This window comes from Rosa chinensis, chromosome 1, assembly GCF_002994745.2.
Source record: "Rosa chinensis cultivar Old Blush chromosome 1, RchiOBHm-V2, whole genome shotgun sequence".
Taxonomy (NCBI): Eukaryota; Viridiplantae; Streptophyta; class Magnoliopsida; order Rosales; family Rosaceae; genus Rosa; species Rosa chinensis.
In genome coordinates this window covers 18,876,450-18,948,538 of record NC_037088.1, presented here as the reverse complement: position 1 = coordinate 18,948,538, position 72,089 = coordinate 18,876,450, and the positions used below count along the sequence as shown (strand labels likewise).

Below are 72,089 nucleotides of genomic sequence, written 5' to 3'. Positions count from 1 at the left end.
TCCTAGGTTGCTGATGCAACTAGCGGGCATGAAATTTTGAGGGAGTTTATAGGAGATGAAGTAACTCCGAATGCAAATCGTGACCAACCCTCATTGGAGCAGAATTCTCCAGTAATATCCCCTTCAAAAAATGGATCTAAAGGGTAATTCTCCTATAATTTTAGGCAGCAACAATCTTCTTATATTAATTGTTCATATTGCTCTTACATGTTGTATTTCTAGTTTATGCTTGACATTTTCATAACCATGGAGTTATAATTGGCTTGCTTGCAAATAGTTGTGTTGCTTAAGGCTAGTTATCGAGGTCTATACTTATGATTTTTTATGTTCTTCATACACTTTCATTTAAGATTCAGTGGTTAATTTCGAGGCTAAATGACAGAAGTCTGCATTTTGTAGTTTTTGACCTAGTTGCCTTCTTACTAAAAACTGTACATTTTGGCTGGGTATTTGAACTTGGTGTCTTCATGAAATTTTCAGTAGCCATCTACAAGATCATTTCAAAATTGAAATCTCATGAAAAGGAGTTTTCTAGAGTAAGTTATGATTTTTCGAAGTTGAGGGTCTGCATCAGGAAATTCTTCAGTTGATACTATGTTTCTGTTTGTTTCTATGTTTAAACTCGTTCTGGGTTGGAAATGAATGGTTACAATATGTTATCTGAAAGTCAGAAGATCCTAACTGTATATCATGAGCTCTAGCTCTTATTATTTTTGTTGCCAAAGCATGTTTTGGAATGATCTTATATGATTATAGGCCATGGCAGTTATCTTCTCTACCAATTTTGGGGAGCAGATGAGCTATATAGGCAAAATACCACCTGGGCGTACCACCAGTTTGGATGCATTTACATGATAGGTTTAATTGAGGTGAAAGTGAGTTTGTTATATTGAAATGATTAGTTATTCGGATTTGTACAACAGTGAATCCGAAAGCTGAAAAGCCGTCCCTAGATTGTATTTCTAGAAGTTTTGATGTTCATGGTTGTTGAAAGGAAGACTTGGGCGGAATGGTCCTATAGTTAGATATAGATAGATGATAACAATGCCACTGTTCTTAGAAGTGTGTCACTAGTATGTCTTATTGCTTTGTCTTGTTGAAATTGTGATTCACTACTGGCTTATCATATACATATTGGCATTGCATTGATAAAATAGTTTACCTCCCTTCTTAGCAAGTATTTCCAAGTCTATTTTTAAACTTCAACTCTGTAGTAGTCTTGTGTCTAGCTAGAGATTTGATGTGAAAAGAAAGTGAAGGCAAATGGGTCGAGTAGGTTAACCCTTGAAAGAGAGATTGCTATTGACTATTAGCTGATCATCTTAATTGAATGTTATGGAACTTTGAACCTATTTTCATTTATGACTGTATTTTGCTCGTTGCATCAAAGTAAATGAGGTAGTTTATGGCATCACATTAGCCGGCCATCATAGTATTCCTCATCAATGCCGAAGCTTAGCTCTCTGAATTTACAGTATGAATATTAGTTGCTTGTAAAGTATTAGCTACCCATTGCGAGAAGATGAATCTTGTGGACATGAATATGATAGACATGCACACACAACGACACCCTTGTGCATTACAATAACTGTTACTATTGATTGAGGTCCATCAATGCCTTAATGTTTTTTGTTTTGTTTGTATAGACATCATCACGAAAGAATATGTGCATTTTGTTGTCTATCTTGTTTACTGGACATTAAGGTAACATTGGTTTTTCTATGTTTATATTACAGGTTCTCATGGCAAAAAGAGCAAAGCAAATGAAAGCAAGTGCAAAGATCACAAAATGACAAAGTAAAATGGTGCAATTGTGAATTGTTGTTTTATTTCAAGTGTGGTTATAATTTTCAATACTTGAAAATGACAACACATTTATTTTCATTTCAGTGTTTGTATTTGAATATGATACGATGACTCAATAGATATGTTTAACTATATTTTTCATGAATTAATGTTAATTTCTGCAGATATTTAATTGCTTAACTATTATTATTATTATTTATTTGTTTAATTTTGTGAAAATAGGCAAAAAAAAATAATAATAATAATAATAATAATAATAATAAAATAAAATAAAATTAGCATTTGCAACGGCCATTTCAGCGTCGCAATAGGTATAAAATTATATAGTTTTATCTATTTATAAAAATATTTTAATAAAAATTTATAAATATATTTGCGACGGCAAACTAACCGTAGCATCAATTTTGGCGGCAAAATTTGGCGGTTATTTTGAAAATATACACATTGCGACGGCAACATAGCCGTAGCAAATACCTCCACCTGGGCTACCCTAATGGAAATTTTGCGACGGAAGTCTGCGTAGCAAATTGCCGTCGCAAACAATAACTGATGCGACGGCAAGAGAATACCGTCGCAATTATCTTTTGCGACGGAATTTTACCGTCGCAAATGGATCTTGTGACGCCACCTATTGCAACGCCAACATTTCCGTCGCAAAAGGCTCAAATTTCCGTCGCGAAAAGTTTTTTCCGTCGCAAAAGCCCAATTTGCCATCGCAAAAGCAATTGTTTTTAGTAGTGTACTGATGATATTCGACAACGTCGTGGTCACCATTTGTCATCAGTCTGCTCCCTTTGTCATTGTAGTGTTGAGACTGCAGAGCACCTCTTCTTGCATTGTTCTTTTGCAATTGCTATATTGGGGAGTCTTTTGGATCTGTTTCAGGTCCAGAATACTTTCAATGATGTTTTCTCTTTCTTTTCTTATCCGGTATGTCAAGGTTTTAGCTCTCAGTTAACTATGTTATGGTATGGAATGATTGGAGCTGGCTTTTATGCTATTTGGCATGCTAGGAATGCTATCCGTTTTCAGGATTCAATTCTCTTGCCGAGTTCGTTATTTCATTCCATTCGGATGCAACTCCATGAAATTAATTTTCTATGTACGGGTACTATGAAGAATACAGTTAGTGAGCTTTGTATTTTTCATCGAATTGGTATTAGTGGCAGACCTTCTAAAGCTCCAAGAATTGTTGAGGTTATGTGGCATGTTCCCTCTATTCATCAAATCAAGATCAACACAGATGGTGCGGCTCGTGGCTCTCCTGGTTTGGCAGGTTTTGGTGGCATTTTCCAAGATCATTTGGGTCTAGTTCTTGGTTGTTTTGCGGATAATCTTGGTGTCGCTACTGCTTTGGAAGCTAAGCTGCTTGCAGTCATTCATGCCATTCGTCTGGCCTCACAAATAGGTTGGCATTCGATTTGGATTGAAAGTGACTACTTTAGTTATTCATTTTCTTTCATCATTTAAAGTGGATGTGCCATGGCGTTTTACTACTGATTGGTCTAATTGTCGAGCTACTCTTGCTACTATGCATGTAAAAGTTTCACATATTTTTCGGGAAGGTAATAGTGTTGCTGATTGCTTAGCAAATTTTGGTGTGGATAATGTGGGAGTTCATTGGTAGGATTCATGTCCTCCTTGTGCAATTGCAGCCTATTCCCGTGATTTAACCGGTTTTCCCAACTATCGCTTCAGTTTTTGACTTAATTATCAGTGGGACATGGAGTTGACAAGTAGCTTGGCTTGCTATGCTTCTTAGTAATGGAAGTCTCCTTCGCAGATGCACGGGATCCAGTCAATTGTTGTTATTTGGCTTCCAAGGGTCTTTTGTCTGTTGGTTTTTATTTTTGGGTGACCTTAGCAATTCTCGTATTTTGTTTCGAGTTGTTCCTCTTTTTGTTTTTGGGAGGGGGTTACGGTTTATGTCCCCCTCTCCCCTATTGTACACTTTATTTTTTTTTATTATTCAATAAACTAAAATAGAGGGACGGGCAGTGGGTTTCCGGGTGTAGTGGTCCCTTCCCCTTTTTTGGGGAGGGTAGGCGCTCCGCGCAATGACCGCTAACGAGGTGCTAATATCGCCTAATCCTCTATTTTAAATTCAAAAAAAAAAAATATATATATATATTTATATAAACAATGATACCAAAAACAGTATCGATCCTGTGATTGTGTGTGTAGAATATCGTGTGCAAAAGTCAAAATTTTTTTTTTGGGCGTTTTTGAAGACAAAAGAAATAAACTACAAAGGAAAGCCTCTACAATCACCAAAACTAAATTGATCCAAGTTGAAAGAAGAAACAGCATAAAGGAAGCCTCAAGACGTATGGTTGTTCATTGCAATTCCCAGAATGTAGATATCCGATTCAAATGAGACTAGTTAGGTAGCTACTTTCTATTGTAGGAAGCACACTGATAGGAGCAAAAAAGTGTGACGATATTATTAATTATGTGCCTCATTTTAGCCTTATTTCTCCCTTAGTTTAGTGTTTTGAGTCATTAAGTCATTTTGAAAGTCTTGTTGAGTGTTTGGAGTGAAATAGGCGGAAAAAGTAAAATTCATGAAAAATCCTAGCTGGATCAGGATTCCTAACTGTCAACTATTTTTGCGGTCTTTACATTTTAATTTCCCTTTATTTTCTCTAGAAAATTCTGATATTCTCCTGCTTGTTGTAGGAAACGTTGCCTGGTTGAACTCTTGGAAACAGCAATGATGGAGTCATAAAATAAAGCATTAAGATATTTGACCAAGCAATGAAGAAGGGAAATAAAGGAGAAAAGATGTTTTCAGTTGAGGAATAAAAGAAAAAGATGTTTCAGCTGGAAAATAAATAAGAGAAAGACGTTTTCAGTTGGGGAATAAAGGAGAAAAGACGTTTTCAGTTGAGGAATAAAAGAAAAAGATGTTTCAGCTGGAAAAATAAATAAGAGAAAGATGTTTCAGCTTGGAAATTAAAGGAATTGCCCCATTATGAGAGGAGTTAAGGCCATAAAGAAGACGTTTCAGTTGGGAAAGCCAACCAATGCTCCCCTATAAATAGGCAACGTCCAGAACTGAATTTGCATCACTTCCCAGCCAAGATCATTCCAAGACTACCCAATTCACTCCTCAAACCTCCATATCTTACAAGACCGTGACCACCATCCATCCATCAATCTACAAAGCTCTAAGGCGCTGAGTCAAGGACGCTCCACCACCATCGCAGAGACAAGTTCATCATCTTGTTGCTAAGCCGCTGAGGAAAGCTTCAAAGTGTAACTATGACTCTACTTATAATTTTTGTTTCGGTTTTGTGTGTTTCAATTTGTGAGTTGTGTAATTGGAGACATGAAATTTTCAGAATATTTTTATTAATATTTTTGAGATTTTCAGTTTATTATTGAGTTAATTTCGAGAATTCTTTTATGATGCATGTTACAATCTTGTGCCCTTTTACGTGTTTAGGTAATTTTCATTGTTAGGTTAATAAGTTTGCATGCTAGAATAATGGTGAGAGTTCGTGTGTTTTCTTAATTTGCCAAGAGTAATTGTTATTTGTTAAGGCGCTGAGTTAAACAAGTAGCAATTAGTTCTAAAAAGTGGTAAAAACTATGTTCAATGGTTAAACGATTCTGGAAATTACGTGTTAAATTCTATGTCTAATGGTTAATTTGCACGTGTGAGTTGATTCGAGGGTTAGATAATACTACTAGTTAAGAGAATAACGCTGAGTGTTTTCGAAATTTAGTAGTATTAGGCTTGGTAAGGACTTTTCCGATCCAAACCTACATTAGAACGAATCAGATAAATGGATTGATCCGCTGAGGCTTTTCATTTTGGCTCTTATCTAGGCATTTAAGGTGGGCACATTTTTGTAGCATGTTGAAATGAATTTTCTGTTTTTACACTTAGTAATTTCCGAGTGGTATTGGTCTAGGTTAGGGAAGTCGATCATTGTATATAGTTTTATTTGTTTTGTTTTTATTTTAAGTAGATTAGGAACCAAAATTCAAAACCCCCCATTTTATTCTTTTATTTGTTAATTGACCTTTTTGTGTAGGTGTACCCTACAATCCCCGGACTGAACGATCCCTGCTTATCCTATACTGACAACTACATTTTGCAGGGTTAAATTGTGAGGCTATTTCAGCCGAATCAATTTTTGGCGCCGTTGCCGGGGATTGTTAAAATCCCTTGCACTTAAAGTGTCATCGATTTTGTTGTATATAGAATGAATGCTAATTTTTGTACTACACTTGTGGAATGGTGACAAATTGCGATTTCGGTTAGGCCAAGCTTTAATTGTGATTTAGTTTAAGTTTTATGAGTGTTACAAAATTAAGCATGTCTTTTATCATTGTTGTACAATTTGTAGAAGTTGTTTTTTTAAGCATATTGTAAATTGTATGTGTTTCATTTAGATTAATTTACTTAATTGTTGTAAAATTGTATGTGGATATGAATTCAGCTAAATACTTAATTGTTGTAAGTGTGTAAAATCGTATGAGTAGACAAGGGCCCTTTTGTTAATATTGGCCTAAACCCTTCATTAGTACCTTACTCAGGTCTCTTGAGGTTGAGGGCGGCCTTTATTAGCACTTGGAGAACGGTCTAACACATTAGTTAATTTCCCAGCTGAGTAAGGGGCGCATACGGATGGTGTCTTAGGTTGAGACCCTGGGTGATGGGTTCAATTGGATCTCAGAGATACTATAGAATGAGCGTAAACCACTATGTGGGAGTAGCCGATAGGGGCCTAAACCTCAATGAGGGAGTAGCCTCCGTAGTATCACTAAAATGAGTCCTCCCTCTCACTTACCTCTTAATCTGGCCATTCTGCCTTCTGAAACAAAGGAAAGAGACTTATGTCTGGGCGACTATCTCTATATCGTATCTCACCAATAGTAGTGGTTTCTATTGGGCTCGACTTACAACTTGGAATCAATTGAGATATTAACTATGTTTCTAATAAAAAAAAAAATTAAAAAAAAAATGATGTGTGACCTGCTTAAGGTATATTGGATTAAACATGACTTTGTCGAGGGTAGCTGTTCTATAGTCCCATTGCACAAACGAGGTCCTCTGTTCCAGTACCTAAGTATGTAAATGTAAAAGTAACTTAGAAAGTAGGAAAGACATAATGTTTGTATTTCGAACCTTGTATATGTTACTAACACTTGATTTGGTCTTAAAGGTCCATGAATGTCCACTGTCTCTGATAAGACTAAGGAGCTCTTTGAAAAATTGGAACGTGCTAGGCAAAGGGCAGAACTCACTTTTTCAGACCGCCCTCCTCTAGAAAGGAGGGATTCTCAAGACTCTAGCTATTCAGGTTATAACTCCTCAACTAGATCAACCGAGGAGATCAACAAACCTGACCATTCTGAAGAAGGAGAAGAACAAGTCTTTGAAGAGGAAGAAGAGGAGGTCACTGAAGAGGACGTTGCAGATACAGAAGAGCACACCCGTGTTGAGCAAGTACAGGCACCAATGGCTGAGACTATTAGGCAACTGTCTAATCCTACAGGTGGGGGTGCTGCGCCCTTATGCATTGCCTATCCAGAACCAGGAGAGGGGCTTAATGATGATTTTGAGTTAAAGAGTGGGTTTCTGCATCACCTACCCAAGTTTCATGGGATGAGTAGTGAAGACACCAACAAGCATCTCAAGGAGTTCGAGTTTGTCTGTGGGAGTATGTGCCCTAAAGGAGCTGATATCAATATCTTGAAGATGAAGGCATTCCCCTTTACTTTGGAGGACAAGGCCAAGACTTGGCTATTTGAGCTGCCTGCTGGGACTATCAACACTTGGGATAGGATGAAGGGCGAGTTCCTTACGAAGTACTTTCCTGCCTCAAAGGTCACTGTTTTGAGGAAGCAGATTAGTGGAATCACGCAAGGACATGAGGAGAATTTCTGCAATTATTGGGATAGATTTAAGAGCCTTGTAGCATCATGCCCTAACCATGGGATGAGTGAGGGGTCCCTCCTTACCTATTTTTATGAAGGACTCACCGCTAATGAGCGTGGTCTGTTAGATGCTGCTGCTGGAGGATCCTTTATGGATAAGACACCTGCTGATGCCAAGGTGCTACTTACTAATCGTGCGCTAAACTATCAACAATATGAGGGGGTACTTGCCTCTCAACGGAGGATACATGAGGTGTCCACTAACTCTGCTCTTGAAGACAAGGTCAACAAGATGTCTACTTTGCTGTCTCAAGTCTTAAACGTTAATGGAGGAGGAGCAATGGCTCAAGTGTGTGGGATGTGCTCGACTCAAGGGCACCCCACAGATAAATGTCCCCAACTTGCCTCTCCAGAAGAATGGGAATCTGTTAACGCCCTAGGGTATCAAGGAGGTCAAGGAGGCCCGAGGTACAACCCTTACTCAAATACTTACAATCCGGGGCTCAGAGACCACCCCAACTTTCGTTGGGCCAACAATGATAACACCTTGCGACCACCTCAAGGCCCAGGTCAGAATTCTCAGCGCCCACCAGGTTTGTTTTTGAGGCCTCAGGTACCTCAAGCTTTTGGTATTCCCAATTCTGTCCCTCCACCTCCTGTTTCTAATACTTTGAATGCCCCTAATTATGATGAACTGTTGAAGTCCCTTGCTACGGGGCAACAACAACTTAACACGGCTACTCAAGCTTTGGTTGTAGGACAGGCAACCCATTCAAAGGATATTGCAGAGCTCAAGAATCAAATGGGCCAAGTGGTGGATTTCATGGGCCGGATTGCTGAAACAGGGAAACTTCCAAGCAACACAGTGCCTAACCCAAGGAATGAGCACGCCCAAGCCATCATCACTAGGAGTGGGCGCGTACTAGTTGACCCTCCCAAAGCCCACAAGAAGGCACAAGCGGCCCATAATGAAGAAGAAGACGTTGTGGAGGTGTCTAAGAAGGATGTTGAGAAGGACCCAGCTACAACAAGGGTGGAAGTTGACTTGCCCCAAGCTGAGGCACCCAAAGGTACAATTCCTAACTCTAGTGGTTTAGTTAAGACTAACCCAGTTGTTTCTATACCTTTCCCAAGCAGGTTTGCCAAGACGAAGAAAGATAAATCTGATCAAGAGATCTTGGAAATCTTCAAGAAGGTTCAAGTGAACATGCCCTTGATTGAGTGCATCAAACAGGTGCCTAAATACGCCAAGTTCTTGAAGGAGCTATGCACCACAAGGAGGCAGACAAGAGAGAAGGAGGTGGTGAAAATGAGCGAAACAGTATCAGCCGTTATCCAGAGGAAGCTACCCCCAAAGTTGAAGGACCCAGGGAGTTTTTCTGTTCCCTGTATCATTGGTGACACCAGGTTTGAAAATGTGATGTTAGACTTAGGGGCATCCATAAATGTTATGCCTTATAATTTGTATGTGTCCTTAGGTCTAGGCCCTCTTAAGAGGGATAATGTTGTCATTCAACTTGCTGATAGGTCTAACAAATACCCTCAAGGGTATGTTGAGGATGTTCTTGTGCAGGTAAACCATCTGATATTCCCTGCGGATTTCTACGTATTGGACATGGAGGAATCGCCCCTAAATACCACTCCATTACTTTTAGGGCGTCCCTTTATGAGGACTGCAAGAACTAAAATCGATGTGTACAAAGGGACTCTCACCATGGAGTTTGATGGTGATGTTATACGCTTCAACATTCTTGAAGCCATGAGGTACCCTGTTTCTGATTTGAAACCTTGCTTTGCTATTGATGTAGTTGATTCACTCGCGCAGGTTTTCTCTGAAGCAATGGTTGAGGATGAATTGGCTCTGACCCTAGAGGAGGGGGTCGGATATGATGAAAATGGGGAACCTATCCCCAAGGTTGAGTGGGATGTTGAGGAGCCTAGAGTGATCAAGACTGTGGCCTCACTGGAGGCTCAACCTATAAAGAGGTCAATTTCCTATTTGTCAATTCCGGTTTCTACTAATAAAATGCTACCCTCTATTGTTCAGGCACCCAAGTTGGAATTGAAGGTACTCCCTGAGCATTTGAAATACGCGTACCTAGGAGAAAATGAGACCCTCCCAGTGATCATATCATCAACGCTGGAGGTAGAGCAAGAAAGAAAGTTGGTGGACGTGTTGAAGAAGCACAAGACTGCCATTGGGTGGACTCTGGCAGATATCAAGGGGATCAGCCCAACCACGTGTGTCCACCGGATCCTATTAGAAGATGGCGCCAAGCCCACAAGAGAAGCCCAAAGACGTCTACATCCGCCCATGATGAAGGTGGTTCAAGACGAGGTGATCAAGTTGCTAGATTGTGGGGTGATCTACCCCATTTCTGATAGTAAGTGGGTCTCTCCTGTGCAAGTGGTGCCCAAGAAGTCTGGGGTGACAGTGGTGAAGAACGAGGAGAATGAGCTAGTGCCCCAGAGATTAGTCACTGGTCACAGGGTATGTATCGACTACCGGAAGCTGAATGCCACAACAAGGAAGGATCATATGCCCTTGCCTTTTATTGACCAGATGTTGGAGCGCTTAGCGGGCCATTCCTACTATTGATTCTTGGACGGATATAGTGGGTACAACCAGATCTGCATAGCCCACGAGGATCAGGAGAAGACGACCTTCACATGCCCCTTTGGGACCTTTGCTTATAGGCGCATGCCCTTCGGCTTATGCAACGCACCAGGTACTTTCCAAAGATGTATGCTTTCCATTTTCTCAGAATACATTGAAAATATTATTGAAGTCTTTATGGACGACTTTAGTGTCTTTGGTAAAGATTTTGATACTTGTTTAGAGAATCTAGGATTGATACTTGAGAGGTGTGTAGAAACTAACCTTGTGCTGAATTGGGAGAAGTGTCACTTCATGGTGACACAAGGAATAGTGTTAGGACACATAATATCTAATAGGGGCATTGAGGTAGATAAGGCTAAGGTTGATCTTGTACGTCACTTACCCTCCCCCACAACTGTGAGGGAGGTACGCTCTTTTCTTGGCCATGCAGGATTTTATAGGCGGTTCATCAAAGACTTCTCCAAGGTGGCGAGACCTATGTGTGCCCTATTGCAAAAGGACGTGCCCTTTGTGTTCAATGAGGATTGCAAGAAGGCGTTTGAAAAGCTCAAGGAGTTGTTGACCACGGCCCCCATCATATGCCCTCCGGATTGGAGTCTACCCTTCGAGCTTATGTGTGATGCATCAGACTATGCTATTGGAGCTGTGTTGGGCCAGAGGAAGGATAAAAAGCCCTATGCTATTTACTATGCTTCTCGGACCCTCAACGACGCCCAGCTCAACTACTCCACCACTGAAAAAGAACTCTTGGCTGTAGTCTTTGCTTTAGATAAGTTTCGTTCTTATTTATTGCACTCTAAAGTAATTGTTTACTCTGACCATGCAGCCTTGAGATATCTGATGATCAAGAAGGAGGCCAAGCCCAGATTAATTCGATGGATCCTGTTGCTTCAGGAATTTGACTTAGAGATCAAGGACAAGAAGGGCAGCGAGAATGTGGTGGCGGACCATTTGAGCAGGATAGTACACGAGGAGGACGTCCAGCCCCTACAGGAAACTTTCCCAGATGAGCAGCTCTTTGGGATAGAGGTTAGTGTGCCCTGGTATGCGGATATAGTTAACTATTTAGTCACTAGGACATTTCCTGACACACTTTCCAAAGCTAGTAAGGATAAATTGAAGAAAATGGCTAGGCACTTTATTTGGGATGAGCCCTATTTATGGAAACATTGTAGTGACCAAGTCATTAGGAGATGTGTCCCAGAGTCTGAGCATAGGTCAATTCTATCATTTTGCCATAGTGAGGCTTGTGGAGGCCACTTTGGGCCTCGTAGAACAGCCTTGAAGGTCTTAGATTGTGGATATTTTATTGGCCCACTATCTTCAAGGATGCAAACTTGTTTTGTATTTCTTGTGATAGGTGCCAACGGACTGGTAATCTTGGCCCAAAAGATCAAATGCCCATGAGCCCAATAATAAATGTAGAAATTTTTGATGTTTGGGGCATTGACTTTATGGGCCCATTTCCCTCGTCTAATGGTTGTTTATATATACTATTGGCTGTGGACTATGTATCAAAGTGGGTGGAAGCAAAAGCCACCAGGACTAACGATTCAAAAGTGGTTGCAGGTTTCTTGAAAACTAACATATTTTCCAGGTTTGGAGTGCCACGTGTGCTAATCAGTGATGGAGGTTCTCACTTTTGCAACCGTACAATCGAGGCTTTGCTGAAGAAGTATGGGGTAACCCATAAGGTGTCCACGCCTTACCACCCTCAGACCAGTGGCCAAGCAGAGGTATCCAACAGGGAGATCAAGAGGATACTCGAGAAGACAGTGGGCCCGACAAGGAGGGATTGGAGCCAGAGATTGGATGATGCGTTGTGGGCCTACAGAACGGCCTACAAGACGCCTATTGGGATGTCTCCCTTTAGGTTGGCCTACGGAAAGGCATGCCACCTTCCAGTGGAGCTAGAGCACAAGGCTTGGTGGGCTGTCCAGAAGTTCAACATGGATTATGATGAAGCGGGCCTACATAGGAAGCTACAGCTAAATGAGCTTGAGGAGATAAGGAATGAGGCCTACGATGCTTCATGGATCTACAAGGAGAAGACAAAGGCCTACCATGACAAAATGATTCGCGGAAAAAGCTTTCAAGTGGGCCAGAAAGTTCTGTTATTCCATTCCAGACTTAAGCTATTCCAGGGTAAACTACGTTCTCGTTGGGTTGGCCCATTTATAGTTTCAAATGTGTTTGCTCATGGTGCTGTAGAGATCAAGAGTGAGAAGACGGGGAAGGAGTTCAAGGTAAATGGGCATCGTCTCAAGCCCTACTATGAGTCATTGGTGGGGCACACATTGGAAGAGATACCCCTCCAGGAGGCACCCCATGACGTGTGAACAAGGAGAAGAGTCCAGGCTGAAGGACTATAAATATTAAGCGCTACATGGGAGGCAACCCATTTCAATCGAAGCTGTGGAGGAGCCATCAACGAGAGTTTGAAATTTCTATCCCTTCACTTGCTTCGGTTGAATTGTACTTGTGTCTTTATTTGTTTGTTTATTTTACCCTTCTCTTATTTTCGTAGCCCCCCATATTTAGGGTCTATATACCATATTTTTTGCCTACATTGAGGACAATGTAGATTCTAAGTGTGGGGTGGGTTTATACCTTTATTTCAGAATTTTTTTCGGTTTAAAAAAAAAAAAAACAAAAAAGTTAGTTTTATAGTCTTTTTGAGTGTTTGAGTCTTAGGATGCCCCTAACGTCTAGGATGAACATGTCTCTGAATTCATGGCTGAAGGTTTTCACAATCGAAATATGACTTAATTGAATTCTGTGGTTAATCGACATTGTGATGCTTGTATGAAGATTTGAGATAGGATTGTAACTTGGTTCATTAAGCATGCTAGGATTAAGTCTGATTCATTTGACCCAAAGTGAGTTATTGAGCTAAAATACTTTCTTTTTGAGTGCTTAACTGATAATTCTAGAATTTCGTGGCTGTATTTGCAAAACCTCATCATTCTTTGAAAATCCAATGATCATGTGCCATAGATTTTAATGGACTACAGAGTACTAGAACTCGGCTGTTGTGACTGTCAAAACTTGTATGCCATAATATGCACTGATCCTGGATAGGATAGAAGGCATTAGGGTAACCACCATAGCCAAACAAGCATGTGTCCCCAACTGTGCCCGTCGTGGGACTCCTTAGAATGAACCCCTTTGAGCCTACGTTGAAAACCTTTGTTTCATCACCCTCACTACCCTACCATGAGCTTAGTACAGGATATCTCTACCCTTGTCTTAGGGACTTAGTAGAGCATGACATAGTATGTAGGGGTGACGATGAAAGACAAGTGTGGGGTGGGGAAAATCCAAGAAAAAAAGAAGAGAAAAAAAAAAATTTGCCGTAAAAAAAAAAATGAAAGAAAATGAAAATGAAAAAGAAAGAAAGAAAAGCGGCAAAATAGAAGAAAAATTGAAAAGAAAACTCTTGGGAAATTGTTGAAGTGTGGTTTTGGACCTTCAAATTTGTAGAAGGCTCAAAGTTGAAAATTATGCCTTTGTCCATTCCCATGTTGGTTAGAGTGAAGGTTGGGCCCAAAACAATGATAATTGGCCCACAAAAATGGTGATATAAGGTGGTCCTTATATGCTCTGCTAGGTCCTTAGGATTTTTGTATCCTTAATCTTCATGTCAAAAACCCTAGCTTAGCCCCATTACAACCTGTTTTAAGTGTTGACTTGATCCTTGAGATGGGCTGTCTTTGGTTAGTGGAGTCAGGTACGCAGTCGAGCTTATGGTTTAGGTCCATTTGTGCACTTAGTCATTTCATGAGGTCTTTAATAATTCTTCACCAAAATGCATTTATTGATGAAATATGCAAGCTGTTTGTTGCCTTACAATTTATTCTCTTGCATATACTTGAGAGTGAAGCTTTTAAGCATAGCCATTTCTGAGAGAAAAATCGAGAGTATGCCCTGTGAGTTTGGATTGGACTTGTTCGAAACATGCTATCATTCACTGTATAACTTAAGTTCTCCATATCTTGCTTAGTCATATGAATGTCACAGGTTTATTAACCATGGAATTATCTATGCAATTTTGATTAAGTGTTTAACGTGAAAGCCATGAGTTTGGAGTCTCTGAGACAACAGTTAGGGGAAGTAGAGTCATTTACTTGTTTTTTTTTGTTGAGTCATTGTTTTGTTTTGTATTTTTGTTTTGCTAAGGGACTAGCAAAAGCTAAGTGTGGGGTAGTTGATAGGAGCAAAAAAGTGTGACGATATTATTAATTATGTGCCTCATTTTAGCCTTATTTCTCCCTTAGTTTAGTGTTTTGAGTCATTAAGTCATTTTGAAAGTCTTGTTGAGTGTTTGGAGTGAAATAGGCGGAAAAAGTAAAATTCATGAAAAATCCTAGCTGGATCAGGATTCCTAACTGTCAACTATTTTTGCGGTCTTTACATTTTAATTTCCCTTTATTTTCTCTAGAAAATTCTGATATTCTCCTGCTTGTTGTAGGAAACGTTGCCTGGTTGAACTCTTGGAAACAGCAATGATGGAGTCATAAAATAAAGCATTAAGATATTTGACCAAGCAATGAAGAAGGGAAATAAAGGAGAAAAGATGTTTTCAGTTGAGGAATAAAAGAAAAAGATGTTTCAGCTGGAAAATAAATAAGAGAAAGACGTTTTCAGTTGGGGAATAAAGGAGAAAAGACGTTTTCAGTTGAGGAATAAAAGAAAAAGATGTTTCAGCTGGAAAAATAAATAAGAGAAAGATGTTTCAGCTTGGAAATTAAAGGAATTGCCCCATTATGAGAGGAGTTAAGGCCATAAAGAAGACGTTTCAGTTGGGAAAGCCAACCAATGCTCCCCTATAAATAGGCAACGTCCAGAACTGAATTTGCATCACTTCCCAGCCAAGATCATTCCAAGACTACCCAATTCACTCCTCAAACCTCCATATCTTACAAGACCGTGACCACCATCCATCCATCAATCTACAAAGCTCTAAGGCGCTGAGTCAAGGACGCTCCACCACCATCGCAGAGACGAGTTCATCATCTTGTTGCTAAGCCGCTGAGGAAAGCTTCAAAGTGTAACTATGACTCTACTTATAATTTTTGTTTCGGTTTTGTGTGTTTCAATTTGTGAGTTGTGTAATTGGAGACATGAAATTTTCAGAATATTTTTATTAATATTTTTGAGATTTTCAGTTTATTATTGAGTTAATTTCGAGAATTCTTTTATGATGCATGTTACAATCTTGTGCCCTTTTACGTGTTTAGGTAATTTTCATTGTTAGGTTAATAAGTTTGCATGCTATAATAATGGTGAGAGTTCTTGTGTGTTTTCTTAATTTGCCAAGAGTAATTGTTATTTGTTAAGGCGCTGAGTTAAACAAGTAGCAATTAGTTCTAAAAAGTGGTAAAAACTATGTTCAATGGTTAAACGATTCTGGAAATTACGTGTTAAATTCTATGTCTAATGGTTAATTTGCACGTGTGAGTTGATTCGAGGGTTAGATAATACTACTAGTTAAGAGAATAACGCTGAGTGTTTTCGAAATTTAGTAGTATTAGGCTTGGTAAGGACTTTTCCGATCCAAACTTACATTAGAACGAATCAGATAAATGGATTGATCCGCTGAGGCTTTTCATTTTGGCTCTTATCTAGGCATTTAAGGTGGGCACATTTTTGTAGCATGTTGAAATGAATTTTCTGTTTTTACACTTAGTAATTTCCGAGTGGTATTGGTCTAGGTTAGGGAAGTCGATCATTGTATATAGTTTTATTTGTTTTGTTTTTATTTTAAGTAGATTAGGAACCAAAATTCAAAACCCCCCATTTTATTCTTTTATTTGTTAATTGACCTTTTTGTGTAGGTGTACCCTACAATCCCCGGACTGAACGATCCCTGCTTATCCTATACTGACAACTACATTTTGCAGGGTTAAATTGTGAGGCTATTTCAGCCGAATCACACACTTGACTTGCTCAATCAGCTAGAAAAATACCTTTTATGGCCACAGCATAGGAAGTTGTCCTATAGAGGTCGCCCCGAATCCTTGCTGTCTGGAAAATGGTTCACCCCTTGTGAAACTAAAATGATCACATCCAAATGAATGAATGTGAAAATGGGTGATGATAACCTCTGTTTTATAACCCACTGGAATTTGGTACAAAATTTGATAATCATACTGTACTATTGTAGTGTGATCAAAGCACCAACCAGCTGAGAGCCTGAGAGTGCCTCTTTCACCCCGAAAAAGAAAAATAGAGAGCTCCATCAAATTTCCAATAGGTACAAACAAGCCTTAATTCAAGACCCCCATTGTGGAACCCAAATTAGGATATGGGGACATACAAAATCAAGAGGCCCAATTAAGGTCTGGCTTTAAAAACACATTTTTTCCTAACAAAAATTGACAAAGGTGGATATATTCAATAATAAAAAAAAGGAAAAAATACTGTTTACTCCCTATACTTATAGGCTCTCGACGTTTTAGTCCCTGACGTTTCAATTTCACCTAAAAAGTCCCTGAACTTTCCAATTTCACCAAAAAAGTCCTTGCCGTCAATTTTCCGTTAAAAAGTCTGTTATCTTGCTAACGTGGCACTATTTCAACAGTAAAATGACTATTTTACCCTTACTGACCCAAAAAAAAAAAACTCTCTTTTCTCTCCTTTTTTTTTTAAACTCTTTTTTCTATATTTTTTAATTTGTTCTCTGTTTTTTTTTCCTACTCTTTTTCTTTTTAATTTGTTCTCCTTTTTTTTTTACTCTTTTTCTCTCTTTTTTTAACTCTCTTTTCTCTTTTTCTTTTTATTTTTATTTTTATTTGTTCTCTCTTTTTTTTTAACCCTCTTTTCTTTTCTTTTTTTATTTGTTCTCTTTTTATATATATATATATATATATATATTTCTTTCTCTTTTCTATTTACCTCTTCTTCCTCTTCCTCCTCTCTACTCTTCGGCCTTCTTTTCCTCCTTCCTGATCGCAGCTCCAGTTTTCGGCCACGCCTGGAAACCGGAATGGTCGGGTTCTCTTCCCTTCAGATTCCGGCCCCTTCGTGGTGTCGGAGCTATATCAGAAGCTTTCTTTCGACGTCAATAACGTTTCTTTGTGTTGGTTGCTGAGATGATGAGCCAATAGAGATTCGAAGAGGATAAGATATTTGAGTTTTCCTTTAGAAAGAAATGTTTGAATAGTTTTGGCACCGAAGAAAGGGAGGTGGAAGGTGAATTGATTTGATTTGGGTGTGCTCCGATTTGGTTTGGAACCGCTGTATGGAGAGGGGTGATTAGGAGAGGTGGTGATGCTTGCTGGCATGACGGGGATGATGGATGGATGGTGGAATGGCCAGCATGGAGCGGCGGGCACGCCAACGGTGATTTGGAGAGGTGGTGATGCTCGCCGAAAACTGGAGCTGCGATCAGGGAGGAGGAAAAGAAGGCCGAAGAGCAGAGAGGAGGAAGAGGAAGAAAAGGTAAACAGAAAAGAGAAAGAAATAAAAATAAATAAAAAAACAAAAGAGAGAGAACAAATAAAAAAAAGAGGAAAAAAGTTTTTTTTTTTTAAAAGAGAAAAAAGAGTAGGAAAAAAAAGAGAACAAATTAAAAAAAAAGAGAAAAGAGGGTTAAAAAAAAGAGAGAACAAATAAAAAAAAGAGAAAAGAGAATTAAAAAAAAAAAAAAGAGAAAAGAGAGTTAAAAAAAGAGAGAAAAAAGAGTAAAAAAAAAAAGAGTAGGAAAAAAAAACAGAGAATAAATTAAAAAAAAATAGAGAAAAAAGAGTTAAAAAAAGTATGAATAAAAAGAACAAATTAAAAAAAAAGAGAAAAAAGAGATAAAAAAAGAAAAAAAAGAGAAAAGATAGTAATTTTTTTTTTCCAGTAAGGGTAAAATAGTCATTTTACTGTTGAAATAGTGCCACATCAGAAAGATAACAGACTTTTTAACGGAAAATTGACGGCAGAGACTTTTTTGGTGAAATTGGAAAGTTCAGGGACTTTTTAGGTGAAATTGAAACGTCAGGGACTGAAACGTCGAGACCCTATAAGTATAGGGAGTAAACAGTATTTTGTCCAAAAAGGACAACTACTGTTGCCATTTAAAAGAAAATAGAATAAGATGATCAATTATAATCGACTTTGGTTTAGAAAGTAAAGATTAGTTTTTTGAAGGAAATGACGACAAATTATATTAAGTGAAAACTGAAGAGTACATGGAGCGATGTAAAAACATCGAAAGAAAAACAATAAAACATGGCAAGATGCACAAACACATCTATAATATGGGAAGACAATAAAGGATAACAAGATGCACAGACGCATCTAAAAGGAAAAGTAACCAGGATGTGACTTGACGCAGAACGACATCGCTGCACTGCATATGTCACAAGAGCAGTGTAAATATGATAGTAACAGTAGCTGTGTCCATAACCGTAACCGGTGATATGAACACCTAGAAGAGGTGATTCGCTCACCAGGAGTTCGAAAGTAACCGAGGGTGTCAAAAAATCAAAAATTAGCAAACGAACTCCTAAGAACCAGAACCAATACCAGATCAAAATGAGCAGCTGTCTCGGATCCAAAATCCGAAAATTAATACAACCGGGGTCCCAAATACGAATCCAAATCCGGCCCGAATCCAAACTCAAATCTGCTAAGGCAAACTTGACAAAAGTCCAGGCCCAGCATAATCTCATTTGGGCACCCAACCACTTGGGCACCCTGGCTGCAGACCAAGCCTGGACACCCGGACGTCCGAGCATCCTTCCAGCATTAGTAAAGATTAGTTAAGTGATATTTGTACACTATAAGATTTCGGACCAAATCATTTGTATACCACACATTACAATGTAAATGAATAGCTGAACTCATTTTCCTATAAATAAGCAGGCAGAAATGGAAACCAGATCGCTCATTCAATTCACTCGCAAAAACAAACATCACAATGGAGAAGGGAAAGTTGATATGTCTTGATGATCGTTGGGGTCCATTGCAATAGACGATCCAGAGGATCTTGGGGATGCTAGATTCCTGTACTTCAAGTTTCTAGAGAAGGTCTTACGCCACTGCTCCAAAGATCAGTTGATTCACATCGAGAAGAGCACAAAAGGTAAAGATCTGAGTCCGATCACCAATAAGCTATGGAAGAGTTTCTTTGAGAGAGATTTTGTGTCAAAGCCACTAATGAGGCGGTCGAGAAGATGAAGATCAAGAAAGTGAGTTTCAGGCCAAGTCAAAGAGAGTGGAAGAGGTTGAGAAAGAAGCCGGTGAAAGATTGACGAGGTTGTATAAGAAAGAAGCTGCCCAGAAACAAAGTCGACAAATTAGGGTTTTAGACAAGGATCCATTTTCTTCGTCAAGCAACAAAAGAAGTGATTCATCAAAGAAAGAGAGCAAACTGATAAAGAAAGTGAGGAAAGAGTATATGAACTGTCTCAAGGTGAGAAATACTGAAGCTATGAAGATGAAGAGAACTGCCAAACAGTGTTCTAGTCTCATACAAAAGCCAAGAACTATTGCTATGAACGTCTTTTAAAGCTTCAATTAATATTGGACGTGGTAGCTTCAATCTTCCTATTTAGATAGTAGTTTAAGAATCTAAAGATCAATATTTGTTGTTGATTTCAAGAAATAAAGAAAGAAAGAAAATTATCAACATTTGTTGTTGTTTATCTCTTTCTTTATGTAAATGTAACTTATAATTGATGAAGTATATAGTTTGTCTTTGAAGATAATTTGATGCTTCATTGTTTTTGGTTTTATATATATGAATGTGTTGTATGTGTGGTCTGATCCTGGTAAACTGTGCTGTTGTCTACTTTCCAACTTGCTTTCATTACACATTGATCACATGGAGGAAACAACCCATTGCCATATCAAGTGTTGTCTTCTGTTGTTAATTATCCCTGTTCAGTAATGCAACCAAAAGGATGGAAAATCAAAGAATGAAGCTAGCTACTGTCAATCTTGTCCTTAATTTTTGGTAGTTGATAATTTGATATCCTTTTAATCATGTCTGTCATACGCAGATATTTCTGTTGCTACAGTGTTATATGTGTTGAAAGACCGAATAGTATTTTTATTTAATTTAGTTATTTGGGGTTAACAAAGTACATATATTTACTATTCTCCTCAAGGAGCAAATGTATGCAATTACACACAATTACACATCACAGGTGGTTCATAGAAGCCCTAATTTAATATCTGCCACCATAGAAGCCTTCTCGTATAACGAAAAGGATGAAGGATCCCATTCCTACAAGGAAAAGGATAGTTATTTGGTCACTACTCTTTAATTAACCCTAATCCTCAAGGAAAAGGAAATCAAGCCAATCTCATTTTCATATAAATAAGGCCGAAAGGGAAACCACAGAGCTCACTCACTTTAGTCTCCAAACAACCATCACAATGGAGAAGGGAAGGCTAACCCGTCTTAATGATCATTGGTCTCCATTGCTATAGACAATCTCGATTCTTTTTGGGATATTGGCTCTAAACTTCAAGTTTCTTGATCAGGTCTTTCCCCACTGCACCAAAGACCAGTTGATTCACATCGAAAATAGCACAAAAGGTACAGACCTGACTCCAATCACCAATAAGCTCTGGAATAAGTTCTTTGAGACAGAGTTCGATGGCAAAGCCACTGATGAGGTGATCGAGCAGATGAAGGTCAAGAAAGTGAACTTAAAGCGGGTCGAAGTTGTACCAGGCCAATTCCAAAAGTGGAAAAAGCTGAGAAAGAAGTTGGTGAAAGATTGAAGAAGCTGTATAAGAAAGAAGCCGCTCGGAAACAAAGCCGGCAAGTCAGGGTTATGAAGCTATGAAGATGAGAGAACTGCTGCTAACTGTTCTGGTCTCATAAAAAAGCCAAGAATGACTACGCAAGCTTTCAATCTTCCTACTTAATTAGCTAGTAAAGAATCTAAAGATAAACATGAATCTAAAGATGAACATATTTTGTTGATTTCAAGAAAAAGAAAGAAAGATCAACATTTGTTCTTGTTTATCACTTTCTGTGTGTAAATTAAATTGTGATTGATGAAATACAAAGTTAATTTTTGATGATAATATGGTCTTTAATTGATCTTGGTTATATATAATCTGTTGCTTCTGGTCTGTTGCCTTTTTCATTACACATTCACAATACCGAATCTCATGAAAAATTAAATTTAATAGAAGGTCTGTGATATCATGCCTTGGTTTGGTCGTCAGATGTTTTGAGGAAACAAACCATTGGGCTGTCTTCTGTTGATAATTGTCCAGTTCAGTTATTATGTAGATGATAAATAAAACGAACGAATGTATTCGATACCATGATGGGAGAAAATTATGACCCTTAATGGCTTTTATATCATGGATCCTCGTAAGATTAAAGCAATATGGCTTTTACTGAGCAGTTGTTTTTGCAACCTTAATATAAATGGAAATTTCTTTCCTTCTTTCGGCCAAGTAATACGCAATACGTATTACTTCTTATAAAGGAGAAATGGCATGGCATTGCATTTGTAGGTTATCACGGTCCTCTCAGGTTCTGAGTATGACAGTTCAGCATATATGCACTTATGCAGATACTCATAACTCGTTGCATGCAAGGCTGATATCTCAGGGTTCCTATTGTACATACCTCCACTAATATGCAGGATCTGTTACATCAACAAGCATAAGTAACACCCTCTTCGTGAGCCCACAAGCCATGGTGGGACCCAACCACGATAGACATCCTATACCTCGACACTCAAGCTATCTCGTAATAGTCGGAAGCCACCAAGAGATTACCGGGAAGCCACCTTCCCGGCCTTGCCAAGATGACTCCTTGATAAGCTTTCTACACTAGAATAGAGGTTTCTTGTTCCACATTGGAAAACATGTAAAGGAATGAGCCTCCCTCCCCTATAAAAGGAGACTCCGTCCCATTTACTCTACATCCCATTACATCTCTTGTAATCCCCTTGGGCAGCAAGGCCCAAACACAGTAGTTAAGCTTTCAAGTGAACGTAGTCTCTCACTAAAATGGGAGATGAATCACTATACTTCTTGTGTGTGTGTGTGTGTCTCTCTCTCTCTCTCTAAAGCTAACTAGAGTCATCGGTTCTAACGTTAACATTAGCGCTAGCGCCATCTGTGAGAAGCCAACACAAAGGCTTCGTCAGTTATCATGCAACGGAGCTCAAAGTTATCATGCTAACGGAGCTCAAAGAAACTTCTTCTTTGATCATCAATCTCTTTAGATCATCATCAGCCCAGTGTCCAGTGCATCAAGCCTTGTCTAACACAAGCATACAAAAAATAAATAAAAAATTAGCAACATGGGCGTTCGACCTTACGCCAAGCGGCACACTAGCCTCCAGCGGCAAAAGTCACCTTGCAGTCAAAAAAAAAAAACTTTAAGTTGCCAATATACTTTGGCCACCCAATCTTCTCATTAGCTCGTTACTCTTGGCTGACGAGGGTACAAAGTTATCACCATGATGCACTGCCAGCGTGAGTCTACTGCTACTCATCCCATCTCCGCCAAAAAGCGGGGGCTAGGAGCCTTCTCCTTGGCTCATTACTCCGCTAAGCTCTGGACACCTAGCCTTCGCTCAACCATGACGAGCCCCTACTAGTCACAGTCCCTTTAACGAACACTTAGCCTTACGCTTGCGGCAAGGCACCCAGCCTTCTTTGCCAACAGCGCCACCGCCAAGCACGAGCAAATTTTATCTGGTATCTCTCTTTTTCCTTACGTTCAGGACTCTTAGCGGTACATTCAAATTTATTTTGCGGCCATCTTGCGTCAAACAAGTCTCAGCCTTAGCCTCTGATCTGGGCACCCAAAATATTGTTTTGGACTCAAGTCTTCTTCTCCGCTAGTCATTGCCAACAAGCAGCAGGCCTTTGTCAAGTGTGATCCTCCAAGGATTCATCTGTCAAGCATGATCCGCTAGGGACTCGTTCCTTCAAGCTTAGCTCACCGAGCGTCAGTCCGTCATCTGTCATCAATCACAACACCGTCAAGCACAACACCGCCAAGAAGGTGCACAATCACAAAGCCAAGCGTAAATTACAGCAGCGCCTCCGCTGAGCAGCACCTCCACTGGCAAGGCTCAGCTGAGCGATGCCTTTACTGAGCAAAACCTCCGCTGAGCAACGCCTCCCCTGGAAAGGATCCAATGAGAAACTCCTCTGCTGAGCAGAAACTCCGCTAAGCAACAGATCCGCTGAACTGCTGGTCATAGCTCTGCCAACCCGCTAAACAGCGTCACTGCCAGGCAGCTGCAGAGCTCACTCGTCTTCCTTGCTTCTCTGCCCGAGATTCACTTGGGCTATTCTCATACTCTCCTCCAAATATACACGAGTTTCCAACTCTTCTAACACAGCTGCACGTCCAGGCTTTTGGCTAAAAACGAGATAACTTTTCAACTTTTGCTCGCTGCTACACAAAGTTAAGCATGTTTAATATACATATATCGATCTCTCAGAAGCACATTGGCAAGTAATATAGCTGCTGCAAACATGAAATACACTTGTCATGGGTTAAATCATACATGTCATTGGCAAGTAATATAGCTGCTGCAAACATGTAATATGCTCCAACTTAATGACACGAGACCGTATATTTGTTTGCTTCTGCACCAATGTTTTAAAAAGCGCGCGTCAGGCGCGCCTTGGAGCGTGAAAGGCGTGAGGCGTGAAGGAAATTGCCTCTGTTTTCCAGATGAGGCGCAGAGGCGGCAAAGGCGGAGATGGAGGCATTGAAGGCGGCAAAAGCACGCCTTAAGGCGTTCTGAGCGTACGCCTGGGATTTTTTCTTTTTTTTTTAACACCCCAAAACGACGTCGTTTTGGTGTTGAGTGAATCAAAACCTCGTGTATTACACCCGAGCCAATCCCCAAAACACCCAAACAACCTCCTCCCTGACTCTTCACTCTGCTCTTGAGCCAATCCCAATCCCTTATTCGAAAAGTTGATAAAATCATGAAGAGCCCATGAGTTTCTTCAAGAAATTGGTTCTAAAGGAGGCTATTTGCAGAATTGGAGCAAGAAATAAGTTAAATTTGAAGAGAGTTGGAGAGTTGTAGACTTGTAGTTCGATTTGAATTTTGAAGAAAAGGAGTTTAAGGTATGATCTTGCTTTTCTCTCAACTTTCCTTGCTTTCTTTGGATGGTTTTGTGTTTCTTTATTATGTGCAATTGGAATTGGAATTTGGATACCTTGTTTCTTTGCTTTTGTGCTTTAGGCAATCATCAAGCAAGTTTCTGTGGAATTGTGTTTATGGCAATCATCGAGGGATAGCAGAACGAAGGAATGGTGTTTCACCTATATGCATCTTCAAAAATTGATTGGTTATACTAAAAAGATAGACCGCAAATGTCACAGAACCAGAAATTAAGAAGACTCCGATAGGAAAAAGGCCTTGATTAAACAATTGTCAATTTACCAGGAATTGGGAAGCCATATAACACAGTTATGCAATACTATTAGGGAATTTTGGTTGCATGTTCGTGATCTTTTTGCAATGCATCATTAACTAAGTATTCCAGACTTGCTTAACTTGCTTGTTGATAAAACTGAAATTTAAGCTTGGAATGTCGAATCATTGACTTGGAAGTTACTTGTTGAGCTTGATTCTTTGTGATGATAGAGAGATAATAAGTGTCCATGTTGCTTTGGTGTTCTGTTGCTTTGGTTTTAGTCTTATCTAGTAGAGATAATAGAGAGAAATAAGTTAATTTATCAATCTCCAGCAAATTTATACGTAAGGCTTACGCCTTACGCCTCAAGGCGAGCGCCTTGCTGAAGCTCTCCCGGCTACGCCTCACCTTTTTAAAACATTGTTCTGCACACCTACAACAAACACGTAACTGATTTGAATGTGTTCTGCTACTAATTGCATGATCTTACTGCCATGTTAGTTAATTGAACATATTTATCAATCAACTCCCACACAAAAAGGTAGCTTTAAGCATCAATACAAAGCTCTACGCATTTTGAATTGGGGTTCCTACTAGTCGTTGATAACTGATTAAATGTCAACTCGTACATACTATTTCATGCTTTCTGATGTTTAGTAGCTTATGATCGATTTATGAGCATCATGTGCCTACATATACTTTCCTACCACAATGTTGACAGGCAAGCATGTTATTTTCATCACCATTGGCTGCATGATATGTTTGTTCATACAAAAGTATGTATCATGTAACCAGCTGTCAAAACTAGCCAAAATCCTATTTATGCCGCTGAAGGGCATACAATCCATATTGTTATGGCAGATTCATGTAATGCGACCATCCTTTATTAATGACTCTATCTCAAAAGCCTAAACTTTGCTTGCATTACATTGCCATATGTACAGCTCATAAGCACTCTATATACTATAATATACTGCACACTTGCAAAGGAGATAGCACTGAATCATTGTTTGTCATATTTCAAATATATGCATGGCCTGCTACAACCTAATTTAATGCCACATCAAACGCATGCTACACTTGTTCTTCTTACGCACACAACCATTCCATTGAGATGGTTTAATTACCATAAATATGAGTCATGGGCACACCCTTAATTGACCCACATGATTTTACACTCATTAAGTAGTTTGCTCCCCATGCAAATGTATTGCTGCAGCTTTCCCTGTCTATCCTACGAAAGACACATCACCTTGGGTTCAGACCTCTACTATATAACTTGTTATGTAAATGTACAATTACACTGCATCGTTTTTTTATATGTGATCTTTCACTCCCTATGATCAATTCAATCATAGTAGTACTAATCTAAATGAAATGTTCCTCATACTCTTCTTCATCTAGTATATAAAAACTATTGAGTCTAATGGCCAAGTTATATGGACAGATTGCTAATCAATTGGTTTGTTGTAAGGAGATTTAATTATCCAATTCGTGCATTCAATTGCTTGCAAAGACTACCTCGATGATGGACTCACACACTTGATTGGGCCACTTCATCTTCCGAAACAAGGAAGCGTCATGCTTGGACAACTCCAACATGATTTGGGTACTTATATTTGGTTCCAATTCCAATCTACCCCAAATCGGCATAAGATAAGTAACAATATCTCATTTTTTACTCTCTTGAAATTAAAGCGATTGCAATGCCTTAACATGCTTTTAATAACTTTTAAAGCATGCTTATAACATATGTTATATATTTTAGTAGCACACCTACTACGCCTACATACTATTTCCATGCCAATACCATGTTTTATATCTCAATGATCCTTGCGCATGTGTACAAAATACAAAATGTTATCAACAACTTCATTACAAGTACATGCTATACACATATGCCATGCTTTATACTATTCATCCAAGGTTCGAAAAATCGCTAGGCGCTAGTCAGGCGGTGGCCAGGGGACTAGTGCCCAGATGCCTAGGCGGTTTTAATTTTTTAATTTTTAATTTATTTTTATAGCATATAAAAATATAAAAAAGTGTATATAACTATATATAGACTTGAAGGATTTTTTTTAGGAAGATATATAAAGTCTTATTATAATTTATAGATAAGAATAATAAGAATTTTTATAAGAATATAATTTATTCCCGTTTCCAATGTCGGTCAACCACATGACAGGAAATATTCAAGTTGAACACAAACTCAAGTACTCAACAGACAACTTGGATACCCGGAAAAAAAAAAAAAAAACCTGGAGAACCCAACAAATTACACCGTCAAACTCGATAGATTAATCTTGTTCCCTAACCACTTCTCTCCTATTCTCGTCTGCTCGCTCCGATCGACCATCGTGCACAATAGTTTAACCAAGGTGAGCTCTAATCCTCTCTTTCTCTTCCCCTTTCACACTTTTTGTCAAGCAAGAAAAGCCATAGCTATCTCCACCGCTACCTCAGTTTCACGATCAGAATTGGTTTGATCGTTCAATTTGGATTTTGCGACGATGACTTCAGTTTACAGTGGGAATTTGGATCCGTGAGTGAATGGCAAGGATCTTGAAGTTCAGTTTCTGATGTTTGTCGTTCTTTGCAAACCGCCTAAACAGCCCGCCTAGCGTCTAACTACTCAGCCGCCTAGGTGCCTAGTCGCCCTCCTTGGCTGCCCAGGCGACCGCCCCACTCTGCCGACTTGGCATTCCTCGACTCGGAGAGCCATCGCCCAGCGCCTCGGCTCCGCCTAGTCAGCTTGGGCGGCCTAGTTTTAGAACATTGTATTCACCAGGAGCTACTCCCAAAATTTTATATATATGGACACCCATCACACTTATGCATGTTACATGGTCATAAAATCCACATAATATCACTTGCTATGCTTATTTGTCATTGTTCATACAATTAGAAAACTTTACATGTACTCTATATATAAACATACTTTATCAAACTCACTAGACTTTACTTCGTCAAACTTTCCCCATGGTAAAGAGACCTAAATGGTTCTAGACTCCACGAGTCTATGGTGTACGACCAACAGCCAAGCGATAAGGTAACACCTCATAATGACAGTGACCGATATGTGGCATTTCAGCCAAGTTTTTTTCCTCTGGGAAAAAGTAAAAGGACCGGTTAACGCAGCCCACGGCATCCATTGATCCAGCAGTTAACCCCCGACGCTTGGGTACCAAAGATTAGGTTTGCTACCAAACGCCCACTGCTTATACGCAGCTCCCCTCATCAAACAATTTTCCGACCATACAGAGGTCTATAGCCAGGAGTGGGGGACTCCTTGGAGGGTCTAGCAGGGGCCCACCCGAAAGGGCATAAGCGTTCGCTCCGACCAATTCTAAATGGACGACGCACTCGCACTAATTATGCTCACAATAAGGCACAAAGCCACGCTTTGGTATCAACCCCGCAAGAAAACCTCCTTGATTAGGAACTTCGGGGACTTGCACATACAGCCCAGCATAATTAGCAACAGTCACGTTCACACCTCCGCGGCACCCCTGAGCTTCCTGCTCATAAGTTCTAATGCTCATGCCTCTGTGGCACCCCCGAGCTTCCCGCTCACGAGCTCTAAACGCTCACGCCTCTGCGGAATCCCTGAGTTTCCCGGCACCCTCGATCTTCTTGCTCTTGCCTTCTGGCATTCTCGAGCTTTAAACTCACTTCTCCTCAATACAATACACATTAATGAAACATTGAATTCTTCTACCATTTGTCGTTTGCCACAAATCGAATTATTTTCACGTACCATTAATACGAGTGAAAACCAAACAAACACAAGCGTTCGCATAGCCATTGTTCATGAGTTACGAACTCTTGCCTTCATGGCACTCATGAAACTTACACCTCAAGAGCGTAACCCTGTCAACTCGACCTCTTTCGTTTTCTTGCGCACATCACGCATTCATCATATGCAATTCACATGCTCATTCTTAGTATGCTCACACAACCATATTCGTTCTCGAGTTTATTCGTCATAACTGATCGTACTCGGCGCCATTCACACATATACATCAACATGTATCATGCACCTTGTACATTCATATATGCCAATGCATATCAATGCAACTCACATACGTCGCCCAATACAATAGGCATTCTACGTGTGCATGTTCCTATATTTGTTTTACAGGTTGAAGAGTCCCTTCTTGCTTAAGGAGATCGGGGACTTGTAGGGGCTCGGCGCCGCCCAAACATTACTTATGCTTGATGACATCATATTTATAACTCCCCAACCAAGAAGCTCCTCTTACTTTGGGACTTCGGGGACTTGTACATACCTCCACTAATATGGAGGATTTGTTACATCAACAAGTATAAGTAATACCCTCTTAGTGGGCCCACGCGACCACGATATACATCTTGTACCTCAATACTCAAGCTATCTCATGATAGTCGGAAGCCACCAAGAGCTTACTAGGAAGCCACCTTCCCGGCCTTGCCAAGATGCCTCCATGATAAGCTTTCTACACTAGAATAGAGGTTTCTTGTCCAACATTGGAAAACATGTGGAGGAAGGAGACTCCCTCCCCTATAAAAGAAGACTCTTTCCCACTTACCCTACATCCCACTACATCTCTCTCTCTTTCTCTAACATTAATTAGAGCCTTCAGTTTCTAACATTAACACCTATAACTATGGTGCAAATGCATAAAAGTCATTTGGCTGTGGCATATCAGCTGTCTATATGCTTAAATGAATATCTGCAACACAAATCGTGAGGTTATTCTTATGAAGGTTTTCGTATTGCTCCACTCTATAATGTCTCTACTTGTGATTTCAGGTATATTACTTACCTTGCTTCAATCAGTTAGTAATAATTATCTGTGTTTTCAAATGGGGTTTGGGAATTGAAGCTCTTCTGGGGGTGGGGTTCATGCACAATTTTGCTACATAATTGTAGTTTGTATTTCATTATTTATGCATGTCAATCAAGATCCTTTGGTTACTTTATATGTATCTTAAGTATGTTCTGTCTTTCATTCCATGTCCTTAAGCACTTACTTTTCTTGAGTATGTGGGTGCCTAATTATTTTGAATTATATTCACTTCAATGTACATATCTTTGATCCAAAACATGGTGTATTGCTTAATTTGAAGATCAAGGCACCTGAAAATGCTTTATGGAGGTTCTTTATTGGTCGCGCCCTTAGCTTGTTGCTGGGGATTTTAATGAAATGTTATCTCTTGTTGAGAAGTTAGGAGGATTGATGAGGAATGCAACCCAAATGGGGGGCCTTTCGATAGGCCTTAACAGACTGTGAATTAGAGGATCTGGGGGATTCTAGAGGAAGTTTTACATGGGCATACTCACATACTAAAGAAAGGCTTGATAGAGGTATTTGTTCTGATGCTTGGAAAGAAGCCTTCCCATTTTCTTGGGTTCAGATTCTTCCTCTCAGCTGTTCCGATCACTGTTCCTTGCTGATAGTGGTCAGACAAGAAAGAGAATTACAGAAAACAGAGGCAGCATCGCTTTCGTTTTGAAGAGATTTGTGACACCCTCTCTCCTTCCCCGACGTGATGTCCGAGTTGTGGGCACAACCTCAACCTGGAGAACCAATATTACAGATCTACAGGAAGGTCAAGGAAACTAGGAAGCACTTATTGTAATGGGATAGACAAGTGTTTAGGGGAAGGAAATTGGAACTGCAGGATGTCCATGCCAAACTCCAGGCTCTCCTTCAAAAGCCTTTCGATTCAGCAGACCAGGAAGATAAGAATCGATTATCGAAGCACATGAATGAGTTAATCTTTATTGATGAAACTTATTGGAGGCAGAGATCAAGAGCTTTATGGTTGAACGATGGAGACAGGAATTTGAAATTCTTCCATAAGAAGGCCTCTCAAAAAAGGTCCCATAACAGAATCAAAGGTCTGCGGGATACACAAGGTGTCTAGCGCAATGATCCAGAGGGCATTCAAGAGTTTGTGCTAAAGTATTTTGGGGAGCTGTATACTACAAGTACTCTCGATGTTTAGGCGCAGCCGCGCAGGCCCAAGTGATCGATGCTGTTAATCCCAAGGTGACAGAGAGTATGAATGAGGCTCTGATACTGCCATTCACTTTGGAGAAAGTTCGAGTTGCACTGTTTCAAATGCATCTGTCCAAAGCTCCAGGGTCATATGGGATGTTCCTATTTTTCTTTCAGAAATATTGGGACATTGTTAGACCAGAAGTCAGTAATGCAGTTTTATGAAAGATGCTCCTACTGATTTTAATTTCACTCATGTTGTAATGACTCCTAAGTGCAAGGAGCCTCAAGAAATGTCCCAACTATGACCCATTGCTCTTTGCAATGTTTTCTATAAGATGGCTTCAAAAGTATTAGCTAATCTTTTGAAGAATATTTTGCCTTTGATCATGTCGAAGCAACAGAGTGTCTTTGTTCTAGGGCATTTAATTTCTGATAATTCCTTGGTAACGACGGAATTGGCTCATTATATTCATAATCTCCGGAGGTGCAAAGAAGGCTTCTTATCTCTTAAGCTTGATATTAGCAAAGCTACGATAGTCTTGCATGGCCTTTTCTATGTGCTATCATGGCGAAACTGGGATTTGATGCTTACTGGATTGATCTCATTATGTGTTGTGTCTCTACCACTCTCTACTCCTTTCTGATTAATGGGGAACTAAAGGGATTTGTACTTTTGTAGCTTTTAAGTATAGGCTTAAGGCAAGGAGACCCATTGTCTTCCTACTTGTTTAAGGTTCATCGGCTTTAATTTCTCAATTTGTACGAGATTGTTATTTTCACGAGCTGCATGTGTGTGATGGAGCCCCAGTGATTAGTCACCTCTTGTTTGCAGATGATAGCATGCTACATTCGAGGGCAACTTTGCAGGATTGTATACTCATCAAAAAGTTACTTAATATTTATGAGAGAGCTTTGGGGCAACATGTTAATATGGTAAAAAGCAGCGTGATTCTACTATTTAAATAGAATACCGTCACCCTTTGTTACTAAGAAATTGAAAGGAACCTTAGAAATGGAAAAAAGGGGGGAAAGTTAGGAAGAAACAGATGTAGAAATAGAAACAACTTCAAAAACGAGGGGGGACTAAAAAGGAGCAAGAGGGATCCATCGCAGCAGATCCTTCCCCTTCCATTTTTCAATTAGTTCATGTATTTCTCTTTCTTTACAGATAGAATTGGCTCAAACTCTTGAGGTGGAACAGGTACCATTCCATGAAAAATACTTGGGCTTCCGTACTTACGTTGGTAGATGCAAGAATGAGGCATTTACTTATATTAAAAACAGACTTACCAAAAAGCTCAAAGGGTGGAAATCAAAATTGTTAAGTGCTGCTGGCAAGGAGATTCTTTTAAAAGTGGTGGCTCAGGAGCTGCCATTATATGTTATGAATTGCTATCTTCTTCCTCAAGGTTCTGTGAGGAGTTACTACTGCTTTGTGCACAATTTTAGTGGGGAGATATAGATGATAAAAAGGCCACGGACTGGCGCAATTGGGAGGAGCTCTACAAACCTAAATGTCATGGGGGTCTAAAGTTTTGACATCTGCAATCCTTTAATCTTCCAATGCTTGCCAAGCAAGCATGGAGATATTTAAAAAATTCAGACTCCTTGGTAAGCCGATTATACAAAGCTATTTATTTTCCAAATTGTTATTTCTGGGAGGTAAACATGGATGCAGGCATCTCTTATTCTTGGTGAAGTATTCTTTATTCAAGAGATGTGCTAAAAGTTGGGATAAAAAGGCAAATTGAAGATGACTTACAGACTAATATATGGTCTGACCTATGGCTTCATGGGCATGATCGATCTATCTCTGTTTTTCAATCCCCAACTCACTTTAGTGGCTGATCTTATGAGGAGTCCAGGCCGCTGGAACGGTACATTAGTTGTCGCGTTATTCCCTCCTGATATTGCTACTGCAATCACTCGCATTCCCTTTAGTAATAGAATGAATTGTGATAGATAGAGTTGGGCACCTAATAAAAAAGGCTTATTTACAGTGAAGTATGCTTATAGAGTTGCTTGTGATCTTGCTTTGACTGAAATTGAGAATGGTTCTAACCATCCAGATAATCTATGGACAAAGGTATGGACTGGTCCGGTTCCAAGTAAGGTAAAGATCTGTGTGTAGAAGGTTTGTACCAACATCCTACCTACTAGAAGTAGATTAAGAGATAGAGTTGTGAATCTTGATACACAATGCCCCAGATGTGATGAGGAAGTGGAAGACCCTATGCATGCCTTAGTGGTATGTAATGCAGCCACCAAGGTACCCTTAGGCCATCTCCAGCTGTGAGGGGCTAAAATAGCCCCCGGCTAAATTTTAGCCCCCCATAATCACTATTCATATGAATAGTAAAGTCTATAATTTCTACCATCTCCAACTCTTAGGGCTATAATTTTAAATGCCCTATTATTTTATTGTTTTTCATTATGTATTTCTAATATATAGTATTTTATAACTATGCTACTATTTCCACTTATATAATTATTTTTTTTATCAAATATTATTAATTTTTTAGATAAGATTTTATCGTGCCACGTGTCACGTTGTAAGTAATTATTCAGATTCTTGATTAGATTTGTTTGTGTGTTTATCCCGATGTCATCTTGTCAAAATTTTCAGATTGGATTTTACGTGCCACGTGTCAAGATATAATTCATTTTCGAGATTTTCGACTAGATTTTATGCGACGCTTGTCCCGATGTCATCTTCTCAAAATGATAGAGGATAGATTTTGCTCGCCACATGTCAAGATATAATTCGTTATCGAGGATTTTGAGCAGATTTTATGTCCATATGGCATATCCTATCGTCCGCTCTAAAACTCAATAAAAGGCATGTCTTGGGTTCCATTCTTCACAATCTCAACTACTTCCTCTTCAATCACTTTCTTTCGTAGATATTTTAATCAAATTCTGTAATGAATTCCAATTGGGCTGCCAAGTGGGAGGAGATGACCTCCAAAGAAGAGGAGGAGATGCAAGAAGAAGAGGAGGAGGAGAAAGAGGTTGATGCAAGGCTCCGAATTGCAAATAAAATGATGGCGGATGCTGCAAATTGGTGGGCTTATGAGCAACTTCATCAACAACCACAGTGGGGTGGCTCAGTTGCAGGTCGCGCTTACAAAAATCGACAATGTGGGCAAGCAAACCAAAGGTTGTTGAATGACTACTTCGTGGATAATCCGGTGTTTAATGAGGTCGAGTTCAGACGACGCTACAGAATGAGGCGCAAAGTTTTCCTTCGCATGCTAGACGATGTTCAGACTGCCAACCCCTATTTTAGGCAGTCATATAATAATGCCAGCCAACCCAGCTTCTCACCCCATCAAAAGATAACATGCGCACTCCATATGCTTGCCAATGCATGCTCAGCAGATTCCTTGGATGAATCCTTTAGGATGCCCGAGTCAACTGCAATTGAGAACATGGGACAATTTTGTCACACTATTGTCATGATCTACCAGGGACGTTACCTCCAGGCACCCACCTCAGATGATTTGGATAGGCTTCTACAACGAGCTGAGAGACGAGGGTTTCCAGGGATGATCGGGTCGTTAGACTGCATGCATTGGCGGTGGAAGAATTGTCCCATAGGGTGGCAGGGAAGCTTCAGCGGCAAAGCAAAAAAACCCACCATTGTTCTGGAAGCCGTGGCAGATTTTGACACATGGATATGGCATGCATTTTTTGGGATCCCAAGAGCGCAAAATGATATCACTGTTCTCGGGCGTTCACCATTATTTGATGCCCTCACAACTGGCGAATCACCACACCTGGATTATGAAATCAATGGTAAGCATCACAATATTGGTTATTATCTTGCTGATGGTATTTATCCAAAATGGGCGACGCTTGTCCAATCAATTAGGCGTCCTGTATCTGAAGAAGAAGTGTATTTTTCCACTAAACAAGAGGCATACAGAAAAGATGTTGAAAGGGCATTTGGAATTCTACAAGCACGGTTTGCAATCATTCGTCAACCTGCTAGGGGGTGGAGTCTCGCAAAACTCAACTCAATTATGCTTACATGCATAATAATTCATAATATGATCGTGGAGGATGAGCGTCATGACTATTATGATGGTGATTCCGACGATGATGAACCTGATCCAAACAGGTCAAGAAGAACCCGGGCAAGAATTTATGATGGTCCAAATTTACCTCGCAACCCGAGAACCGGGCAAATCTCAATGGAGGAATACATGCATCGTTATAGGTTAATACGCTCTAGAGCTGCAAATAATGATCTACAACAAGATCTTATCAAGCATCTTTGGGCAACTAGAGGCCAACGACATCGATGAGCACCTACTTATGAGCGTCGTTTTTTATCTTTGTTTTGTTTGTGTGTGTGGTTGCAATAATTGACAATTTATTGTCATAATTTGTAGCTTGTTTTCTCATTGTTTTATATTGTTGTGTGGCTTGTTTAATTATGATGAATAAAAGATGTTTCAATTATACACTTTTTTTTAATGTATGACCCCAATGTACCTTGAATATAAATATCAAATAAATTTCCTACCAATTTATTTCTCAACTTGAAAAATACATCTTCATAACCTACAACAACTTAATCTTCATAACCCAAACACTTAACCTAAGCACAATTCACTTAAATTGATTAAATAAATTAAGCTTCATCTTCATCGGATGGCATTTGTGGACGATAGACATCGGATGTCTCGCCGGAATTTGGAAACAATTCACGTCCTCTTAGTTTGTGGAGAGCTTCTCTTTTCTTCCCATCAAAATACTCTTTACTCCTTGGAGTAAAATCAATGGTTTGCATCATTAAAATAGCCTCTAACCTAGCAACCTCTCTTCGATCCTCCCTTTTCTTCTCTCTTCTCTTCCTTTCCTCTTCCGCCTCTTTCATTTGTGCCGCCATTTCTCTCATTCCGGCAACCATTTCTTCTCCAATGGCTTTGACTTCCGCCTCTTTGCCCTTTTGCCTTGTTTTTCTTGCGGCATTTCTTCCCAAAGGCCTAGGAATTTGCGTTTGAGATGAAGTAGGAGAATCCTCAATGGGATCCACATCCTCCTCCAAAGAAATTGAGGTGTTTCGTTGAACCGGTGTTGGACCAAATTGTTCTTGAGGTGGATCTTGAAACGCCACCCAATCTTTGCACAAATTATAACAATTACCAAACTTAAATGGTTGTCCTCCGGAGTCGTCCCTATAAAAACTCTCGGCTTGCCATTGCTATCAAATTCCATAATAACAAAAATTGTCACAAAATTAAATTACACAACAAACACTAAAAAAAATATTAAAAAATATGTTTACAATTTTTCTCCCTAATAAATAAAACAATAAATTAATAAAAATAAAAACTCACTATATCTTGGAGATTAGCTCCGCTTTGATCCCTCCTTTCGGAACGCTTGAGACATTGGTGCCATTTGTTCATGTTTGGAAATATATGTTTTTTCCATCGAGAATTACAACTCTCTTCCGATCTTGCCTTCGGAAGTTTGGTGCCTTCATAATACTCCAAGTATGTTTGTTAGATTTGTGACCAAAGCCCTTCCTTTGATTGGTTGGTACCCTTCTCCATATCTTCCGAGACTTTGATATAAGCAATAGTAAGAGCTTCATCTTCTTTTGGCATCCAATTTCCTAATTTTTTTGTGGTGAAGGCCATTTTTGAACAAAAAAGATATGAGAGAAATTGCACAATGAGAAACAAGTAGTATTGGAGTGAGGAGGTAGAAAAAAAATGTGAGTGAAGGTGAGAAATGAAAATGGGAGTGAGGAGGTATTTATAGGAATATTTGATAGATTCTTTTATTATTTTTTCTGCAAATTAGCCGTTGTATTCAAGTAGGAAAAAAAAAAACAAACAAACAAACATTGCCCAACGGCTAGTTTCAAACTGACCAAAAAAAAAATTTCAAACGGCTACTTTTTAGCCGACCAAAAAAAAAAAAAAACCCAATGGTTAGACTTTTAGCTGACATCAGCATGCTGATGCTGACATCAGCCATGCAATTGTCAGCCATTCAAATAATCAGAATGGTTTTTTTTTGTGTCCAACGTGGTCCCCACACACACAAGCCCAAGGGCTAAAGAAGGGGCCATATATAACCCAGCCCATAGCCCTTTTAGCCCCCAAACTCATTTTTGTTATAGCATACCCCTCAATTGGAGATGGTTTTCACAATAATTTGGGCTATATCAACCCCATGGTCCTCAATTGGAGATGGCCTTACTTGCCTCAAACGGTCCTTTTATTCTTGGAACTAATAATGCTACAGTCTATGATTGGTTGGAGCAACCATCTCACTCCATTTCTAGACATCTCTGGGTACTTTGCTTATGTTTTTATGGGCCATTTGGAAGAATATAAACCAAATGGTGTGGAATGGCACCTTCAAACGGGCTCAGGAAATTATTCCACTAACTATGGGTTTGTGGGAGGAGTATTGTGCTAACCATGCAAAAACAGCTCCTACTTCAAGACCAAGATTGTGCAGATGGCAACGACCCCTTGTTGGGTTTATAAAATTAAATATTGATGCATCTTTTATCTCTCCTAGTCCTCTTGTTAGTTTGGGTGGCATATTTAGGGATACAGATAGTTCTTCTGTGGGTTGTTTCATGCATTTTGTGGAGTGAGTCTATAGTGCTAAGCATGCTGAATTGCTGGCATGTTTATATGGTGCCAAGATTGCAACAGAAAAAGACTTGGGACCCTTGATTATTGAATCAAATGCCTTGAGTTTGTCTTTGAGGTGAACTCTCAATCTGAAAGTTTGTCCGAGTTGGGAGTTCTAGTAGAAGACTTAAGGGAGACTCTATCCATTATGCATGTAGCACGGCTCATACACACTAGAAGGTCAGCCAACCAAGTATCCCACCTATTAGCTCAGGATGCAATGCAATTACAATGTAATTCTATTTTCTTATATGTTGCCCCTTCGTCTATGGAGAGTGCGTTGAATTTCGATTGTAATATTGTCTAATCAATGAAACAAATTTCATGCCACTAAAAAAATAATAATAAAAAATAATAATTATAAAAAACTACTCCAACCATGCAGTTATCCTTTTGTCATTAAACCATGCTCTTTTCCTCTCCCTTTCTTAAAAACTAAGAAGAGGTTTTTCCTATCTATATGTCTCAGGTGGATCTTGTTGTGGAGTAGCAAGAAATTTTATCAAGGAGGGTCAAAATTTTAATAGCCACAATTACCTTATTGTTCAAGTATATCTGGATTGTGTGTCTGGCCTAAACTTTAAGTTACTTGTCCAAGTTGTAATAGAGTTAGTCTTACAGATATTCTCGGAGATATCTTAGTCGATGTATGATTCAATTTCCTTGTAAGACTCATATTCTCTAGTTGTAATCCTCTATATAAAGAGGCCCCTATTATCAATGAATACACACAGCTTATTCTTTCCAGGTTTCGTTTTCCTAAAACACGTTAACAGCACAAAGCCCGAACCTTGAAACCCTAAAATCGCAACATTCAAACCCTAGCTACCTCCGCATCACACCTTGAAGCCCCCGATCCCAAGAGTCTAGAACCGGGGGCGAATCCTCCAGAACCGTCCGTCGAAAATCTAAACCGCTCTAGTTATCCTCACCTGCACACCCCTATGCCTCATCTGCGCATGCCCTTTCGCCCCTCCCCTGTCGGCTGGCCTCGCTACCCCTCACCTCTGTTACCCTTGCCTATCACACATGCACCTTCGTAGCCTTCGTGCACGCCTCAGCGCCCAGCGTAGCACCCTCATAGCCCCGCACCCCTATGCATCCTAGTAGTCTGTCCTCGCACCCCTGCGCCCCCGCGCCTCTGGTTAGCTTGGCCAGCAGAGCCTGTAGAAACTTCTGCCCACTACCAGTCAATTTCCAATAACCACCAGCCGGCGTCCGGCCAACATCGACCTCCGGCGAACTTTTTCAACCAGTTTTCCGGCCAAATTTCGGGCGACCCCAAAAAGAGGTATTTTTTATTAAATGTTCCCACTTTCAGTACTTTCAATTCCTTTTCTTTTTTTTTCAGGGACTTGCAACCTCCCTTCTTCTTTCATGGGGAGACCTAAGCCAATTTGTGGGTGTTCGTGCTATCTCCAAGCTTGCAGCTTGTTGAAACCTCCAAACTTATAGTTTGTTGAGAAAATACGATCGACCACAAACACATCATTAGTTTGATCTAATCCAATACCTCTTGGAATCAAATTTCTTGGGAGCAATTATGCCCAGAAATTCTCAAATTCTTAGGAGCGACTACGCTCAAAAAAATTTATTGTTTTCATGGTAGCCTTTTTCGCTCCGAGTTGAGGATGAGTAACGTGAACAAGTTGGACTTTGCTCCATTGGAGACAATAGGTTCTGGATATCACAAATGGGTTCGTGATGTCTGCCAGCATCTTAAGGCTCAAGGAATCTTAAATACGATTCTTGAGCCTAGCCAGAACTTGTCTACTCCTACAGAAGCTGCCGCTTTAGAAGCGAATAGAGCTAATTTTGAGGTAAACAAGGCAAAGGCCATCATCCTCATGACTCGTTACATGGATGACTTGCTCCAGAATGAGTACCTGAATGAAGAAGACCCCAGAAAGTTGTGAGTCGCACTCGAAAAGCGATTTGGCAACGTTCGTGACTCCCTACTTCCTAATTTATAAGTGAAATGGCACAACCTCTACGTTTATGATTTCAAGTCTGTTCTAGACTACAACTCAGAAGACTACGCATCAAGTCTTTGATGGAATTTTGTGGAAACAATATCACAAATGAGATGATGATCGAGATGACTCTCTCCACCTTCCCCATCTCTGCATGATGATGGTTGCCAAGAATCATAGAATAGATGTCAATGCAGGACACATCACAAGGTTTCATGACCTTATAGTTATTGGACCCATGAATGTAGCTGAGAAGCACGACAACATCCTTATGAAGAACTATAACTCTAGACACGTGGGAACCAAGTCTATTCTAGAGTCTAATTATAGTCGCGCCCCCAAGGGAGGGCACCAGGAGTGAAACCCTAACAATAGGGATAATTCTGGACGTCCTAGTCTATATTCTCAACCTAAAGTGGAAGGTAACTGCCAAGACAAGCGGACACAGAACTGTGGTGGTCAACATATGAAGAGAGAGAGAGAGAGAGAGAGAGAGAGAGAGAGAGAGAGTCTCTACTTATGGTGGTTATGCCACCAAGGAAAATAACCATCCAAAATGCACCCAAAGGGGCCTCGATCAAGGGAGCCAGACCATAAAGATACTTGTCTTCAATGTGGAGAGTCCGGACATTGGGCAAAGGCATGTAATGCATCCCAGAAAGTTGCAAATGCGTATAAGGTGTATCGTGAAGCAAGGGAAGCAAATTATATGGAGCAAGAAGATCAAGATGGTGATCTCAATCTAAGGGTGGAACACTTCAAAGGCCAAGATCAAGAAACAGGCAATTTTGTATAAGTCTTTTATTTTTTCCAAGAGATGTAATAGGCGTTTGCCATATAACTTTTGTTGTAAATGCCAATGGTTTAGTTTATCTTCAACTAGGCTCATCCAAACTAAGTGTGATGTCTAGGAAGGTTTTGAGATAAGTGGTACTTAAAGGAGCCTTGCTCCACCGACATCTCTCTACTCACCTGGTCACATTTATTTTGGAGTTACCGAAAGAATTCAAACGACTACCATTGTTTTGCATTAGCTAGTTTTTGGATTAGATTTTCTTTGATTAAAGAGACAATGATGTATTCCATTGGCTTATGAATAAAATTTGGAGTTCTTTTCATTATGACTCTATTTTAATTTTGAGCTTTTCTTTTAGGAATGGATTCTGGATAATTGAAATATCTTGCGGATAGTGCGACTATGCACACCATTCTCCGCCAGAGGCAATTATTCTTGGAGATGTTGCCTACATATTCCTCTATGACTATAATGGTTGGGCCATCAGGATTAGCTCAAGGTCATGGAACTACCCAATTTCTTTTTCCAAATGGCACCTTGATTACTGTCGTAGAAGCTCTCTACGCTTCTAGGGTAAATTGAACCTTATTGAGCTTTAAGGACTTTAGAGCCCACAGATTCCATGCGGAAACGCATACAGAGAATGAAAAATAGTTCCTTTGCATTACCTCTAATGATTGCGGACGGAAGCACATCTTAGATAAGCTTATGTATCAATCTAGTGGACTTTATGTCACTACAATTCAACCTATTGAATCCAATAATGTAATAAGAGAAGATCTCTTGGATTCTGACACAAACAAATCTTTGATCATTGAAAGAGAGAGAATAAGGAACAAACAAATCTTATGATCATCGATACTCAAAATCCATGCCATGAGAATGTTTCAGATTGTGGTTATGTCCAAGAGTCGTCGTCGGGGGATGCCTCAATGTTAGAACCTATCCTTGAGAACGTGGAGATCTCTGTGAATTACACTAGTGTACATGGGATGTGGGAAAGAAACTCTATCATCATTGATGATGTATTCGCTTATTCTGTAGCGCGTGAGATTATTGAGACCAATGACATCGAACCACGCTCAGTTGATGAATGCCAATATACAGCTGATTGGCCAAAATGGAAAGACGCGATCCAGGCAGAACTAGATTCTCTAGCAAAGAGAAAGGTATTTGGGCCAATTGTATCAATACCACCCAACACCAAACTGGTTGGTTATAAATGGGTATTCGTTAGAAAGCATAATGAGAGAAATGAGATTGTAAGGTACAAAGTGGTGCAAGGCTTTCCACAATGCCCTGGAATTGACTATAAGGAGACATATTCTCTCATAATGGACGCATTACGTTTCGCTACCTTGTCAATTTGGTAGTTTTCAAAAAACTAAACATGCAGCTTATGGATGTGGTTACTGCGTATCTATATGGGGATCTAGATACAGAAATAAATATGGAGGTCTCAGATGGACTTCAGTTACCTAAGTCAAGCAGCACTCAGCCACGGAGCGCATTTGCATTAAGGCTGAAATGCTCACTATATGGATTAAAGCAATCCGAACGGATGTGATATAACTGTCTAAGTGAATACTTGATTGGGAAGGGATATGTTAACAATGAACTATGCCCATGCATTTTCATAAAGAAAACAAGTTCTAGATTTGCTATTGTAACGGTTTATGTTGATGACATGAACATAATTGGCACCCTTAAAGAGTTAAGGGAAACCGCTGAGCACTTGAAATCAGAATTATGAAGGACTTTGGGAAAACATGGTTTTGTCTTGGTTTGGAACTTGATCACCGTAAAGATGGTATCCTAATTCATCAATCAGCTTATACCCAAAAGATACTAAGACGTTTCAATACTGATAAAGTTAAGCCTTCAAGCACCCTAATGGTCGTCTGTAGTCTTGATCCAAAGAAGAATCCATTTCATCCAAAGGATGATGAGAATATGTGCTAGAGGCAGAAGTGACCTACTTAAGTGCAATAGACACATTATTGTACTTAGCTCAATGCACAAGACCTGACTGACATCTCATTTGTCATGAACTTGTTAGCTAGATATAGCTCTGCGCCAACACGACGCCATTGGATTGGTGTTAAAGATATCTTTTGATACCTAAGTGGTACAATTGATATGGGCTTGTTCTATCCCTACAGAGAGATGATGGATTTGGACCCATCGCATATCAGGGACGCCACCAACATTGGTCTGCATTCCCTCTCCCCATCCCAAAACGACATTAGTGTTTTTGAAGATTTTGCTGATGTTGGATACCTCTTTGACCCACACAAAGGTCATTCCCAAACTAGTTATGTATTCACCATGGGTAAGACCGTGATATCATGGAGGTCTACAAAACAGACCTTAGTCGCTACATCTTCGAATCATGCAGACATTATTGCTCTTCACGAAGCGGTTTGTGAATGTATATGGATTAGATCCATAATTACACATTGTGGTTTGAAGTCTCCCACAGATGTGCCTACGAGCATTTATGAGGATAATGTTGTTTGCTTCGAACAATGAAAGCAAGGCTGCATCAAAAGCGACAACACCAAGCATATATCTACCAAATTCTTCTATAATCAGTAACAACAGAAGCTCCTTAAGATTATAGTGAACCAGGTTCGATCTGAGGACAATGTGGCAGACTTGTTCACTAAGTCACTGCCTAAATCCACTTTCGAGAAACATGTTGCAAGCATCGGTTTACAGAAGTTGTCCAAACTCCCATGATCGTAGTCATCAGGGGGAGATGCAAACATTAGGGGGGAAATGTCTACATGTTTGGTCTCAAAATGTGAAGGGTGTGTTGTACTCTTTTCCCTCTTCGACCGAGGTTATTTTTGTCCAACTGGGTTCTTGTTACTCGGCAAGGTTTTTAACGAGGCAACGAGAGGAGCACCATGTTTGGGCCACACAAGGGGAAGTGTTCAAGTATATCTAGATTGTGTGTCTGGTCCAAACTCTAAGTTACTTGTCCAAGTTGTAATTGGGTTAGTCTTACAGATATTCTCGGAGATATCTTAGTTGATGTATGATTCAGTTTCCTTGTAAGACTCATACTCTCTGATTGTAATCTTCTATATAAATAGGCTCCTATTCTCAATGAATACACACAGCTTATTATCTCCCAATTTCGTTTCCCTAAAACACTTATATATTAAAGTGTTATCGGATAATAAATGCTTTATTTAATTAAAACTGTCTACCAAAGTAGTTTTGCAATTTCAAAGACAAATACATTACTTTGTATTAATTTGTCCCAACACTTTTTCAATGCCTAGTAAAATAGAAGAATAGTCTTTCTTTTTCTTTTCTTTTTTTGATAAGAAAAGTAAAATTACAGGCATAAACCTCTAATACAACCCGACCCAATTTGGTTGAAAATGACTGTATTTCTAACTAAGGGGGGAAAATTACTTTCTCAACAATCACTTGAACTTCTATACTGTTCTATGTTTGCTAAAGCATCAGTTGGAAAATTCGCTTCTCGAAACACATGGTTAATAGAGAAGCATTCAAAGCAGCTAGCAGTCTTCTTAATGTCTTAGATGATTGCCTTGAGTCTCTAAGGAACACCACATTTATTTTGGACGCAATCAATGGTGGACAGAGTCTCCTTCCACCATGATAAAATAGAAAAATAGTCCAATGTCTTATTGTACTCGGTCTATTGACAAAGGTAGTCTTGCACTCTTGGTATTGAGAAAACACACCAAGTCTTTTGTTGGAAGATAAATATATAAATTATATTTATATATAAAGCTTATCCTAATAAAGTGGGCCAAAGTTCAGCCAAACCTAGGCCTCGTCAATGGGCCGGGGCGAGCCGCCATTGGTAACTGGCCAGGCCGGCCCTTACTACATTTTTAAATAATAACGGGCTGGGCCGGGCTTCATTGTGAATCGAATGATCCAAGTCCGCCCATATAAAGTGAGCCTTGCGGGCTTTATTTACAATTAAATCTTTAAATATACTAATTTTTTTATAAACCTATATTTATATGTCACACACTCCAAAGAGCAGCCTCTATCAATTCAAAGAAAATGAGAAAATCGACCGTTGGATGAGATTATTACAATAAATTATGAGTGTGGTAAAAAATTTAGCCAATTTCACCATATTTTCGAATCCGATCGCATTGGTCAACCATCGTCACTTGTATATATTCTTGGTTGACCGATGGCGTGACGACCGCGAAACGTGCTTATCTTTTCACATCACATCTGTAAATATTCCATCAATGGATATGTGTGGACATAATGTCACGCCCCTGATTTTTAACACAAATAAAAAATCGATGTATAACCCCATAATTATACATGCATGATCATTCAGTCATCAATACAAAATACATGGAGAAATCATCCCTTTAAACCAAGTACATATTGATGCCCTGAACCCACAATTCCAATATTGACCCGCTCCATAGAGTCATATATTACATAAGCTTACGAATTAAATTGCCATCACAAAATAAAAGGTAAATGCTCCTCAGAGTTTTGCTACATAGCGAGTCATAACAATTGCGAAGCCAACAAAATTTTCTTCCTACCCGTTCTGTTGCCAACAAGCTACCTCAACTTCAACCCCGATCATCCTAACCTACAGGATTAACCCCTACACCGTTTGAATGGTGCACCGGGTCGCCACACAACAAACCCGGTAAGCTTTTGCAAGCTCGTATGAGTAACTCAAAACAACTTACACAAAATCACGGGAGAAGGCCCGCACAAATTCACATTTCAATCAAGAAACAAATCACACAATCAACTTAAGGAACAAAGAAACCATGATTCCTTCTAACATTCCATGTCCTTTCTACTGAAGGGACAACTTAAGTCACCGCTGTGACAATGTTCTATTTGCTAACTTAACCATCAAGAAGCAATTCAAGTCTCATCTAGACAATAAAAGAAAGAATGCTCTCGAGACTTTCTTTCAAGCTACATGCTTATGAGTCTCCAGCAACCTCGACCGCTACTCCCATAAGCTATAATGGCAGACAGACTAGCGCTCTAGCTGATCGTACCCACTTCCCTGGCCAAAGGCTTGATTCCATATTTCTTGCCTTGGTCTGTGACCTTTGATTTTCAGACCCCGTCTGGTCTTAGAATCCAACGTTGGTCACCATCTGCGACCTGTCACGTTTCAGATCCCATCTAGTCTTAAAAACAATTGCTGGTCACCATCTATGACATATGATGTTCAGACCTCGTCTGGTCTTAGATCAACATTGGTCACCATCTGCGACCTGTCACCATCTGTGACATATGATTTTCAGACCCCATCTGGTCTCAGAATCCAATGTTGGTCACCATCTGTGACATATGATCTTCAGACCCCCTCTGGTCTCAGATCAACCATTGGTCACCATCTGCGACCTGTCACCATCTGTGACTCTTGATTCAAGGACCAATACATTTAAAATAAGTCACGCTTGACTCAAAAATGTAACATCCAATGCACTACTTTTCAAACAATATAAAACATCTTTTTCCACAATATTGTTTCCTAAAAAGTCGCCTTCAACAATAATATGAACACAATCATGCATATTATTCATCACACATCACCCACAAGAATACATATATTTCACGTAAATATATATATATACGTAGTCATTTGCTCAGGAATGTCTACTAATACCAACTATAGTTTGCAGTTAAATCAATAACGGCAAAACAATAATGGTAACTCCGTTCATAAATGAACCTTGTGAGATTACTCACCTCGAAATTCCCGCTGCGTCTTCACACCACTAGACTACTTACAGAATGCCCTCTATCAAGCACTTAAGGAAGTACAGCCTTGATTCAGTCAACGAATCACAATTAAATAAAGTTTGAATCCCCAAATCGAACTAAAATCCCCAAAGTGGCGCCAATCGAGGCGAAACCACTTCCGAGACCTCCCAAAGTCTCCTGAATACTTCCACAATCAATGTGACAAAACCACAAGTAGATCGGACACTCGGATCCTCACGGATAGAATAAATCAAACGGTCCGAAACAGTAAAAATCATAACAAATTCATACAAACTCCAAAAAATTGCGTATTATAAATCAAAACGCTCGTATCGACGAGTAGAAGATATATAATACCAGAAACAATCCCTTACATGGCCAGAACGCCGCCACAGGTGGTGATGCACCACCGCCGGCCAAAACTCAATATTTCAAAAAACTCCCAACATCAAAGGTCATCATCTCAACTCCAATTACAACTTTCATAACTACATCAAAGTCCAAATGTAAACCAATCAATCGAATTTTACCTTAGAACAAATTTGCCCGATTGAAACCCTAGAATTTCAAATCCAAAATTCGACCTCCACGAGTTGAATCGATGCAAGCCATCTTGTGGAAAACATCTACGTCCTACGAGCTCCAAAAGCCCTCAAGAATCACCAGCAAAGGTGGCCAGAATCTCCAGTTCCGACGAAGGCGATGTCCCCGACGTGGCTTCTTCTCGGCCTTGTAGCGCCACCTACAGCTTGTATTTCACTTCGATTTCTCTACAAACTTGTAAAGGAGGTCGAGATGAGAAAACCCCACTTTGTTTCAAGTCAATCGTTGACCGGATGAGGAAGAATGAAGCCGGCAAAGTGGAGAGGGCGAAATCGAGGTCGGGACCGAAGAGAGAGAAAAATTTCTCTTTTTGGAAACTTTCCAATATTCTGATATTTTTCCGGAAAAATCCCATATATACCAAAATGGAAACTTTTTCAGACCGCCATAACTTCCACATATGAACTCCAATTTCCGCATTCCACATATCCATGAACTCGTAACAACGCGCTCTACGACTTTTGTGAATGAAGTTTTCAGAGTATCTCAACTTATCAAAAGTCAACCTTGAACCCCACCCCCCCCAAATCCACACTCTTCGAATAATAATTCATCCGAAACACTTCCGCTCCATCCACGAGCCATGAAATAGTCCAATAACCACTAATTAAATCCTCGAAAAATAATTATGAATTTCAGGGGCATCACACATAAGATAAAATTTTCAATTTTAATTACGAAGACGTTGGCCTATACCAATTTGCCTCCTAAAGTTGTATTGACTTATACATTGCATTTAAATTGTTGAGGTTCATTCTAAAGTAACCATAAAGTGGAAAATGAATTTGGAGAAACCAACCGCTCGATGGAGAGATTGTAATGTTTTATGGTGGTTGTAAGAAATCCAGCCAATTTGGTTCTCGTTTCGAATTCGACCAACTAGGTCAAAATTAATTACTCTTAAAAACCTATTTTTATATATCATAGACTCTAAAGAGCAACCACTATCAATTAGAAGAAAATGGAAAAACCGACCGTTGGATGAGGTTATTACAATAAATTATGAGTGTGGTAAAAAAATTAGCCAATTTCACCATATTTTTGAATCCGATCGAATTGGTCAACCGTAGTCACGATATGTAGAATATATATGCACATATTCTATATAGAAGTATGAGAACTTCCACACACACACACACATAGAAATATATCTATATATGTGTGTGTGTGTGTGTGTGTGTGTGTGTGTGTATCTATATATATTTATAAACACACACACACATACATATATATATATATATATATATATATCTGTGTGTGTGTGTGTATTTATAAACACACACACAAATATATATATATATATATATATATATATATAATAGTTTACGGGCTTTTACGGGCCCAGCCCATAGTTTCAAACCCCTAAACCAAGCCCGGCCCTCTACCCACCGGGTCAGACCTATTGAGGGCTTTTTGACGGGCCAAGCCGAGGAGCCTCCATGGGCTTACTTGATCCGCAGGATTTTTGATGAGGCCTAGCCAAACCAATAGGCAGAAGTGCAGAACTCCTCATAAAGGGCAATTAAAGCCTCAGCCAATCAGACTTAGTTTTATATGAAAGAAGTTTAGATCTCAACCAATAAGGAGCAATTCCCAAAAGGTGAGAGGGATCAACTGACCCTTCTCACCCTATATTGGCTACACCCTTGCTTGTTGGAGTTTTTGATTCCAATTATCTACGAACACAAAGATTCATGCAAGCAAGGTGATTCTTTGTCAGATGTTTTGTAAGTGTTATCTTTTTTTTTTTTTTTGCTAAATGATTTTAACTTGCTATACATGTATACAGCAAACGACAATCGAATACACGTCCTTCTCGACTCGTCTACTTCTTCTTCTTCTTCCTTTTTTCTCTTTTTTGAGAAGAGAAGAAAACACTTTTATCAAACAGACCTAATGACAAACAGTAATTAAATGTTACAAGAAGCCAACCACAGTCTGTAAAAAAGCCCCTAAGTAGTAACAAAGACTCCAGCTCCTAAAGTCCACATATACATAACAATAAATGGATCTGCCAAAGCCGACCACGGCCATACTAAAAAGACACGCCTCAATATTATCCTGCATACAAAAATTATACTACTAAGCTCGACTGTCACTACCAAGCCCACGCACAAAGGGGAAATACGAAAAATAAACAATTGAAAATAAAACAATAGTAGTCCATACTAAACCCTCATTCATGCCCCCATAACTAACCTTAGGGCTCAAATAAAACCCTAGAATAAAGTGTGTTGCCGCAGTCAGTATCAGCACCACCGTCGCCGACGACCGTTCGATTGCTAGTTACCCCATTAGCAGGAGCAAAGCCCAGGTGCACCCCAAATCTAAACCCTAGGGCCCAAGACGGAACCCTAGCCGCCATGAGTGTTCTCTCAACATCAGAACTAGAGGGGTTTCAGCACGCACCACCACCACCACCACCTAGATCGCCACCACCAGAATCCATGAAACCAAAACTTGAAGCAAGGAGGGTTGGAACCAAAACTCGTCGTAAAGTCCCTCAACGACTCTTCTTGCAAATTATATCTTCTTCTCTTCGAATTCATTGTTTCAGCCATTCAAATTATTTTCCAAGTAACCCCAAAAGTACATAATGATGTTCCATTCTCTATGTTCTTTTTGGGATGGAGAAGTGGTAAACCTGCATAGCTCGTCTATAACCTCAAATACTCTACCCTGGTTCTCAAGTTAATTATTTATCCAAAACATTATTCCTACCAAATTTACCACCAGCATACTACGGTTGTGGAGGCAGCAAAACAGCTGATAGCTCACAAGCTATGATCTCATGGAATTTCTATACGCTAACTTAAAATTTTAAATGCACCATAACACGCATCATTTGTTTTCAAATAAACCCACTTAACTTGGAAAAAACTTGATTAGTTTAAGCAATTCTCAGTTTGTCACTGATACAACAAGGTTGAGCAAAAGACTGAATAACTTGACTAAAATTGGAAATAATCCGGACCAAATTCCAGCACACATGATCTGAAAAAACCATAAAAAAGACAAGCATAATAAGCAATAACATACTAGAAAACATTTCTAAAGACACTTCAGTTGGTAAGTTCCATGATAGCAGAAACAATGTCTCCCTCAGCAGCCTTCAGTGCCTTTACAGCCTTTGATCTAGATACTCCTGCTTGTGTCATCACCAACTCAATATCCTTGGGCTCTACTCCGGTCTCATCTACATCTTCATCGTCCTGGGCTATGGCCGAGGTCTCTGGTTTGGAAATCACATGACTGAGATCAGGAGCTTTAAACTGCTCTGCAGCCTGAGTCTGCAGTTGTGAGCTCAAATCCTCAATCTTTGCCTCACCAAAGATAACATAGGTGTCTGAAGTTGGGCTCTTGAAAACATCCGGTTTGGATATCACAAATAAGATCTGATTTTCAATTGAAAATATAGTACGTTAGCAAACAACCCAAATACTAGCACAAATAATATCAGCTAACAAAGTGTATAACAGTAGATGATGCACTGACATTCTTGCTCTTTTTTACTGTGACCCGGCTAACTCCTGGAATAGATTTCATTCCTAGCTTCAGCATTGCTTTGCGGCTTTTCTTTTCACTTCTACTTTGCTTTGACCTGCCACTCGCTTCCCCATCTTGTCCTGCAACCAAACAAAAATAGTTAGAAAAATGTTGTCAAACAAGGCCAAGTGTGCCTTCATTCAGGTCTAAATGCCTAAGGCAGGTTCGAAACAACAAGCTTTAATCAAACTGATCTTTCATTTTGTTTGTTATTTTCACCACGACATATAAAACCATCAAATATCTAGTATTGTGGCTTCAGTTGAAACTCATAAGCTAAGAATTTACAGTTTCTCGAAAGACATTTATGCCAACACAAATATATATATATATATATAGATGGATCAGAGGTTATCTAACGCATGTCAAAAAACAAAAAATACAAGGAGGCAGTTGATGTATTACATTCTGAATGATCTTCGAACTTGTTGTATAAAAGATGCCACTATTTGTTTAAAGACAGGCCTTCTGCTACTTTTTGTTGTATCAATGTTTTACAGAGAGAAATTATATACTCATTAAGGTGTCATTTATTGTAGAACAGATTCAAAGTAAATATAATGTACTGTCCAGATGTTCTGTACATCCTTCCAACTAGCGGCAAGCAAATTAAAAGGAGAGTGCACATATCCTTTAAACCAAGGATATAAAAGCTTGAAGGAAACCAAAAGAAGAAGAAAAACCGAGCACCACAAACTTAAAATTGAACTTACCCTCGACTTCATCGTCATCCTTGTCATCATCGTCGTCTTCATCTTCATCATCGTCATCTTCCTCTTCAACCGTAGGCTGATCAGGCTGCCAAGAAAAAAAAAAGTATCATATTACCATCTATCTCAAATCTTATATCCATCACCACCTAATTATAAATTAACTACAACCGCAGTAGCAAAAGTTCAAGCACAAACATTACAATAAATGAAATAAACAACGCTACGAACGTAAATACAGTGACACTCATCAAAAGTCAATAGTACCAATATTACATCCATAAATTAGCCAAGGTTTATTTCAAAATTAAGTTCTATTTATTCCGCTTGTTCTAGGAACTTTACAGTTTACCACATCCAAAAAAAAAAAAAATCTCATTCAATCCGATTATAATAATTTCATGTTCATTTGAAGTGCAGCAAATCAAACCCAAAATTAAGCAAATAGTGTTCTCCCCTATCAAAGAGAACCAAATCAGTAACATTTACAATACCCACCACAAACAAATCTGAAAATATTGATAAACAATTATCCGATTTCTACAGTAGAAAGCATTCAAGGTTGAGAGAAGAGTTAAAGCTTACATCGATAGTTTGCTGTTCGAGATGGGCGGCGAGGAGTTCTTCCTGAGTCTGAGCAGTCATGGCTAGATTTGAAGAGTTCAAAAGAGATTGAGAGATTGCGTCGTCTCGCTGAAAACCCTAAAACCCCAAAGTCGGACTCTTCAGGGACTGAAACCGACTCTTTTATACTCGGGAGGCTCCCAGGGTTTTGTGAAATGACCAATCTGACATTTAACCTTGGTTGAAATTGCAGTCTAGTACTGCTCACTGTTGGGCTGGCACCCTTTCTTTTATCCGGACCCACTCCAACACCTTTTTGTCTTCTTTTTTTTTTTCTGTTGGGCTGGGACCCTAACGTGAATTTTTGTAGTACTGTAAAAAAAAAAAAAAAAAAATTAAAGGAGATAGAGGTAATGAAAGAAAGTTTGAAACAAAAAAAAGGGGGAGGGAAGGTGGGGGATTCTGTTTAAGTTTTAATTTTTTGGTACAATAGGGACCGGGCCAATAAAGGATGAGAAAAGAAAATTATGAAAATAAAATAGTACGGGATGAGAAATCCCTACCAAGTCCTTAGCTAAACACGTGGAGGTGGATCAACACTTCATTAAAGAAAATCTGGATAAGAAGGTGATTCAATTGCTGTTTGATCAATCAGAACAGCAACTTGCAGATGTTCTCACCAAATTAGCCTCAAGAAAGGTATTTAACAGCTTACTTGACAAGTTGGGCATGATTGACAACTATTCACCAGCTGCAGCCCCCTACTAGGGACTTTGTTAAAATCAATTTTGACAGCTCGATTTGCAAAGATTCTGTTGCAAGAGATTTTGTAATCAGGGACTCATTTGGAAGGCCTCTGTTTGCAACTACTCAACAAGTTGGCAAGACAACAGTGCCAGTTGCAGAAGCCATTACCCTTCGTAATAGCATGGATTATGTAAAAGCTAAAGGCTATAGGAAGATAGATGTCGAGGGAGACTCAAAGCTCGTCATTGACGCTATTAGTGGATCTATCAATCCACCTTGGAGACTAATAAAAATCATCAAGGACATAAAGAGGATCGATACCTATTTCCATTCAATTTCGTTAAACATGTCCTCAGAGAAGCAAACTTCATAGCAGGTGCAGTAGCAAACTTAAGTCACACTACCATTAGTGATGATTCTTAGAACAATAGGGTTCCTTTAGAGGCCTCAAAAGCCTTGTTGTTTGACATTGTAAACTCTTGTTGCCCCAAAAGCTTTAGTTTTTAATTTATTTTATTCTTCAAAAAAAGACAACTATTCACCAACTTGAGGGGGGAGTGCTGGCATGAGCTTTATGATTGGGTAATAATGAGGATTATGTAATTTTATTCCTTATGTAATTATTAGTTTCCTAAATATACAAGGTTGTATGAGTATAAGCCTCTATAAGAAGAAGAATAAAAACATCCCAGAATTCTCGAATCTTATTCTTGTCATTGGCATCATGAATGATATTGATCTAGAGTCCACATTTATTAATATTTCGTCCAATGTATGAGACTATGTTAGTTCTACTCGGATTAGTGATACTCTCATCACATATGACTCACTTGAGTCACTCTTACTCTTCGCTCAATTTAGACTCCAAGATCAAGCTACTCTGCTACTCTTGACGTGGGAGCCATGACCATTACCTTACATGCTCCTTATTTCCAATGGTGATCGCGGTCATGGTCACTATTATGACACTTTTTGTCACCTGGAGCTCTAACTCTACTTTTGGGTTAGGTTTTATAGATGGATTAAAAGTTTAGGTTTGTAGATGGATTATATAGTCAACCAGAGACATAGTTTGATGCAAAGATTGATATCATTTTAGGTTAATACTTATGGTTCTTGCTATGAAATTTATTTCCAACTAGGCAACTAAGTTTTTTTTCTTTTTCATTGCCACCTATGAGTGTGCATTTGTCATGCCATGTGGCCCATATCCTGCACATTAGCCATTACATTAGTTTAAAGCCAATTTACTACCAACTAAGTTTATACAATTCGTCTTCTCTTTCAACAAAAAATCTGAAATCAACACCTATCAGTGTACATGTCCTCAACAAATACCTAGATTTGTCGTGCCATGGCGCATATCCTACACATTAGCCATTGCATTAATTTAAAGTCAATTCGATGTGGGAAATGGATAAACTTGTTAAAGCATCATAATTTGATGTATTAATCCTCATCTACAGGCATTTTGAATGGGATTTGAAATACAGTCAATCCGGCAGGCTCAACCCCATGTTTATATATTAAGTTCAAAAAAATACATCAGACCATCATGGGGATGTAATGCCTAAATCCCATGAACTACATATGACAGATAAAACTTATAATTACATTCCATGAGATAGATAAATCTCATCTACAGACATATTAGACTGTTTCCACCTTCATTTTAACTCTAAGTTTATTATAAATCTCAAAACCATTTCTTGAAATAATGTGTAAGAATATAATCACATTGAAATTAGAAACTTGACTATTATTTTCTCTGACATGTAACTTCTTGATTCAAGAGATTTGTTGGCTAAGAAGTGCTTGAATGCCAACACAATGCACACCAACAATTATAAAATGAGTATACTAAACATTGATTACAGAACAATCTTTGCGTTTCTTGCCTGTACCGCACTTCCTTATATCAACAATGTTACACTTTGCCTCCTCACTACAATACTCGACAACCTAAAAACAAACATATTTAGCATTAAAATTAAAAACACACGAAACAAAACATTAATAGAGAATAAACCGCGTATAAACTATGTCTATTAAATAGGGGTATGCAAAACACCATTAGGATTTCTCCAATAGAAAGTTCAAAGTCCATATTTTAGACCATGATTGAACAAAACCCATCTCCAATTATAAATTGGGTCTATTATAAAAATGTTACATGGAGGTCTAAAGTCTATTTCTTGGTCTAAATCTAAATATAGACCACCAAAATTGGCCCACTTCAAACTTCAAGTTGCATGATTGCATGATTGATCCAAAACTCAATTTGAGTTTTTCCAACCGTTGGCGAACAATTCCTTTCTTTTTCTTTTTCTCTTTTAGTTAAGTCCATAATTTGTCTTTAAGCATTTAGTAGTGGCCCTCTAATCTTTAATTTTATGAAATAAATTTGACATAGTTTATTATAATTATTATTATTTAATTAGTGGTATGATACATCAACTAAACATAACTATGAAGTATAATACAAAATGAGCCGTTACAATGAAATGATCATTTACCCAATTTCAACAACAAAATTACCCACTTGCTCCACTAACAGTTTTTTAACCTCATTTACCCAAAACACTCTAAGAGATTATTTCTCTACTACCCAATTAATTTTTTTAATTTATTTTTGGGACTTTTTTGCCCTCTCCTTCTTTCTCACTTAGAGAGAAAAGTCATCCTCCACCTTGCTGTGCTCCGGTGACTAGTGGCCGGCAGCGGACTCCGGCGACCGATGACAGGAATCCGGCGACCGGTGATCGAAATCCTGCGATCGATTACAGGAATCCGGCGACCGGTTACTGGAATCCCGCGATTGGTGATCGGAATCCCGAATCCGGCTACTGGACCGGTGACTGGATTCCGGCGACTGATTTTAATACCCCCCAACAATACCCAGTAATCATAATATTGCCCCCCAATAAACTTGTTATTGGAGATCAATAATTAGTGAAAAATGAAGTTGTTTTGAATTTTGAAAGCTTTCGGAGGTTTATATATCCAAATAAATAATTTTATTATTGCCCCCCCCCCCCCCAATAATCTTATTATTGCCATCCAATACTGATATTATTGCCCCAATAATCATATTATTGCCCTTAAGTGAACCAAAATGAATACACTATAGACACAATTGATCAATTTATATGTTCAATTGTAAACGTTCACTTTTTTTTCCTTCCCCATTCTCGGAGCTCTTCCCATCGAAATCAGAAAAGAAAAAGAAAAAAAAAACCATCGAAATAAAAAAAATAAAAAATAAACCATCAGAATTTTTCTCCGGCCACCCACGCTTCCCTTGTGGACACCCATGCTCCTCCAGCCCGATTCCGGCACGATTCCGACCGGACTGCCTTCGTCTTCTCCAGGCCCTCTTCTCCAGTCGCTCACCTACAGCCCATCTCCGACCGATCCCAGCCCCGACGCAGCAACACCTCTACTTGCTCATTAGTACCGGCCTCATCCATGCCTGCAGGTGCCCCACGCCGGCGCTCTACACCATCATAGCCACCATCTCTCGACGTCTCCAGATCGGAGGAAACCGAGAAAACCTCTACACCGATCGGACGTTGGGTGCAGCTGAGGGATCCATGGACCTGATGACGCTTTGTTTGTTCAGCAAATCTAGCTGCTCCACCGAGATCCGACATCCTCATCTGCACCACCGGTGAGTTCACCACCACCTTCAACAACTGGCTCCGGCTCAGCCTGGACAGCACCTCCACATCACCGGTGCTGCAGAAGCTGCGTTTTAGGACGGGCAGGGAGTCGGCGGAGTCGGAGGCGACGATGGGCATGGCATGGAGGGTCGCGACCTAAGGCTGGAGGAATCTAACGTAGCCGTTCCGGTGCCGTCAGAGAGAGAGAGAGAGAGAAAGAGAGACAGTCCAGGAGGAGAGAGATTCTGAGAGGAGAGAGATGATGAGTTTTAATTTGTTTAATGGGGGCAAAAATGTGAATAGTTGTTAGATTGGGTAAATGGGTTAAAAAACTCTTAGTGGAGTTAATGGGCAATTTTGAAGCTGAAATTGGGTAAGTGGTCACGGCCTCTAATACTTTACTACTTTTATTCATTACAATAATTTTAAAAAGGAAGCTTCTATTCATACCTCCAAATTTGGCATTTGGACCTCTCTACTTAATAGACCTCCAACTTACTTTTACAAATAACCAATTTGCTATCTACACCTCTCTAATTTTCCTATAATGCCCATCGTCTAATAAAATCAATAAAAGACCTTTTTGTTTTAGGGAATCAGAAATTGAGAGAAAATTGTTGTGTATTCTCATTGATAATAGGGGCCTCTTTATATAGAGGATTACAATGCATAGAATCTGAATCATACAAGGAAAGGTAATCATACATTGAATAGGAATATCTAGATCCTTCTAAACCCTATTACCACTAGGTCAAGTAACCTAGAGTTTGGGCCAAACACAAAATAGATATGTACTTGAACACTCCCCCTTGTGTTGCCCAAACGCGGTGCTTCTCTCGTTGCCTCGCTAAAAACTTTGCTGAGTAATAAAAATCTAGTGGGACAAAAATAACCTCGGTCGAAGGGGAAAAAGAGCACAACACACCCTTCACGATTCGAGACTAACATGTAGACATCTTCCCCTGATGTCTACAGCTCCCCCTGATGACTACGACCATGGGAGTTCAGATAATTTTCGCAAGCCAATTCTTGCCACATGTCTCTCTAACGTGGATTTGGGCAATGACTTAGTGAGCAAGTTTGTCATACTGTCCTCAGATTGAACCTAGTTCACTTTGATCTTGAGAAGAGTCTGTTGTTGCTGATTATCCTTGGTGTTGTCACTTTTGATGTAGCATTTGCTTCATTTGTTCAAAGCAAGCAGCATTATCCTAAATGCTCGTAGGCTCATCTGTGGTAGACTTCAAACTACAATTGTTTCGAACATGCGTAATTATGAATCCAATCCATATACATTCATGAACCACTTCGAGAAGAGAAATAATCTTTGCATGGTTCAAAGATATAGTGACTAGGGTCTGTTATGTAGACTTCCAAGATATCACGGTCTTTACCCATGGTGAACACTTAACCAGTTTGGGAATGACCTTTGTGTGGGTCAGAGAGATACGCAACATCAGCAAAACCTTCCAAAACACTTCTGTCGTTTTAGGATGGGGATAGAGGAAGCAGGCCAGTGTTTGCGGCGTTCCTAGTGTGTGATGGGTCCGAATCTATCGTCTCTCTGTAGGGATAGAACAAGCCCATATTAGTCGTACATCTCAAGTATCGAAAGATATCTTTTACACCAATCTAATGGAGTCGCGTTGGCGCAGAGCTATACCTTAGCTAACAAGTTCACTGCAAATGAAATGTCCGGTCTTATGCATTGAACTAAGTACAATAATGCGCCTATTGTACTCAAGTAAGGCACTCTTGCCTCTAACACATCTTCGTCATCATCCTTTGAACGAAAAGGGTCATTTTCAGGATCAAGACTATAAACGATCATAGGGGTGCTTGAAGGTTTGACCTTGTCAAAATGCCTAAGCATCTATCAACATGTTGCTCAAGTTCCAAACCAAGACATAATCGTGTTCTCCCAAAATCCTTCATCTCAAACTCTGATTTCAAGTGTTTAGCGGTTTCCCTTAACTCTTTAAGGGCTTCCAATGAAGATCATGTCCAACATGAACCGCGATAGAATTCGAAACTTATTATGGAAACGCGTGGGCATATCACCCAATCAAGTAGTCATCTTAGTGAGCGTTTCAACCTTATTGTAAACGCGCTCCGTGGTCTAGAGCCACTTGACTTGGGTAAATGAAGTTCACCATGAACCTTCATATATATTCCGTATCTAGATCCCTATAGAGATACGTAGTGACCACATTCGTAAGCTGCATGTTCAGATATTTGGAAACTACCAAACTAAAAGGGTAGTGAAGTGCAGTGACATCCATTACGAGAGAATATGACTCATCGTAGTTGATTCCAGGGCGTTTTGTTAGAAGCCTTGTGTCATAAGGCAAGGTTACCATCTCTTTTTCTCATCACGCTTTCTAACAAAGACCCATTAGTCAACAAATTTTATGTCATGAGGTGTTGGCATCACTGGCTCAAAAACCTTCCTCTTCATTAAAGAATCCAACTTAACCTGGATCACATCTTTCCATTTAGGCCAAATTTCTCTACGTTGGCATTCATTCATCAAAGAAGCGTGGTTCGATGTCATCGGACTCAAACAAACTCATGCACAACGAAATGCTCAACTACATCATCAATTATGATGGAGTTTCTATCCCACGTCTCATGTACACTAGTGTAATTTTCATAAAGTTCTATATTCTCAGGAATAGGTTCTGACGTTAAGGCATCCCCCAACTGTAACCATAACCCGAAAGATTCTCATGAGACGGATTTTGAGTTTTGATGATCCAAGGATTATGTTGTGCCAAAGCATTCTTAAAACTCACAGGCCTCCCACGCATCCTAGCTGGGGCCATGGCCTGTAACGCCAGAGTGCCACTTTCTTTGGCGTTGGCACCATGCTTACCTCCGTGTAGGGTGGCGCTACGTCCTCTCGTAGGGACGTTCATCCTTGCAGGCATATTTGCAGCAGATATGTGTGATCTTGTCACTTTAGTGGAGATTGAGATGGGACATAGTGGGAACAGACCATGACAATTCCTGTCGTTCCTGCTAAATATTCGCGTTCTTATCTCCCCCTAACGACGGGAAGATTGTCTCATCAAAGTGACATCCGCAAATCTAGCGGTAAGGAGATCGCCTTGTAAGGGCATTAAGTGGCGGACGATTGTTGGAGTCTCAAATCCAACTGAGTTGTCCATTCGTCTGTAAGGACCCATTATAGTGCGCTGTGGCAGTGTAATTGGCACATAAATGGCTCACTCAAATGTCTGTAAGTATGATACTTGTACCCAGTCACTAGTTGTAATGTAGGGGTAGATTGATTGGCGGTGGGTCATAGACGAATTAGCATAGTTGCATGCGATATTACATCACCCCAAGCTGATATAAGGAGATTGGTATGCATTACCAATATCCTAACTACCATCGTAGTTGTTTCCACGAGACCATTTGGGTGTGTTCATGAGAATATGATGTCCAACATCAGTCCCATTGTAATAACCATCGAAAGTCTTCGATGTAAACTCTCTAGCATAGTCAAATACCATTGACTGAATAGGATGATTCGGGGAGTGAGCCCGTTGTCATACGATATGTGCTAGGAGTGTAGCATAAGCAGCATTACAAGTGGACAATGGCACAACACATGACCAGCGTGTTTGCGTGTCAACCAACATCATGAGATATTTAAACGTCTGCAAGTTAGTTGAATCAGTCCATAGAATCCCCATGGGTTCTATGTAAGAACAAAATGAGTATTTTCATATCCTTTGCATAGGACGGTCTTAGTCCTAACTTCCCTAAGGAACGGGCTTTGTAAAATGAGCGAGAGGCTTTAGAAGCAACCAATAAGGATTTTGGTTGGGCCTGAGTGTCTGAAACGTTATTTGAAGCAAAGTTGGTGATTGCAATATCACCTGGGGCGTCATCACCATGATGTACGCTATCCATGGCTCATGGATAAGGACTATGCCAGCCCTAGGCTGGTGGTGGACGGCTGTGGCGATCACACTTAGTCCAAGAATCAACTTTTGATTCATGCTTTGTTTCGCTCGAGAAAATAGATGTCCGTGTGAAGTCTTTAGTAGACAGATCATCATATCATGACTAGGATGACCTATCATGTCGTGACAAAGCCAATATGTGTTTAAATCCAAGAGATCTTCTCTCATAACTTTTATTGGATTTAATAGCTCGGATAGTGACATAGAGTCCATTAGAGAGACACATAAACTTCTCTAAGATGTGTATTTTTTCATAATCATTAGAGGTATTGCAAAGGAACTCATTTCAGTTCTCCACATGCGTTTTCGCAAGGAATCCGTTGGCTATTCATAGGTGCGATTTGCCCTATGAGCGTAGAGAGCTTTTGTGAGAGTAATCAAGGTGTCATTTGGCAAAGGGAACTTGGGCTATTCCATGTCCTTGAATTAATACTGATGGCCCAGCCATCGTAGTCACAAAGTCATATGCTCATAATCAAAATGGAGTTATAATGAAAAGAACTCGAAATTTTATTCATAAGCCAACGAAGTTACATCATTGTCTCTTTGACCAAAGAAAATCTAATCCAAAATGCTAGCTAATGCAAAACAATGGTAGTCGTCTAACTTCTTTTGGTAATTCCAAAATAAATGTGACCAGGTGAGTAGAGAGATGTCGGTGGAGCAAGGCTCGCTTAAGTTACACTAATCTCAGAAGCTTCCTAGACATCACACTTACTTTGGGTGAGCCTACTTTGAAGAAATACTAAACCATTGGCATTTACTACAAAGTATATGGCAATTGCCTATTACATCTCTTGGAAAAATAAAGACTTAAACAGAATTGGTGATCTATTAATCCCAGCCAGATTTGTAGTCTTCAACCCTTCACTCTAGATCATCTTCATGATCTTCTTGTTCCACATAGTGAGCTTTTCTTGTTTCACAATATGTTTTGTAGGCGGTGACAATTTCTTCACGAGCTCTACAAATGTGTGCCCAATGACCGGATTCTCCACATCGAGAACATACATCTCTTCGCTCAGACTCCATTGATTGAGGCACTTTGAAAGTGTTATTTAGATGGCTCTTAGTGTTGGTGGCGCCACTAACATGACCAGAGACGTTGCCTCCCTCTCTCTTTCCACGTTTACCTCTTCGGTTCCGTGTTCGCCTATTTTGGTGGTTACCTTCCCAAGTAGAGCGATTATATGAACCAGAACGTCTAGAAATATCCTTAAGATTAGGGTTTCGCTCTTGGCACCATCTCTTAGGGGCGCGACTATAATTGGATTTTGGAATATGCTCTGTTTCCACAGATCTCGAATTATAGTTATTCACAAGGATGTTGTCATGCTTTTCAGCGACATTCATAGCTCCAATGAGCTCATGAAACCTTGTGATCCGTCCTACAGTAACATCAATTCGATAGTTCTTAGCAACCATCAATGCAAAGACGGGGAAGGTAGAGAGAGTCTTCTCAATCAACATCGCATTTGTGATCTCTTTACCACAGAATTCCATTAAGGATTTAATGGGAAGTGCTTCCGAGTTGTAGTCAAGAACTGACTTGAAATCACAGAACCAGAGGCTATGCCATCTCAGTTCTAGGTCAGGAAGCAGGGAGTCACGGATGTTGCCAAATCTTTCTTCGAGTGAGACCCACAGCCTTCTGGGGTCTTCTTTATTCATACACTCGTACTGGAGCGAATCATCCATATGACGAGTCATTAGGATGATGGCTTTTGTCTTATTTGCCTCTAAGGCTGCTCTATTTGCTTCCAAAGTTTGAGTCTCAACAGTTAGTAGGTCCTGGCTAGGTTCGAGAATCGTATCTAAGATTCCATCGGCCTTGAGATGCTGGCGTACATCACTAACCCACCTGTGATATCCAGAGCCAGTTGTTCCCAATGGAGCAAAGTCCAATTTGTTCAGGTTACTCATCCTGAAAGAGAACAAGAAATTAGGTTTAGTTTCGGAGTGTAAAAGGCTTCCACGAAAACATATAAAATTTCTGTGTGTAGTTGCTCCTGAGAAATTATGAATTTCTGAGCGTAATCGCTTCCACGAATTTAGGAATTTCTGAGCTTAATCGCTTCCAAGAAATTCAATTCCAAGAGGTATTGGATTAGATCGAAACAATGACGTAAGTGGTCGATCATAAATTCTCTACAAACTCTAAGTTTGGAGATCTCAACAAGCTCCAAGCTTGGAGTGAGCACGAATCCCCACCGTTCGGCTTGATTAGGTCTCCCCTATGATTAAGAAAGGGGGGTAGAAGAAGAGAGTTTGCAAGTCCCCGAGAAAAAGAAGAAAAGAATGAAAAACTTCAAAAACGGGAGCTTTAATCTTAAAAACTTACTTGTTGATTCGAGGCTTGAGAACACGCGCTTGTTGATGCAGGCGTGTTGGAAAATAGGCTGCGGGGATGTTCGAGGCAGGCGAGCTTTGGGCGAGGCTAACTGAACGCGGGGCTGCGGGGGTAGGCTGCGGGTGCTGCAGGGCTAAGGGGTAGTAGATGCAGAGCGCGTAACCGTGGAGTAGGGAGCGCAAGGGCTCGTAGGAGCTGCGGGGGCAGCGAGCGAGCTTAGGGTCGAGGGGGCACCAAGCAAGCGTAGGGCCGCTAGGGTAGCGAGCGAGCGTAGGACCGCTAGGGCAGCGAGCAAGCTTAGTGCCGCGAGGGCAGCGAGCGAGCTTAGGGCTGCGGGGGCAGCAAGCGAACTTTGGGCTGCGGGGGATTTGGTGAGAAGAGCTTTAGGGTTTTGATTTTTAGGGCTAGGGTTAGGGCTCGTGTTTTAGGGAATCAGAAATTGAAAGAAAATTGCTGTGTATTCTCATTGATAATAGGGGTCTCTTTATATAGAGAATTACAATGCATACAATCTAAATCATACAAGGAAAGGTAATCATACATTGAATAGGAATATCTAGATCCTTCTAAACCCTATTAACACTAGGTCAAGTAACCTAGAGTTTGGACCAAACATAAAATAGAGATTTACTTGAACACTTTTTTTCTTTTTTTAGATTCTATTCATACTTTCAAAAATCAGTAGTTGGATGTCCTTCAGTTTTTGAAGATTGAGTAATGCTAGAGACCCCAAAAACTTATACCAAATATGAATCCCAAATGATATGGCAGCTGCCAAGTAATCTATATATATTGACTTGTTAATTTTCAATGTGTAAAAAAAAATTAATTTATTTGAGAAACTAATATAATATTTTGAATTAAAACCCTAATATTACCCAAACAGAGGAAGAAAATGAATTAAAATCTACAAACAAACAATCAAATCCCAACAATCTCAATACTGATAACACGTACCAACAACTCCTACAATTGCAAGTAGCCAACATCCATTTTTGATGCAGCTTCTCAATTTGGATTCCATTTTATATTTGGTGCAACTTCTCATCTTCTTTATTTGTGTTGCGGAGTCTACTTATTTGTGTTCATAGATTCATATGAATATTAGTGTAATCAAACAAGAAAGATCATGAGATGTTTTGTCGCCCCAGATTTGCGCATCAAAAAATTGATGCTTGGTGGTGATTGACTCTCTTTCTTATTCCTCTTTTTCTTTAAAGAAAAAGTGATAGTACCAAAAACCTCACTTGATCTAAATTGAAGGACTTCTAAGCTTTTCTCATCTCTTTGAACACAATGTACAGATTTGTAAATTAGACATATCCATATAGAGTGAAGATTCTTGATTGTGAGAGATAATTTTCTCATTTGGAAGAAACTAGCTTCAAAGAATACGGATCGGAATCTGAGTCATTTTCTAAAGCAAGCAATACCAACGAAGGTCCGGTGATGGTGGCTTAATTAGTGGGATACCATGAAGAAAGTTTGAGATTTGCACCTACTATTAAATACCTGAACAATTTTTTTAATTTTATTTTTTTATCAAAAGACTGTTTTTCATTTTACTTAAGAGAATAGAGTAGTGCTAGGGATCCCAAAACTTTGTACCAAAATTACTTACCAAATGACATAGCACATGCCATATCATCAATTTCTTTGGAATTTATGTTTACATGGATTTCCTTGTTGGATATAAAATAAATTTCATGTTTTTTTTTAAGAATTAAGAAAACTTATATTAAATAAAAGTCACAATTAAAAAAAATATCAAATTAATTTAGAAAATGAATACATGTAGTTGTTGTAGCAAACTGACTCTCTGCAACCTTGATACCCAGATCAAATTATATATTAGAAAAAAAAAAAAACAATTCTCACATGAAATATTATAACTGGGTCTTTGATGTTTGAGTTTTGAATCAATATCTGCGAGTTTTCTTAATGTCTTTCTTTATTTCTTTCTTACCTAAAGCTTTTGCAGGGTTGCTGAGACCTTGAAACAATGGCTTATTCCGGTCGTTATTGGATAAATAGAACTGAGCAGGGATGAGATCAACTAGCTTGTCCATAAATTGAGAATGCTGATGGATAAGACTTCAAATAAAGAATTGGATAAGAATCAATATTGGTCTCTCTGTCTGTTTTATTCTTCATCATTTTCCCCATTTAAGCAAGATGAAGCCAATTAACAAATAACGTTGGCTGCTCTTCACGAGAAGCAGTGTAATTATATTTGTAATTGCTTTGATTTTTTGTAAAACATTAGGGTTTTGATAATATACAAAAATATTTTCTCAAAAACATTATGTTTTTAAATTGAAAATAAATAAATCCATGTCATTGAAATTTATGGAATGATATTGATGAAGTGTTGTATGCCACATCATTTGGTCCTCAATTTTGATATAAACATTTGGTGTCTCAAGCATTTTCCAAGAGAATATGGCATGCGCCATGTCATTTGGGATCCTATTTTGGTATAAATTTTTGGGATCTCTAGCATTTTTCTTGAAGATTTGCAATTGCAGCAATTTTGGAAGTTCATCCTCCATATGCGAGTAACAGAGGTGCTAGCATTTTTTCAATGAATTGTCAACTCTTGGTTAGCATAGGCAACAATACCATGTTTGCTCATCATCTCGTATAAATATGTTTTCCAAGTGTCCATAAACTAATTCTCTCCTACTTGTTTCCATAGCAGCTTGAAATGAACATGCATGGTCTTTTTGTTTTAGATATGTATGGGATAGTGGAGAAAATTACAATAATCAACCATGAGTCTACTGCATTCTCCATAGATTTATATCAGATGGTCGAATTTTTCATCATATCTATAGAATAGTACCACATAAAATTGCTCTACACTGATGATGTGCGAGAAGATCTTGTGGACAACAACCCATTGCTGCGTTTGTCATATAAACGTGCTGGAGTACTGCTTTTTGTCGCCTCTCGTTCACATGTTTGATTGCGTTCAGAATGAGTAGGGCTTCATCAACTGAGGTGTCTTTGTATTTCCCATTTTCTCTCCTTTTTTTTTTTAATTTTTTTATAGTGCAATGATAGATCTTGTAAATTGTCAGCTATGTGAGTAAGGAAGTCTATCACTTTATGAAGACAAAGTCAAATTCAGAAAATTTTGACTTCAACATTAAATAACATTTGGCGATATATATATTTTAGGGTTTACTTTGGAGGAGAAAATTTTTCCCAAGTTGAAGACTATTACTGTTCGTAGAGATAAGAAGAGTTTTTTTTTTTTTTTTTTTTCCTTATTTGTATCTTTATTGGTAATTTGACATGAGTTGACAAAGTCAACTATTACTTGGAAAAAGTGAGAGGTCTAAATACCACTTTTGGATGTATGAATAGAAGCTCCCTTAAAAAAAAAAAGTAGTGCTACGTACACCAAAAAGTTATACAAAAAACTAATACCAAATTATGTGGCGTCCTACGTGGTAACTACCACGTCATCACGTTCAAATTGAATAATTTTCAGCATATCTAATTATTTTTTATTTTCATATTAGCCTAAAAATGTAAAAATAATAATCATAATAATAAAATAAACTCAACGACATAAACGGATCACGGCCAATAGATAAACTGATCGACAAAAACCGCAATCTGGATATAGAGCTAGATTGTACCCAGATCTATACATGGATTGCCTTTTATCACTGTATTGTCTATGGCATCATCATAGATGCAAAAGGGCAAAACATACACGTTATAAAGAGACTTAAGTCATAATCAAAGATGATCCTTGATTCCTGGTTAATTCAATGCTATTGACTATCTTTAGGACAAACCAACTTAATCGATGTACTGGAACTATGATTGATTGTGGGTTCACCGATGAGGTCAATAATGAGTGGATATTGTGTTCTAAGTTAGCTAGTTGCACTTGTTTCTTCTTGATTCAACTATTCCAAATAGTAAACGTTCGTCAGCTTCGAGAACACCCCACAACCTTGCATTGAACTCTGGTAGCCATGGCTAAACACAGAGTCAACGGCAATTGATCGGAACTTCAATTTCAGTTGGAATTGCAAGCACTGACGGAGTTAGCTAGGGTTTCAGACTACAGAAGGCCAGAAACAATCCTATCAAACAAACAACAATTCTTTTTAACGAAGCAGAGAAAAATAGATGATGTGAGGGACTGGGAATGCAAAGAGAACAAACTCATCAGAAATTGTGCACTAAGATGAAGAGATAATCCAGGCCAGTTGATGTGAAATTTTCTGGAGAAGTATTTTTGATAACCAACCAACTTAATCTCTTAATTCATTCATACTATCAGTTTTCTAATAAACAACATATCAAAATAATTTTTTTATTTTAATTATTGATTTTCATTTTAGATTAAAAAGGAATTTGATAGAAAGACATTTTGGAAATTATGAAGTTTTGGATTTGGTATACATTTTTTGTATAATTTTTTGGGATCTTAAGCATTTTCCAAAAAAAAAAAAAAACAAATAATGATAAAAATGACCAAGACTCACAAAGTATAGAAAAAACCCTCTAGCCCTAAAACTCTATCTCTCTCTCTCTCTCTCTCTCTCTCTCTCTCTCTCTCTCTCTCTCTCTCTCTCTCTCTCTCTCTCTCTCTCTCTCTCTCTCTCTCTCGTTCCATCCCTGTCCGGCGGAGAGCCCTTGCGCCGTCGTCGGACAAGCTTTAGTTGACTTTGTGTGGGTCGTGGTGGCAGTTGGTGCAATGAGGGAGGAGATCACGACAATTTTCAGGCTTGGTTTCGCTATCCGATGGCTTCAGCAGCAGACTAGTTTGAAGTCGCGGGATCGGAGGGCTGGCTGTGACATGCTCGTGGTGACGTGCAGTCGTACCAATCAATGGTTGGCCGGTGGTGGCGTGTTCTTGGAGGCAGGGCATTGTGCCAATCAATTCAATCCGTTCTGGGTTGGAATTTTCGAATCCGATTTGGGATTGGGTTTGTTTGTTTGGGGTGGCGCGCATTCATGGCTCGTCGGGAATGGCAATAGGTTCAAGGTGACGGTCCGGCGATTGCGGTGGGGCGGTGTAGGAAGTCGTCTGGCGACGGAGGCTGTGGCAGGCTTGGCTGGATTCCCATGGTCGTCCTCTCTCCTGGGTCAAGGATCGGGCTTGGGCCCTCTTTTTGGGTCAGGCCCGGGTTATTTGGGTTTTTTTGTTTTCAGTCTTTTTAGGGTTTAGGGTTGGGTTTTTTTTTTCTTTGTTTTGTTTTGTTGGTAATACGGCACAACCAAGGTTTGGTTTGTGGTATTAGCTGTTGTTTCCAGTTGTGTTAGGTTTTAGCTGTCGGGTCGAGTGCACTATAGGATGTGGCAGAGACAATCTTCGCTTCGGCCTTCTAGTGGGTCATTCCTATCTGGTTTTGGGTCAGCGAAAAAGTCTGACTATGCCATAGACGAGCATTATTGGCCTTTTAGTGGGTAGTTCCTGTCTGGTTTTGGGTCGGCGGCGATGGCGAGTTGGGGCAGTTGTGGGTTGATGGTGTTGACAATTTGGTGGTGACGGTGTTGGGTTTATTTTAGTCCCAGGTCTGAATGCCCGGGAATTCTGTTGGTCGGGTTTAGGTCACAACGAGTGTTGGCTTGGTCAATCAAAATCTAGTCAGGAGGAATCTAGTTGGTGAGTTAGTGTTGACACAAGTGAGTTGTCCAGTTTAGAGTTCTTATTGGCTGGACAAGAGGTGAGATATCAAAGATTCACTGCTCCTGCGCTTGTTGTCTTTGCCATACAGTTGTAGTGCAAGTTTAGAGTAAGTCATTATAGAGTTCCAGTGTGAAGTCCATTGGCCATTTCTGTATAAGAGATGTCGCCTAAAACTCATTGTAACCAGTTCATTATTAATGAAGTTCTTATTTGATCCAAAAAAAAAAAGACTCACAGCGTATAAATTTACATGTGTAATAGATCAGTCACAATGTAAAAGAGTTGAAAAATATATATTTATTAAAATTATACAGGTCAAAAACTGACAAACTGCCTAAACCAAAGCGCCTTTATCTAGACTAGTTTGGTTTGGTTGGTTTTAGATTATGTTACTTTGTTGTTTGTTTGGTTGGCTAAGTTGCATATACAGTATGACATATATTGGATCCCTATGTAACCATGAAGTTTTTTGCAGGTCTAGGGCTGTTGTCCTTCCTTCTATTTTCTTTTGATGGTGTTGGTGATTTTGTGTGCCTAACTATGGTTTGGGTGGAGGACCTGGGGTGCAGTGGCGAAACCTAGAACATGTCTTTTGGAAGGCCAAAAAAATAAAAAAATATTTTTGTACAATAAAATTTTACTATAAAATTCAAGATACAAAAATCAAAAAGGAAAACTGTTTTTTCTTCATTTTCGAAACCACATATTAAGTTATGTATTAATAAGCTCCTTTTATTATGCAACTCATTTATTTTTATAGAATCATATCAAGGCAATTAATTAAGGCACTTATTACAATTTTCCTTTTACAATGGATATTTAGAGTTAAGGCATCAATTGGGGGTGGGGGATTATCGTGATTTATTGTCTAAATACCTACCATTTATGAGAAAATAGAAATCAGCCAATAATATCGCAAAAAATTTTAAATAATCTCACTTTGGCCCCAATGAAGTTCTGTCATTGCTGAGGTGGTTTGTGCCTTGTCGGATCAGGGTCGAGTTTTTTAAGTGGAGGTTTCCATATTGGTTTTGGCCTCACGAGATCAAAGTTCAACTGAGGTGGCTTGGAAGGGGGGGCGTTACTGTAATTTATTGTGTAAATACCTACCATTTATGATGACAATATCTGTTTCGGATTTCACTCTGAAATCCAAACTGGCCCTGTGGGGCCCACCTTAGGAATAATTCTACTGAAAATTAGGTAGAATCATCCTTAAAGATGGACTACCCAAAACCTATAGAAAAACAATTTACACTTCTAAAAATTCCAAAACCAACCTTAACTCATGGAGCCTACATGCTCCCTACAAGTCACAACACATCAAACTCCATAAACGTAAAACAAGTCCAACACTTCCACAGTAGTAAACTGAATACCCAAAATTTAACATATCTTCAAGTACAGAAATACAAGTCTCAACTTAACAAAACATTAGTCCCACAGATTATCAGAGCAATCTAAAGGAGGAAAAATGAAATTGAATTATACGTAGGTTAAATAGGTAACCTACAATCAAAATACAACAGTAGCTGAGGCTATGCCTTGACTCCTACTATATTGAACCAGCTAATCTGCAGACTGCGCAATTGAAAAAATGTTAGTGTGACTGGACGAAAATAAAACAAAATCAAGAACTTAATACTTTCCGACTTGTACGTTTACAAAATCAACAATCATGCAAGTTTTTAAGAAAAATACTCGAAAGAATAAAACTGACTAGCCCTGCTAGTCAAAAATAATAAAGCATAAATAGAGGAAGGCAACAGCCATACAAGTGAGCCTTCTAGGCTCGAGTAATAGCCTCCCAGGCCAAAAGTATTCCCATACTCTCGTACGTACCTTTATGTCACTAAGGTGGATAGGGTACTAGGCTTTCGTGATACCATTAGTAAGGCAACACCACATCACCACATAGGCGGAAAGAACTTTCATGACTCCACCGCTAAGGTAGTAGTCACATAGCCTAAAAAGGCGGAACAAGTACAACATGCTAGCATGGTAATAGAATCACCAATAAATATGGCAAAAGAAAACAAACGAAAAGCAAGATCAATAAAGCTTCCCCAAAATCTCACAAACCAATAATCTCAAACAAGACCATACTCGAAAAAATCTTAAATAAAAACCATGCTGATAAACATAATAACAAATGTGATTAACAAATACCATACAATTTCTCAAATCAGTAATTAATAATGTGCGAGATTAAAGAAAATCATAAGTCAAATAATAAATACATTTCGGAAAGCTCAATATCATTTAAAATCATAAAGCAGCCTCAATTCTAAAGGTCATAACAGAAATCAAGTCAAGTAAGCCATTTTCAATTCATTTCTAAAAATAATGACCGAAAACCAAATCAATAAATCAAACTCAAATTTCATATTCCGAAACCAAGATCAAGAGATCAAATAAATAATACGATATTAATTTATTAAAAACATTGCATCCATATATATTTAAAACGAAATATCCAATCACAGTATAAGGCTAACATGACCAAGCGTAGGGATCCTAGTCGAGCGATGGGTTGGTATGTCATCTTGTACACAATTATAATTCGTAAACGATAATTCAAAGATTCGAAAGTTAAATACGATTTTAAAACAAAACCCGAAAACTAGGGCTGGGCACGAGCCGGGTTTAATATATCATTTACTGGGCCCGGGACCGGCCCCTTTTTTTACTGTTCGGGCCCAAAGCCCGTTTCACCTCTAATAGGGACCGGCCCGTTTCATTTTGGGCCGGGTTTCCGGGCTTTTGGGCCCAAATTTTTTTTTTCCTTTCCTTTTTTCTTTTTCCCTTTCCAGATCGCAGTCCTCTTCCGGCCTTCCTATTGCTCTTTGGTAGTTTGGGAGGACGAGCACGTCGGAGTCGGCCTCCCCATCAGCAGCCAGGTACAATCACGATGATCCGACGGCCGAGAACGACGGAAATCCTTCCTCCATCATCCTCGATCTCACCATCTTCCAACTCCACGACCTCGACTCGGTCGAGTTACTACCGAGTCTCACCGAGTTAGACCTCACGGCCAACCGCCTCTCCTCCTTGGATACTCACATTGGAACACTCTCCAACCTCACTAAGCTCTCCTTCCTCCATAACCTCCAACCGATCTCCACCTGGACCGCCCTCTCCGGCCTCGAGGTTCCTCCTCAATCAAATCCTTTTGGAATCAAATTGAATTTGATTGTGCAGGAGTTGGTGTTGAGGGATAATAAGCTGAATAAAATTCTTGATGTGAGCATCTTCAAGAAGCTTCTGGTTTTCAACGTACCTCAGGTCGGTGTCTTCGAATTGGGAATTAGGGATTTGAGTCGTAGGTTTTGGTTTGGGAGCTAAGTGGATGTTGTATGAAACTTGGATTCAGTGTGATCAAGTATATGAAAAGGTTTTTCAGCCCTTAACTACTGCCAATCATATAAAGGCACTTGGCTCTTTCTATTAGTACGGGCCTGACGGGCTTTTCTGTTTTTGAATATCAAGGCCCGGGCCCGAACCATTTAGCAAAAAAAAATTTGGGCCCGGACTGTACGGGTAGGATCTTGACGGCAGATGCGGGATTTCGGGCTAAAATGCCCAGCCCTACTGAAAACTCCTCGCCCAACTAATTCATCGAACATCCGAAATCGCATCGGATTTAGCTCAAACTTCAAGGGTTTTGCCATTGTAATTATTTTAACATCCTAAGAAAAAATGAAAGCGATCTAACAGTCAGATTTCCTCAAATCATAACTCGAAAATCTGAAACACAATAATTTTCGATCGATTTCAAAAGTTCACCAATCACAACAAAAATCATAGCGACACGTTCATATCGCCAAGCTCTATTTCACTAGTCGAGGCAGTAGGTCAGAAATGACCCCAGACGCCACTGATTTCCAACTCCGAATTGATCATAACAAGTTGCCAAAATGTTTCTCTCATCAACCCCTTCCATTCTTAAACTACAAAATATGCCAATTCGAAACATATAGGCCATAATTTACCTTGAAGCAAAATCAGGGCCGAAAACTTCCGAAGCTCGATTCTCCCTTCTCACTATGACTCGTCCAAAGCCACTTGGAGGGATTGAAAAATGTATCACAGGATCCAAAACCCAACTGGTCTCACCGGAAATGGTGGGCAAAAAGTGAACAGGGTCGACCAGTATGGACTGTCGCAAGGCTTTGTGGTTCACTGCGTCTTCCACACTTCGATTTGTGCACTATTACCGCCAGAGAGAAGAAGAGGAAGCTGGTGCGCGTCAAACGTAACCAGTGCGGCGTCGAACGAAGGCTGAATGACGAAGTACCTGCCGGGTCAAGCTTTTGATAGGAGAATTTTAATGCGATGTATTTAATAGTTATTTCCTCATATTTTACTTAGTTATTTCCTTAAATAAAACAGTTTTAATGTAATTTTTATT

At 39.4% G+C, this 72,089-nt stretch overlaps 2 protein-coding genes and 1 non-coding gene across 3 annotated transcripts; 2 read left to right on the top strand and 1 right to left on the bottom strand.

The window, feature by feature from the left end:
• Window positions 1–33,593: 33,593 nt before the first annotated feature.
• Window positions 33,594–35,094, top strand: LOC112181998. The gene has a single exon (XM_024320425.2). The coding sequence runs from the start codon at window positions 33,594–33,596 to the stop codon at window positions 34,977–34,979; it is 1,386 nt and encodes a 461-aa protein (XP_024176193.2). The 3' UTR covers window positions 34,980–35,094.
• Window positions 35,095–49,310: 14,216 nt separating this feature from the next.
• Window positions 49,311–51,466, bottom strand: LOC112191429 (nascent polypeptide-associated complex subunit alpha-like protein 1). Its single transcript, XM_024330807.2, has 4 exons — window positions 51,308–51,466; window positions 50,726–50,810; window positions 49,962–50,092; window positions 49,311–49,861 (listed from the first exon to the last, which is right to left on the bottom strand). Exons 1-4 carry the CDS (start codon window positions 51,365–51,367, stop codon window positions 49,529–49,531), a joined length of 609 nt encoding a protein of 202 aa, XP_024186575.1. The 5' UTR covers window positions 51,368–51,466; the 3' UTR covers window positions 49,311–49,528.
• Window positions 51,467–63,140: 11,674 nt separating this feature from the next.
• LOC112183200 lies at window positions 63,141–63,223 on the top strand. The gene has a single exon (XR_002929790.1). It is a non-coding gene; the product is annotated as a small nucleolar RNA U31b (small nucleolar RNA).
• The last annotated feature ends 8,866 nt before the right edge of the window (window positions 63,224–72,089 follow it).

Excerpts from the sequence above, each read along its gene's own strand:
- LOC112181998 (XM_024320425.2), top strand. The coding sequence starts at position 33,594 with ATGAATTCCAATTGGGCTGCCAAGTGGGAGGAGATGACCTCCAAAGAA.
- LOC112191429 (XM_024330807.2), bottom strand. The coding sequence starts at position 51,367 with ATGACTGCTCAGACTCAGGAAGAACTCCTCGCCGCCCATCTCGAACAG. Across the intron at positions 50,811-51,307 it reads TCGAACAGCAAACTATCGAT|CCTGATCAGCCTACGGTTGA; the intron begins GTAAGCTTTAAC and ends TTTTCTTGGCAG. Across the intron at positions 50,093-50,725 it reads GGATGACGATGAAGTCGAGG|GACAAGATGGGGAAGCGAGT; the intron begins GTAAGTTCAATT and ends GTTTGGTTGCAG.